The 60,948-nt window shown below is 42.4% G+C and overlaps 1 protein-coding gene across 1 annotated transcript; it reads right to left on the bottom strand.

Moving 5' to 3' along the window:
• Window positions 1-940: 940 nt before the first annotated feature.
• LOC131194550 (MARVEL domain-containing protein 3-like) lies at window positions 941-31,041 on the bottom strand. The gene is made up of 4 exons (XM_058175662.1): window positions 30,321-31,041; window positions 27,994-28,220; window positions 24,859-25,022; window positions 941-3,824 (listed from the first exon to the last, which is right to left on the bottom strand). The coding sequence occupies exons 2-4, from the start codon at window positions 28,095-28,097 to the stop codon at window positions 3,133-3,135; spliced, it is 960 nt and encodes a 319-aa protein (XP_058031645.1). The 5' UTR covers window positions 28,098-28,220; window positions 30,321-31,041; the 3' UTR covers window positions 941-3,132.
• Window positions 31,042-60,948: the final 29,907 nt, after the last annotated feature.

The raw sequence follows: 60,948 nt of genomic DNA, 5'->3' as shown, positions 1-60,948 counted from the left end.
GGCGGCGAGTCATTGGCCCCAATGGAGAGGGTACGCAACTTGGGCGTTCTCCTGGATGGACGGCTGTCTTTCGAAGATCATTTGACGGCCGTCTCCAGGAGAGCTTTTTACCAGGTTCGCCTGGTCTGCCAGTTGCGCCCCTTTCTAGACCGGGATGCCTTATGCACGGTCACTCATGCTCTCGTGACATCTTGTCTGGACTACTGCAATGCTCTCTACATGGGGCTCCCCTTGAGGAGCACCCGGAGACTCCAGGTAGTTCAGAATGCGGCTGCGCGGGTGATAGAGGGAGCCTCTCGTGGCTCCCATGTAACACCTCTCCTGCGCGGACTGCACTGGCTGCCTGTGGTTTTCCGGGTGCGCTTCAAGGTTTTGGTAATGATCTTTAAAGCGCTCCATGGCATAGGGCCGGATTACTTACGGGACCGTCTGCTGCCACCGAATGCCTCCCACCGACCCGTGCGCTCCCACAGGTAGGGACTCCTCAGGGTGCCGTCAGCTAGGCAGTGCTGACTGGTGACGCCCAGGGGAAGGGCCTTTTCTGTGGGGACTCCCACCCTCTGGAATGAGCTTCCCCCATGACTTCGTCAACTTCCCGACCTTCGGACCTTCTGCTGCGAGCTTAAGACACATCTATTTATCTGCTCAGGACTGGACTAGATTTTTTAAATTTTAATTGTTTAAATTTTAGATTTGGTTTTAAATTGGGGTTTTATTGTTTATTTGTCTATTTTAAATATTCGGCCTATTTAATAAGTTTTTTAGACTAATGTTTTACTTTGTATATTTATGTTGTTTTTAGATGGCTGTACACCGCCCTGAGTCCCTAGGGAGATAGGGCGGTATAAAAATATGAATAAATAAATAAATAAATAAACCTCAAACAGGCATCATAATTTAATGCGTATATGAGGAGTAGAGAGGATGCGTCCACAGGAGACTTATTTAATTTATATCTTTATTACGTTTTTTATAAACGGCTCAAGGTGGCGAACACATCTAATATGCCATCTTCCTCTTATTACAGCAACAACCCTGTGAGGTGAGAAAGAGTGACTGGTCCAAGGTCACCCAGCTGGCTTCTTTTTTTCCTTGTAGCAAAGATGTTTATTTTATTTTATTTATTTATTTCGTCAAACATGTAATAGGCAACATATAAGTATAATTATGAATACATGAAATGAATACAAATAAAAGGGAAAATTAGGACAGAAACGGTAGGCATGCTAGTGTGCTTATGCATGCCCCTTAGAGACTTCTTAGGAATGGGGTGAGGTTGACAGTAGACAGTCTAAGATTAAAGTTTGGGGAGTTTGGGGAAGAAACCACAGAGTCAGGTAGTGCATTCTAGGCATTGGCCACTCTGTTGCTGAAGTCATATTTTCTGCAATCGAGTTTGGAGCGGTTTACCTTGAGTTTGTATCTATTGTGTGCTCGTGTATTGTTGTGGTTGAAGCTGAAGTAAATTCGATAAAGGCAGCATACAAAGCTGCTTCAGGCAACAGAGTAATGTATGAGGCATGGCCTAGGGTGTCTCATCTTCCCTGACTTTCTTGGAAATTAAGAAGTTGTGGCTATAACACAGTCTTTATGTACAAAGGCTGATCTATCCATTTAAAAAGCAATAAGGCCAGGACCAGTCAGTCAGTCCAGTCAGAATGGTTTTGAATTAATTTAGGATGAATTAATTTGGGACATTCCCCCCCCCCCCCACTTCCTGGTGGCTTTCTGACTTTCGGTCACCCGACACTGTTGAAGTGAGGCATTTACCCGCAACCTTGAAGATACGGAAAAAATACCTTTCCCAGTTTAAACTGTCCAGACACTCAAAGTATTTCCCAGAATGTAACTAAAAGAAAAGACCAAGCACTGTAAACTTCAACTTATTATAGGCTCTATTTTCAACCTAACAACCCTCTTAAGAATAATACAACCCCCCAACCCCATGGCTCTATCAAGCATCTCCTAAGTGTCAGTGGGCCATGGGACCCTTGCCAAAGCAATCAGCAGATCACATGTCGGAGCATTCTACCAGCCCCACCTCTGTATCAGTTACTAGTGAGAACTGGATTTAACCCAATAACAAGCCTAGATCATAGCTGGCGATTTGTCTCAGGTACCTTAAGAGCACAAAGGCAGGCAAGATGTACTATATCCGTGATGGCAAATCTATGGCACGTGATATATGGCACACAGCCATATCTTGGTCACGCGAGCATTGCCCTAGCTCAGCTCCAGCGCATGCAGCCAGCTGGTTTTTGGGACTTCTGGGCCCACCGGAAGTCAGAAAATGGGCTGTTTCCGGCCTCCATAGGGCCTCGGGGGGGTGGGGAAGGCCGTTTTTGCCCTTTCCAGGCTCCTAGAAAGCCTCTGGAGCCTGGGGAGGGCGAAAAACGGTCCTTCCAGGCCCACCGTGCCATCGTGTGCCAAAAGCGGGGGGAGTGCAGGGGGGTCGCAAGCATGCATGGGGGGGCGGGGCACATTGAATTGGCACATGCACACGCAAACCCCCCCCCCCCCCCCCCCCGCTTTTGGCACGCAACGGCAAAAAGGTTAGCCATCACTGTACTATATCAATGTACTTAAATGATAGAGAACTAATGCCCAGATTTCCTATTCAGTCAGGCACTTAAAAAGAAGAAATTTCTGAATATAATAAAGCTGATGGGTCAACACCATTAAGTTTCAATCTGGAGCCAGTAATTGATTTCTGGGTCATTTACAAATATAATCAATACATAATTAAAACAACTGATCTTCCACATATTCACTCTTTGCAATAACTATCTCACTACCTTTACAAGTTAGATATCTTCAAACTTAAGTTCTTGGGTAATTTCAGGGACACATCCGGGTGAGATCTTAAGATAATGATACAGAAGAGCTCTTACTGAAAAAACATATATCCAGGCAAAAAAAAACCTGAAAATCACTCCTGCAATTCCTTGCCTTTTTCCATAAAGATAGTTACGGAACTAACTACAAAACTAAGTTCCTAGCTAGGAAGAATTATTTTTAAAATACATCTTTGATATTATATTACATAACTATTATCTGTGCAATATATATATATATATATATATATATACACCCTTTTTTAAAGTCTGGCTTCATTGAGCTATCTGGTGTAGATTACACAAGTGTGCCAAAAGTCCTTTCGGGGTGTATGTTTTCTTTGCTCCTATAGGGTTTCGGATGGTCGTCTTCCCTGTAGGTTCTCTCAAGATTATAATGACTGTTGTCCCGCTGCTTTTGAAACTGCCGGACCTCCCGAATGGTGAGAACGCAGACCACCAAGCTTCCAAAATATAGGCAAGCAGCCACCAGGCCGAAAAGGGCCACGGATGCATCCCCACCTTGCACGCTGCAATTCATTGAGGTGTAACCTCGCCTTGCGTATAGTCTTTCTCTCTTCAGGCACACATCCGTGGCGTTGACTTGAATGACGAAGTGGAGATAGAGGCCAACAGCCGCTATATAACCAAGGCAGGAGAGGATGTCAAAGAGACACTCGGCGGCAAGCAGTCCAAGGGAAAGGCGATGGATAGGCTTTGCTCCACCAATGAGAAACAGAAGCGTTAGGCACATCATGGTCAGGCTAAAGGCTACACCTCCATACACACAAGGTGCTCTCATCTGGCTGTACTGCATATCCAGCTCGGTAACCTCTTGGAGTTCAGTCCCCTGAAATGGACTATACATTGAGTTGATGTTGAAAGAGCCTAGGCCTCCCAGAGAAGTGAAACCAGAGACACCCGCTTGGGTTGCTCCTATGCAGATCAGCACCAAAATGTTGACTGTGACTTCGATAAACTGCAAGACACCTGCAGGAGGAGAAGAAATGGGGAATCAACACCGCCATAAATCCATTGGACATGGTTATCTTTCATTCTGTAAAAATGCATCTAGAAACTACAATAATATTGTATCATTGGGCAGTTTATTATTGCTACAGTTCTATCTCTCTGCAGAACTTTGAGATGGGTGCTTAAATCCACAATATATATCTATATATATAGGAGATGGATGGAGATCAAAGATCAAAGTTGGAAGGATTTTATATTTGAATGCGGTCTCCTTATTATTAGTAAAACTGCCACATATACTGTAAAAGTTGAGATGTCATGTCCTGGATATTCCATGTCCTAGGCCCATGATGGCAAACCTACGGCACACGTGCCAGAGGTGGCACGCAGCGCCCTCTCTGATTTCACACAAGCCATTGCCCCAGTTCAGCTTCGCTGCACATGCGCCTCCCGCTGGCCAGCTGGTCTTCGAATCTCTGCTGTGCATGTGCGGGGTTGGGGAGCATGTGTGGGGTGTGCACACATATGTGGGTGCGTGGTGTGTGGGTGGGGCCATGTGTACATGCATAGGGGGTCCTTTATAATTTGGTGAATCTCTATATGGAAACAAAACCCAGGCAATTTACACACCTCTTACCTTAGAGGAGGAAAGTTAATGTCAGAAGGTTTCCCCATCCTAATCAGAGTAAGAATAGCTTCCAGAGTGAACTATCAGAGTAAACTATCCCGGTATCAGACATTCTAGGGGTAATTAGTGTGCAGATGGGAGCCGGAGAAGATATATTTCAGGAACGGCTGTGATTCAATTCAGGTAGTCCTTGATTTATGACCACAATTGAGCCCCAAATTTTTGTTGCTGAGTGGAAACATTTGTTAAGCGAATTTTCTCCATTCTATGACCTTTTATGCCACAGTTAAATCACAGGATTATACAGCTGGAAGGGACCTCCGAGGTCTTCTAGTCCAACCTTTTGTTCAAGGCAGAAGTCTTACACCATGTAGAGGAAATGCATAACGCATTAATATGCATTCTAGCTGTTAAATGAATAGTTATTAAGTGAATCACTGCAGTTATCAAGATAGTAACACAGTTGTTAAGTGACTCTGGCTTCCCCATTGACTTTGCTTCTAAGAAAGTCACAAAAGGGGGGGGGGTCACATGACCCCTGGGGGCACTACAACCATTATGAGTCAGTTGCCAAGCATCCGAATTCTGATCACGTGGCTATAGGGATACTTCAATGGTCGCAAGTGTGAAAAATGGTCATAAGTCAACTTTTTTCATTGTCACTGTAACTTTGAATCAGTGGTGGGTGGCCCCCGGTTTGGACCGGTTCTTGCAATCCGGTAGTAAAACTGGGGGTGGCTCCACCCACTGACCCCAACATCATCAGGAAGCTCCTGCTCATGTGCAGAAGTAAGCAAGCGTGCGCGATCCCGCTGTGAACCGGTAGTAAAGGTAAGTAGAACCCACCCCTGCTTTGAATGGTCACCAAATGAACTGTAGTCTTCACATATGGCTTCCTGGGTTAACTTACACAAGCTTTAGAACTGACGTAAGCTGTACTTTCTTCCTCCTCTCCACCCGCCTCTTTGTTTGCCAAGAGAAGCAAACACTTAGAGAGAAAGAAGAGAAATATTTTCCTCCACCCTCACGTGCAGACTATGAATAATTTGGAACTTCTTTATATTCGGATCTGCAGGAAATCTTTTATTTCTTAGTAATTGGAAATTTGTATGACACATTTGTCTGTTGGGAGTTTAATTGCATACACTATGATCAAAGAGCACATATTTCAATAGCACATGTGATAGCACCTTGTTTTCCATATTGTGGCCATATCACATTCAGCTCCTACAATGACATACAACTTAACCAGTACCCAATTCTGTTATTTACCAGATGAATTTAAATTCTATGAAATGTTTGCCATCTTTTTCAGTTAGCTAGATGCAGCAGGGATAGCTACAATATTGTAAATATTATAAATCCACTAATGCAGGAGTGTAAAAATTTCATTCCTGGGGTCCCAAACCATCTGCAAAAATCAATGCTAAATTTGAATTGTTGATGCGATAGAAAGGGAATTTATTAAATATACAGAGAATGGTTGTATTAACCATGTATAATTAATTTCATTTTGGGGGTTTTTTGTTTTTGTTTTAATTTTGGCTCCTCTCACTTTTTAAAATGCCAGCCCTCACTCACAACTTAAAGAAAGAGTAAAGTCTGAAGCCCAAAACAGACTGTTAAGATTCTGGAATAAAACAATAGCAACAAGATTAAAGAAGACATGAGCAAAAGCTCTTAATTAGGATAATAATCTCAAAACTGGGGGGGGGAAAATGACTAAACTTTAGTTTGTGCAATTTGAATAAGTCAGATGAATCTAAGCAAAACGAGCAACAAGCCTGCAAAGTGAAAAGATGAGAAAAATAAACCTGAATAATTATACTACAAATATATTATTCATTCGTGCTCAAGACTAAGTATAAATAGAAGGCTGTAATAGCCACAGAGATTACATTCTGGAAAATTTATGCAAATTTAGTCTAATGTAAGTGCAACTGAGGCCTTTCCTATTAAAACTACATAGAGTCATGCTTAAGAGTTAAGGACCAAGGGAGGAGGAAGTGATAAAGAAAATCTTGGACTGTGCTGAGATGGACAAATTAACGAAGGAGTTAAAAGAAAAAGAAGAGTCGGAATATTATATAGTATGGAACAAGTTGTGTAATGTATTACTGTAAGTTTTGGCGGGAGTTTTAGGCGGGAAATATCTCGTTTCTGATTGGATGCAGCCTCAGGCTGAAGTGTATATAAGGAGAGGTTTTTCTCCAGAGTTTTGCTGGGTCACACTATATTAAAGAGCTGTTGTAACTAACCTGGTCTCCTGCCTCGTCAATACCCAAACTTAACATTGGCGACGAGGATGGGATATTGAGGCAGAGCACCAGAACAGAGCTGAACTCACTACGAGAATCAAACCCAGCAAGGTGACGGCGAATGCAGCGATGACCGGCTACACGCCACCCACTCCGTTTGACCCTACCCAGGAGACATGGGGAATATATATGACCCGTTTCGAAAGTTTCCTGGAGGCAAACGAGCTACAGGAGTCTCCGACAACCGCAAACGGGCTTACTTCATAAGCCACTGTGGGTCAGCAGTCATCGCCGCAGAAGCCCTAGCGGAGCCAACACCGCTACACTCCGTGTCGTGGCAGACCCTTCAGACCCTCCTGAAGAATCACTACGCACCAGCCCGTCCAAATCGTTCGTGATGCGAGTTTGGGGAGCGCAGGCAACAAGAAGGCGAGTCTATCAGCGACTACATGGCAGCCCTGAGACAAGCCTCCAAGCATTGCAGTACCGCGATCTGGACGAAGAGCTGCTGGAACAACTTATACGGGGGTCAGAGACATCCGTTTGAGGAGACGGTTGCTAGCCAAGAGCAACCTGACATTGGCAAACGCTCTGGACGAAGCCAGAGCCCATGAGATGTCAACCATGCAGCAGACACCTTACAAAGCGACTCACGCCGATGGCGGGCGCAAAGCGAGCACAGTCCACCACGAAGAAACCTATCGTGAGTCAACCAGCGAAGAGGAGGAAGAAGTCCACTACACGGAAAATCGACAAGGAAGACCGGAGGAATGCGGAAGTTGCGGGCGACATCAGCGCCAAAGATGTAAGTTCAGGGCGCCATTTGCGGCGGTGTGAAAGGAAGGGCACCTGGCTCAAGTCTGCCGAGCACCCCAACCTTCCGCCGAAAATTCAAATCGGCCAATCAGAGCGGCTCTGAGTCAGAGATGCAAACCCACATTCCGCCGAATTTCAAACCAGCCAATCAGAGCGCGAGATCGGCGAGGCGACCCGCGATTGGCCAGGAAAGAAAGAGCGAAGTCAAACCGAATGACTGTTACCATAGACCACGCAGCTACCGCATCGAAGAAAAGGTCTTCACAAACCCGACAATTGAAGGCGTACCGTGCCGACTGGAAGTAGACACAGGATCAGCTATCACAATCATGTCCTGGGACACTTTTGTGAAAGCCTTGCCGCACCTCGCAAAGCGCAAGCTACAGCAACAACGGCCCGGGTGCAGGATTACCAGGGCAACCGCATCCCTGTTCGAGGGACAACGACCGCCGAGGTCAAGTACGGGACATACGAAAAGACCCTGCCCATCACGTTAGTCGAGGAACCTTGCCAAGCTTGCTGGGGCTAGACTGGTTCAGGCGTTGGGAATGGGGTGACTGGCGTCCACCGAGCGGATGCAACCTGCAAAACGCCCTACTGGAGGAATTCGCAGACGATTCGAGGACCGTTTAGGCAAGTACAAGGGACCCCTATCTCCTTCAATTTAGACCCCCAAATAGCTCCCATTAGGTTAAAGGCAAGGAGGGTTCCTTTTGCACTCAAACCTAAAATCGACAAAGAGTTAGATAAATTAGTCAGCCAGGGGATACTAGTGCCAGTTGACCATGCCAAATGGGAGACGCCAATCGTCACCCCTATAAAACCAGACGGGTCCATAAGAATTTGTGCTGATTACAAGGCTACCTTGAACAAAGCATTGCAAAAGAGCGCCTACCCAGTTCCAGTAGTGCAACACTTATTGCACTCACTAGGGCACGGACAAGTTTTCGCCAAATTAGACTTGGCACAAGCGTACCAACAGCTACCCGTAGATGCTAGCACAGCTGAGGCCCAGACCATTGTAACGCACCGGGGTGCCTTTAAGTGCACCCGGTTACAGTTCGGGTGAGTGTGGCCCGGGCTATTCCAAAATTTGATGGAGCGGCTCCTACAAGGGTTACCGGGAGTCGTACCCTTATTCGATGATGTGTTGGTATCAGGGGAAGATTTAAGAGAACTGGGGAAGCGATTAAGGAAAGTTTTGGCCATTTTTAGGTCGGCAGGATTAAAAGTCAAAGCAAGCAAGTGTCAGATAGGGTCGAATCTGTTGAATTTTTGGGCTATAGAATAGACAAAAGGATTCACCCCACTGAGAGCAAAGTCAAGGCGATAAAGAGAGCCCCAGCACCCAAAAACAAGACAGAACTCCAGGCTTTCCTGGGTCTTGTAAACTTTTACGCCGTGTTTTTAAAAGACAAGGCAACCGTTGCTGAACCGCTGCATAAATTGCTTGGAAAAAACACTGCTTGGTCGTGGGGAAAGTCAGAGAATAGGGCATTTGAGGCAGTAAAAAGTTTGCTATCAAGCGATAGCCTGTTAATACAATACAACAACAGACTGCCGTTAGTATTGGTTTGTGATCGTCCCCTATGGAGTAGGAGCTGTACTTAGCCACAGACTCCCAAACGGCACTGAAGCCCCTATAGCGTTCTATTCACGAACGATGTCCCGGCTGAGAGGAATTACAGCCAGCTAGATAGGGAGGCTCTCGCAATAGTGTCAGGGGTGAAAAAATTTCACGAATACGTTTTTGGGCGAGATTTCGAAATTGTCACTGATCACAGACCGCTATTGGGGTTACTGGCTGGCGACCGCCCAACGCCAGTAGCACTCTCACCTAGACTGACCAGATGGACTATTTTTTTGACCGCATACTCCTACAAGCTGCAGCATCGGCCTGGAAAGGAGCTGGGGCATGCGGCCGCATTGAGCAGATGCCCATTGCCAGGGGAAATCGAGGACCCCACCCCGGGCACACCGTTCTACTAATTGACTCTTTGGACAGGGGGCCAGTCACATCGCAGGAAGTGGCTCGGGCCTCCTACCGGGACGTTGTTTTAAGGACTGTAATCAGTTGGGTTCAAAGGGGATGGCCCGCTGCGCCGGGCGAACGTTTCAAGGAATTTGTAAAGAAAAAAGGGGAATTGTCCGTACAAGGGGGGTGCCTGCTCTGGGGGGATAGGGTGGTAGTCCCAGAGAAACTGAGGAAAAAAGTTCTGGAACTCCTGCATGAGGGTCACCCAGGAATTGTGAGGATGAAGGGTTTGGCTAGGAGCTATGTCTGGTGGCCCCTAATGGACAGGGAAATCAGTGACAGGGTTGGCCGATGCCAAGTATGTCAGGAATCCAGACCACTACCACCTACGGCCCCAGTTTTGGAGTGGGAGAAACCCCAAGGCCCTTGGTCCCGCATACACATTGATTTTGCCGGCCCCTTCCACGGCCAAACATTTCTAATTGTGGTGGATGCATTCTCCAAATGGCTGGAGATCATCCTAATGAAATCCACAACCGCGGGAGCTGTCATCTCAGCACTAAAACACCTTTTCGCCACGCACGGGCTACCGGACACCCTCGTGTCCGATAACGGCCCACAGTTCACCGCAGCATTATTTGAAGGGTACCTGGCTGAAGAGGGCATCCGACATGCCCTCTCAGCGCCGTTCCACCCTGCGTCGAACGGCCTTGCTGAACGTTTTGTCCGGAGTGCGAAAGAAGCGCTATCACGAAGCGGCCCCGGCGATTGGCAGGCACAAATCGACGCATTCCTAACCGTCCAACACAGGACCCCCTGTGTGGCCACCGGCCGCAGCCCAGCCGAGCTATTAATGGGCGGAAGCTAGGGTGCCCGCTAGACCGGCTACACCCGACCTACGTACAGGACGGGTTCAAAACAAAACCAGATAGAATCCGAGAGTTAAACATAGGAGACTCGGTGTGGGCACATAATTACAGCGACGGCCCTAACTGGAAGAGGGGGATAGTCATAGACAAACGGGCCCCAAATCTTATCTAGTGGAACTAGACGATGGCAGAATCTGGGCGCCACATAGATCAATTAAGAAACAGATTGAGCGATAAGGCAGAATTAGGCGAGAACAGCCCTGACTATGATTTAATTAACCCCACAGCTGACTGGAGCCAAGAACAAACAGAAAGCGTAAGCAAAGAACCAAACAGAGACTTATCTGAGTCAGGCGAGGTCCAGCGACACCCTCCGGTCCCTCTAGAGGACAGCAGGTCCGAGCCGGCGAATAATCCAGGGCCGGATGGCCGGGAGGAGGAGCTCAGAGGGACGAAAAGTCCCTCCGGCAAGCTCGACTCAACTCCAGAAAGTGAACTGCGCAGGTCCGGGAGAGTCAGGAGACGCCCCACGTACCTGCAGGACTACGTAGAGAAGTAATATGCAAATATTGGCAAAGTGCCTTCTGGGAGGGAAGGAGTGTAATGTATTACTGTAAGTTTTGGCGGGAGTTTTAGGCGGGAAATATCTCGTTTCTGATTGGATGCAGCCTCAGGCTGAAGTGTATATAAGGAGAGGTTTTTCTCCAGAGTTTTGCTGGGTCACACTATATTAAAGAGCTGTTGTAACTAACCTGGTCTCCTGCCTCGTCAATACCCAAACTTAACAAGTTGTATAATTGTTTAGAGACTAGAAATAGTCAATGATGAAAAAAGTGAAAAGCTTATATATACATGTATATAAAATGCCAATGTATGAAAGAAAATGAATCGTTAGAAGGATAGATAGAAGATATATAACAACAAGGGAGAATGGGACAAAAAAGAAAAGTATAATAAAATGAGATGAGAGGGGGAATAAGGATATAAATATGAGAAAAATAAGGAAATGTAAAGAAGGAATACATGTTTTATGTCAATTTTATTTATTTATTTTTATTTTTTATTTTTGTCACAACATCATACAAAAAGATTATATAGTATATAACCATGTAAACATATATAGGAAGAAGAAAAGAAAAACAATAGGACAGGAACGGTAGGCACGTTTGTGCGCTTATGCACGCCCCTTATGGTCCTCTTAGGAATGGGGTGAGGTCAATAGTAAAAAGTTTTTGGTTAAAGCTTTTAGGATTATGGGATGTATGTTATGTTATGTTATGTTATGATCAATGTATGTTATGTATTGTTGTTTTTTGTTTGTTTGTTTGTTTTGTTAATATATATATGTTAAGGATTGGGGAAGATTAAGCTAAATGTAATGTTCTGCCAACTATTCTTCCCATTGTCATATCTCAATCAAAACTTAAGACTTAAACTTAAAGACTTAAAACTTAAGGGAGATTGATTGCTGAATCATTTCTTTACTCTCTCTGGTAAGAAAAGCTTGCTAAACTAGGCTTGGATTTGATTAACTGCTACAAAGGATTAATTTGCTTCTTTTTTTAAACAATATTTTAGAGTGGCTACTTTTTGAAAGTTTTTCAACTTCAACAGCTGGATGGATTTTTTTGTTTAAAGTTAATTAAAAAAATATGTTCCATGCCAAGACACTGTATTTTTTTAAAATTATAATTGCGTTATGTCTCCCCTCTCTCAATCTTCAGTACAGTTAGTACTCAATTTATGACCATAATTAAGTCCAAAATTTCTGTTGCTAAGTGAAACATTTGTTAAGTGGGTTTCCCCCATTTTACAACCTTTCTTTCTTACCGCAGTTATTAAGTGAATCCCTGTACTGTTAAATTAGTCAAACTGATAGTCCTCGACATACAGCCACAACTGAGTCCAAAATTTCTATTGCTAAGTGAGACAGTTGTTAAATGAGTTTGGCCCCATTTTACAACCTTTCTTTCTTGCCACAGTTGTTAAGTGAATTCGTGGCAGTTGCTAAGTTTGTAACACAATAGTTAAGTGAATTTGGCTTCCCATTGACTGCTTGTCAGAAGGTCAACAAAGGTGATCACATGACTCTGGGACAATGCAAATGTCATAATTATGAGTCAGTTGACAAACATTCATATTTTGATCATGTGACCATGAAGATGCTGCAACAGTTGTATGGAAAACAAGCATAAGTCACCTTTTCCGGTGCTGTTGTAACTTTTTTTTTGTTTTGTTTACATTTATACCCCGCCCTTCTCCGAAGACTCAGGGCGGCTTACAATGTATAAGGCAATAGTCTCATTCTATTTGTATATTTTTACAAAGTCAACTTATTGCCCCCCCCAACAATCTGGGTCCTCATTTTACCTACCTTATAAAGGATGGAAGGCTGAGTCAACCTTGGGCCGGGCTCGAACCTGCAGTAATTGCAGGCTTTGTGTTCTTAATAACAGGCTTTACCAGCCTGCGCTATTCACCGGCCCTTTGAATGGTCATTACATGAATGATTGTAAGTCAAGAACTACCTGTAGTTGCCATCCCTGCTACTTTTAAAGGCTTTTTTAGATTACACTTTGCATGAAAACATTAATTCAAAACTAAGCATTTTTAATCACTTGAGATTAAAAGTGATTAAAACCTTTAATCATTTTTGTAACATATTGTAACACCCCTTTGCACAAATTTACTAGTCCAAAATAATCTTCAATAGAAATATAGAATAAAATAGAATAGAATAGAATAGAATAGAATAGAATTTTTTATTGGCCAAGTGTGATTGGACACACAAGAATTTGTCTTGGTGGATTTATTTCATTTCATTTCAGTAGAAAAGGACTAGGATGGTGACCTTCCACTAACAAAATCTCATTTTTACATATACATTGTACACATTGTTGGATTTTTCTAGTCACACATATATTTTTGGGTTCGTAGACAAACAATAATTGCACTTAAGACCTGTGCACCTGTTTACTGTTGTTAGTTTCCTGAATTTTAGTATTCTTGTTGCTATTTCCACTTGTGTACTTTTAAAAAAAATAATAGTTTTTAGCCATTTTCATGTATCTGGTGTAGAAACGGGGAGCCAAGGCAGGACCAGAAGGTGGAGCAGCCAGCTGACTACTGATGAATACATGGAGGCAGAAATAGCCAACAAGGGGGATCCTTTTTCCTGTCTGTAAAAAAGGATGGGGCTGACTTGACAAGCAGGTGTTATTTGGCTAGGTGTCTGGTAATAAATACCAAGAAATGGGGCTCAGGGAGGAGGCTGGCCATAGCCTCTGACTGATGGTGAATGTGGGAAGCTGAAACAATGATATACTTGGGCGGCTGATAGGCTGGCTGCTAAAACAAAGCAAGGTTATGGAAGACACTTGAAAGGAGACTGGGAAGCCTGTAATTGTGGAGTCTTTCTGGCAAGAACAAAGAGTGTTCATAGGGAATACGCACGTGTAAAGCTTGTAGCAATTTTAGGTAGCTAGAGGACTGATAACAGGTATAGAGAGACATCTTGCATAACTCAGTTAGTGTTGTGGTCTGCCAGCAGCCTGCGGAGCTGGCAACAGAGTCAGACAGCGATGAGGCTGAGGAAGAACATGGGCCAATCCTGGAAGCTGGGGAAGGCCCGGATGAGGGCTCTGCATCAGAGGAGGAGGTGGGGCCAGGGCCATCAAGGAATGATGTCTGGACTCCAGAGCCTCCAGAGGCTGACAGTAGTGAGGCAGAGGAACAGGAGGAGCCTGTTCCTAATGCACACATGAGAAAAGCTGCCAGAAGGCAAGAGCAGCTAAAGCAAAGAGGACGACTCAGGAGTAGGGCCAAGAGATGATTGGCCCCTCCCATAAGGCTTAAAAGACCAGCAACGGTGATTGGGCTCTTTGCCGGAAAACAACTTTGATAGCTTTGGCTTGTTGCATTTGTTTTGTTATCAGTGTTTTCAGAACTTTTGCCAAGAAAGGCCTTTGGCAGTTTGCCTAATTGGACCAAGATTGGTGACAGGACTGAGGAATTGTGTTGGGAGGAATTTGCTTTAATTTAGTTGGACTATGCTGAGAATTAGTTAATTCTCAACTGTTCTAATAAAGTTTGTTTGTTTTTACACTGATTGAGTTTCCTACTACCTACTTGGGCCTGGGTCACAACCGTTAGGAATAGAGTTGGCCTGGAGCAAATAGAATGTGTACTAGATAATTCCAGGAGCATTTGTTAGCCAAGGCTTAGGAACAGGGATGGCTAGAGACCAATAGAACAAATTGTTCGATCATTACTAAAATGTTTATTAGATGGTATTTCTTATTATCCTGCCTTGTCTCGCCTTCTGCCGTAGTAAAAAAGTATAAAGCTTTCTTTATCCTTTGTTGTGGGTCCCGGCATTTTGCTGGCTGGGACCCCTTTTGCTGAAGCACTTCAATAAAAGGAAACAAAACCTGCACCTCGTGTCTGGCGTCCTTCATGGCACCAGGCTCATGGCCTCGGCACCAGGCTCAGACTCGAACTGGGGACAACACAGCCATCTCTTTGGGGAAACTGAGGTTGAATTCGCTAGTAGTTCTAGACAAGCCACCTGACTGGCAGTGGGCATGGGGAGGTGGGGCTGAATTTGGTGAGCAGTTCTGATCTGGCCAATTGGCAAATGAAAGGAGTTGTTTGTTTGTTTGTTTGTTTGTTTGTTTGTTTGTTTAAAACATTTCTATAGTTGCCCACCTTATGACCAACTCTTGGTGCTTCCCAATCAGATGTAAAAAAGAAGACAAAAACCATAATACAACTATAAAACTAAGCTCATTAAACACAATAAAAACCTGTGCCAAGACAACTGGGTTGGGCTAGGCAGCAAGAGAAGGCAGAGAGTAATGTGGGGGTTTTCGGAGGATGTTCCCTGTTGATCAAAGCCAAATTAGTGAATAGATTTGGCAGAATCAAGTTACTATAGAAAGGCTACTATAGTCATCTAGGCAAAAAAAAAAAGATCTGCCCACATATATTGAAGAATGATGAGTACAATTGTTTTCCCATTTGGTTGTCTCAAGATGTGTTAGCTCTGGTGGCTGCAGGGTAGTAGGCTGGGGAAAGCTTGGCTACAGGAAAGAAAGGAAAGAGAATAAAGATAACACCAAGTACATCATACAGAACGATGAGAGGTATTTAATTTAGCTCATTCGTAAGCAGAACTAGCAAGCAATCCGCTGTAAAATTGTTTTGCTTGTGCTTGGCTACATGTACTGTATATGTCCTCAGAAACGAACTATAATTAACAATGGGACAGCTCACGTAACACCTCACTTCAAAAGGGCAAAAGATAATTATTCAGATAAAAAATAGTTATCTATATGGATAAACAGATGCAAACGTAGACAAAAATATTATAATTTGAATGGATCTATCTCACCAAAGTGAGGTCTATGACAAAATGATCCTTACCCCTACTCAGTTTGTGGTCCAGCAATCTTTTCTAGAAAACAATCTTTGCTTTCCTGTCCTCTGATTATACTTAAATCCAATTTATTCTAGACAATCTTTTAAACAAGAGTTGCTTTTAATATAAGATTATCCTCTATCAAATTAGCCACGTGGCTTATTATTGTGCATCTTATTTACTAGTTTATATGTCCAGGACATGTATGTGAACATGAACACAATAACCAGAACATAAGCTACTAAAATCAACATAAGCCCATCAAGTTATTGTGGCATTTTTAAACAGAAATCTTACCTAGAAACTGTGTAGTTCAGGTAATCCTCAATTTACGACCACAATTCAGCCCAAAATTTTTGTTGCTAAGTGAGACATCTGTTAAGTGAATTTTGCCCCATTTGTTAAGTGAATCACTGCAGTTGTTAAGTGAATCTGGCTTCCCCATTGATTTTGCTTGTCAGAAGGTTGCAAATGGGGATCACATGACCCAGGGATACTGCAACCATCATAAATATGAGTCAATTGCCATGGTCTGAATTTTGACCATGTGACCATGGGAATGCTACAAATGTTGTAAGTGTGAAAAATAGTCATAACTCTCTTTTTTAAGCACCGTTGTAACTTCACTAAATGAACTATTGTAAGTTTGTACAGGTAGTCCTCGACTTACGACCACAATCGAGCCCAAAATTTGTGTTGCTAAGTGAGACATTCATTAAATGAGTTTTACCCCATTTTATGACTTTTCTTGCTGCAGCTGTTAAGTGAATCACTGCAGTTGTTAAATAAATAACACGGGTTGTTAAGCTTCCCCATTGACTTTGCTTGTCAGAAGGTCGCACAAGGGGATCACATGACCCTGCAACCGTCATAAATGTGAGTCAGTTGTCAAGCATCCGAACGTAAATCACGTGACCATGGGGATGCTGCAACAGCCATAAGTGTGAAAAATGGTCACAAGTCGCTTTTTCCAGAGCCACTGTAACTCCGAACGGTCACTGCATGAACTGCTGTAAGTTGAGGGCTACTTGTAGCCTATAAATTAGCTTCCTTCACTCCAGAGGTGAAATCCAGCAGGTTCTAACAGGTTCTGGAGAACTGGTAGCGGAAATTTTGAGTAGTTCGGAGAACTGGTAAATACCACCTCTGGCTGGCCCCAGAGTGGGGTGGGAATGGAGATTTTGCAATGTCCTTCCCCTGCCACACCCACCAAGCCAGGCCCACAGAACCAGTGGGGAAAAATTGTGACTTTCACCCCTGCCTCACTCCGGTGGTGGGATTCAAATAATTTAACAACTGGTTTTCTGCCCTAACGACCAGCTGGGTAGGCGTGGCTCAGTGGTCATGTGACCATGTGAGTGTGGCCAACTCAACGTAACTCACGTCGATAGGCACTTCTCCTTACTGTTACAATGTAGTAAGGGTTAACCAGAGAGGCAGTTTCTGTAAGCAGGGCAATAAAGATTAGGCTAGAAACAACACCAGAATGTTTCCTTCCTGCCTTCCTTACAGGATTAGCCCTGTAAAGTGGCAAAAAACAAAATAAGATTTCTTCCAACAACCGGTTCTTTGAACTGTTTAGAAAGTTAACAACCGGTTCTCCTGAATAGGTGCAAATTGGCTGAATCCCACCACTGCCTCACTCTCTTAAAATACCGGACTACAACTTCTACGACCGACAGCCAGCATAACCAGAAATGCTGTACTGTAGTCAACACATCCTGAGGGCACAGGTTGGGGAAAGCTGGTACAAACAGTAGCACTTCCTGTCCTGGAATCCGAGAAGTTTGGCATCTGCTCAAGAGTTAAAGGCCGTTTGATTATTTCTTTCAAAGGCAATTCAAGTCAGCTAGCTGCTACAAAGCCTGTTGGTGGGAATCAAGAGCCAAGCTAGCTCTCCACTATTTTCCTGGCAACAAATCTTGATAGCGCTAATTCCCAGAGGTGGCTCATGTACAAAGCCTAGTCTCAGTGTAAGCTAAAGCAATCTTGTTAGATAAAGAAATTGGACGAGGAGGAGGAGGAGGTGGAGGTAGAAGGCTTAAGAGGGTGGAAAAGCTTCAAATGTGAAATAATTAGAATGGAGCTGAAGGTTATGCAGCTGACTTAACTAGAATTAAATTCAAATTCTGCAGGAAAAGAATGAAAACATATAAAAGGCTTAATATTGGTTTGGACCGGTGTTTCTATTTTTGATTAGTGTATGTGAAAAGAGGGTCCCAAAACATCACACAAAGCTTCACAAACAGGATAAGATCCTGTTAAAATGTATTTAATTTGTTCAAGGGGAAAAAAACCAATCAGATTCGTGTTCAAGTCACTTTTCCCCAACCCTCCACCTTCTTCAAATTGCTTAGATTACACTTCTGTCATTTCACCAAGCAGGGACAAAAATGCTTTAATATTTGACCACCAGATAGAGCAAAGGGTAACAGTGAATTGTGTGTATGTGTGTATGTGTGTGTCTGTGTAATTTTGTATAAAGACTTTATCCTAATCAAAGGAAAACAGTATTTAAATTATCACTGTTTGTTCAATAGATATTCCACACTATCTTATATACACTTTGATTACAACCACTCCCCAGATATACACACTATATACATTTGTTTTATAATGAAAAGGTTATGTACTCTTTCAGGATGTGAGAAGATTTTCCTTATGAAAAGTAAAAATCCACAATAAGCCAATGGCAGCTAGAAAAATAGTTATAGATTGCAGGAAGAAGCCAATAAATAGGTTAGTTGGTTTCAGTCCTAAATTACCACTGCATCATTTAACAGAAACACTTCCAAAATAAATTATCCCCAGTATAAAACACACACATATGCACACATGATTACGCAGGCAATTTTATTACAAATTAGTGTATTCCAGTGGAGGAAAAAAAACCATTTACTGCAGTTTTCTAATGTTATTTGCTGATGAAATTCAATTTACTTACTTGCTAATTTGCAAATGACCTTGTTGAGAAAAGAAGGGAAGGCTGGAAATGAAGCACAGCCATTGTACTTTTATGAGAATTCAATTTAGGCAATTGCTAAACTACTGTCCGTCAAGATATTCAGTCAAATATAGCATTAACAGGACCCACAAATCTTAAGTAAAGACCTCCACAAAAATCAATATCCTTGAAACCTAACTAAAGCATGCCACAAGAAGACAAGTGAGTATATGCATATTAAGGCTACTGTCAGTTAACCTTACCCATTCATAAATGGCAACCTTGATCACTGTTTCAGGGAAAGATGAAGTCTGCCCAGCTTGCTTATTGAAAAACCAAAACAGGAGAATCAATAATTTAAGAGCAGCTTTTGCAAAGGAGATACTGAGATGGAGTTGTCTGAAGAAGGGGCCACTAAGAACACCAACTTAATTTCTCTGAAGTTACTAAAGCAGAGGTGGGTTTCAGCAGGTTCTGACCAATTCTGGAGAACCGGTAGTGGAAATTTTGAGTAGTTCGGAAAACTGGTAGTAAAAATTCTGACTGGCCCCGTCCCCATCTATTCTCTGCTTCCTGAGTCCCAGTTTATCAGGAGGAAATGGGTATTTTGCAGTAACCTTCTCCTGGATTGGGGAGGGAATGGAGATTTTACAATATCCTTCCCCTGCCATGCCCACCAAGCCATGCCATGCCCACTAAGCCACACCCACAGAACCGGTAGTAAAAAAATTTGAAACCCACCACTGTACTAAAGGTGTAACAAAAGCCTAATTCAATTGAAAAAAGCAATATAAATCTTTTAATCATAGTAAGGACATAGAGAATCCATTTACATTGTCCATATACTAGGTATGTTATCCTAGTTGTTATCCTCTGAGAATTTTAGCTTTTCTTGCTCAGCTACAGTTATATAGTCTGCAATTTCATCCAAAAATTTATTAAGTTTAGGACACTGTAAAATATATATGTTTTAAGAAAGACTGATATTGGAGCATTGGAAAGTAAAATTTATGACCTCATTCAGTCAATGAATTGAAGACCTGATTATGCTTGTTAATTATAAGTGGATTGCCACTAGGTGCCGAAAAGGAAGCGCACGTGCACGGCACCAAGTGCCAAAAAGGGAGCACTCGTCTGGACCGTGACCAGGAAGAGGAGTTGCCCGGGGGGCATGCGCGCGCCAAAAAATTCATTTCCGGTTTCCAGCACTCACATGCACACCGGCCAGCAAGTCTTCCAGTTACTGTCGCACATGAGCATGTGCCGATCAGCTGGCCAGAGCGCATGCTCACAGAACAGCTCTTCCACTTTCCAGCACTGCTGCATGCACAAAGGCCAGCTGATCATCGCGTGCGCATGCACCCCAGAAGAAGGAAGAGCTGGCCAATGGCACGCATGCCATAGGTTTGCCATCATGGCTGTAGACACAGACTTTATATGGATAAATATAATGAAATACAGGACAGTACAAAATACAGTGACTTAAAAAAACCCACAATGGTTATAGAAGTGTATTAAAATGAATATATACCATAATACATACTGTTGCATATGTAATATTTTACATATATTACATATACAGTATTTACATTGTAGGTATACTTACGACTGCTGTTTGGGACCGGAATTTCTAATGTTAAGTCAAGATGATCATAAGGTGAGGCCTCCACGTGACTGGATTCAATTTTACAACTGGTTTTGCAGCAATTGTTAAATGAATCACATGGTCATAACTCCAAAGTTTGCAGTCGCTAAGCAAATTGCATGGTCTCAAATTGTGTTCTTTGTCCTGAATGGGCTTTTTGTGCCAGAAGCCCCCCCAAAAAGTAGTAAATTATGGTCACATGACTGTAGAATATGGAAACCAGCTGTAAACGTGAGCCGGTTGCCAAGCACCCAAAATACAGTCATGTGACCACAAGGGGGGGGCGCAGCTCTGATCCCCTTACTTCTAAGATCAATACCCTTATGCTATTTGCATTTTAAAAAATCTTTTCTGCATAAAAAAGCATTTACATTTAAGCTTCTAGAATCTATTACAAATCTATCCCCGCCCCCATCGATCTTTCCACTTTGCAATTATTTTAACCAAAGGGAGAAAAAAAGAAAGAGATAAAAATGTATTGTTTTTGTTTCTAGTTTGGCCATCAGCTATATGGAAAAGCTAAAATAAAACACTGGAGGCCATTTTTAAATTTGAATTGCAGAAAATCGTATTATTGTCCTTGAAAAAGAAAACTAATATGCAATCATACATGTGACTTCTAAGAAGTTGGTCTCACTGAGTTCAATGGAGCTTATTTTAAGTAAAATATAGATATGCAGTATGCATAATACTTTGAAAGGTTTTCTGTTTCTTGTGGTGTTATTAAATTACTGAAAATATTCTTAGTTCCCACCAATAATATACTCTGAGGTTTGTATTCATACTGTCAAGAACACATTCACTAAGTAAACAAAATTAGACCATTAAATAAGGTTATATTTGTTTAAATATGGTTTAAAAGATCACTCAAAATACAATATATGTATAATAGAGAGATCATATAATGGTTCAAAATGGTATTGAAAAAAAAAATCAGGGGATGTGCAAGACCATTTTATGAAATTCCCAGGTCCATTTCGATTTCTGAATATATCAGAGAAGAAGTCTGAAATATGGTCAATTGTTTTTGGAGGGATTGTATAATTCTTTATGAAGTAGTATATATTTATTAATCTGTTACGGGACTGTATCCATTAGGATCATTACTACCTTATATCTGAATACTAGAGATTAAAACACACAATACCAGGTCCCCAGTGCTCCATTTTTTTCATAAAGCTGAACAATGAGATCTGAGGAACTTTTATGCTCTGTGTTGTGGACTCACAACTCACATCATTTATTGGACTATTGACAGCTTTAGTTCAACAACATCTAAAACAGATTCTTCAGCTCACTGACTCTTCATGAAGTTGCAGATTGTGCATTGACCCCCCCCACCCAACATTTATATGAAAATAATTCAATAAATATTACTTTAGCTAATGATACCTCACATAACGACAACATTGCAGGTTTCCTACCCCTTTGTAAAAAATATAACATTTAATCATGTGCTCTTCTAGAAAGTATTATGAAGCTACCCTACTATTCAATATTACCTAAGTCTATAGAAATTAACTAAAAATCAGTTTAATTCAGTCTATGCTTACGTTATCTATACAAGCCCTCCTTTTTCTGTAGGAATTTAGAATACTTCTATTCACCCCATTTTAACATCTGACAATGAAACAGGCTAATCTAAGACATTTCACTCACTGCGATGGTAGAGAAAATGATTATATTCCCTATCAAGGAAAATCTCATTTAAAAAAAAAAACCAAAGCAGTAAAGAGTGAACTATAACTGAGGATGCTGCTGGAGAGAACCCTCAAGAGTTCTAATTAACCAAATGTGGGAGAGTTATGCAAGCCAATATTTTTATAGAGAACTTGAAATCGTCTAAGTGAGCCTTCCCAATATGTAACTTCAAAACCTAGTAATTGAATTATCAACCATGACTGTACTAAACTTCCTGAGTTCCCCAGTCAGTGCTCATGGCTGATAATTACTAGGTTTTGAAGTCACTTATTAGGAAGGCACATTGAGATGATCCCAAATTGTCTATAAAAATACTGGCTTGTATAATTCTCAGGAACTCAGGAAATTTAAATGCACTCTCCGAAGGGGCCCCTAAGAGAAGCCTAAATATCTCCTTGCTCGATGCAAAATGGACATGACAACATCTTTGACAGATGGCCAATTAGCTATTTCCAAGAGAAGAGAACTACAGGTAGTTCTCGACTTACAACCACAATTGAGCCCAAAATTTATGTTGCTAAGCAAGACGTTTGTTAAGTGAGTCTTGTCCCATTTTACAACATTTCTTGCCACGGTTGTTAAGTGAATTGTTGCAGTTGTTAAGTTAGTTACCCAGTTGTTAAGTGAATCTAGCTTTTCCTTTGACTTTGCTTGTCAGAAGGTGATCACATGGCCCCGGGATACTACAACCGTTCATAAATATGCCCCAGTCGCCATCTGAATTTTGATCCCGTAACCATGGGGATGCTGCCGCGGTCATATGTGTGAAAAATGGTCATAAGTCACATTTTTCCAATGCTTTCATAACTTTGAACGGTCACTAAGTGAACTGTTGTAAGTCGAGGACTACCTGTACTTCCTTCACAGCCAGTATCTGTTAATTAAGGAATGCTTGAAATCTCAAATTGCTATCGCTTAAAATGCCATGAACATTTATGAAATAACAGAGAAAAGGACAAATGCCGAATTAAATTGGCATGTGGGTGATAAACTTCACTCTACAGAGGTAAAATTTCAAAAGAGCTTTTCTTATCTGCAATTGTCTCTATATTACAGATTATTCTTCCCCCAGAAATACATGCAATCCTCACTTTTCTGTAACTCTATAATCATCTGGGCTCCAACTAGCTGACAATGGGAATCCATCTCACATTTTGCCTTGCTTTCTGGTTTTTTTTTTCCTTTGTAGTTAACTTTTGGTTTTAATATTAATTTGCATTTAGGTTTTATCCTAAAGTCTCTTGAGCTTGTAATATTATAACCTGCAATATATAATTATACAGTATATTATTTTTTATTTAAAAAGACAAATCGTGCTTTGCATGTTGAGAAACACCATCTTTATTTAAGAAATGTACATCTGGACTATTATGTCAGCTCCTACTCTGTCTGTTTCGAAAAAGAAATCAAGGCCTTAATCATTAGCCAATCTTTCTCAGTCTGAGATCAATTTAACTCTGATTGCACAAAATTTCTGAGGTTTTATGGTCGGTGCCTTATAGTCAGAAAAGCAGGATATAACTCAACAGCTAATGAGACCGAGACAACAAAGAATGACAAAATCATCTTAATATGTCATGACTAGCCATGAACCCCACACACAGTTTTTGCAACAGTTAGACTGAGAGGGGGGAAAAAAAGAAATCAGAAAAAGAAAAAAAGAAGAATCTCGTGCCAGTTCAAGATCATGGAAGAACATATATAACCATACGGCATTCCCGAGTAAAAGACTAATAAAAAATACTCTGCTAATTAACACTGCATCTCATGTGAAACATTTGCAATTATTTTAGAACAGGGGTGTCAAACTCGATTTCATTGAGGGCCACATCGAGGTTATGTTTGACCTTTGGGGGGAAGGTGGCGTGTGTATGTGCCAGGGTGGGCGTGGCCAGCTCAACATCACTCGTGTGGGGGGTAACTGTGGTGACTTGAGCGCTCTGCCAGCGAAAACGGACTCCAGAGCTCCATTTTCACCTGCGACTGCCTCCTGCAACCCTCTGCCAGTGAAAACGGAGCTCAGGAAGGCCGCCCACGGCCCTTGTAAGCTCCATTTTCAGTGGCAGAGGCACCACGGGCCAGTCCTTCAGAGTTTCCAGGGCAGCCCCATGGATCATATTTAAGCACCGCCCAGGTCGGATCCAGCCTCCGGGCCTTGAGTTTTAGAACCCATTTTAGAACATTTGTTTACAAGACAAATTTTACTCCAACATATAAGTTTAAATTACATTGCCTTCTGTTCTTCACTCTGCCTTTAAAATGCTCAGAGAGTTTTCTCTCCCCCAGACTTCTCTCTTATTCTATTCACAAGGGGAAAAAAGCTGGCCATAATAAAAGGTAGTATCTTTATAAGTCCCTTGAATACAAGTTAATACAGGTAGTCCTCGTTCATTGAAACGAACAGTTCATTTAGTGACCATTCAAAGTTACAACATCACTGAAAAGAGTGAGTTAAGACCATTTTTTAACACTTATGACTGTTGCAGCATCCCAACGGTGGTGCGATCAGACAGTTGGCAACTGACTCGTGTTTATGACGGTTGTAGTGTCCCGGGATCATGCGATCTACCTTCTGCGACCTTCAGACAAAAGAAGTCAATGGGTAAACTTAAACAATTCTGTAACTAACTTGACAACTGCCATGATTCACTTAACAACCGTGGCAGGAAAGGTTGTAAAATGGGGGCAAAACTCACTTAACAAACGTCTCGCTTAGCAACATAAATTTTAGGCTCAATTGTGGTCGTAAGTCAAGGACTACCTGTAATGAAATGGATACAGGAAAAGGCTTGCTTACCTCTTCGGGAACACAGGTTTGAACATTTCTCCGAAAAAGTCTTTTTGGAATGATAGTAGGGAGGCGGGGGATTGTCATAACTCTGCCTTGGTCCCAGATGGTTCGGCTCTGGGTTTGCAACAGCCAAGGAAGATCTTGAATGTTCAGTTGTTCCTTGCGACAACCTACAGACAGAAAAAAAGGCGGGGGAAAAATGGATGTCTTTGTGATAGATCAGCCTGTTAGGATGATCAACAATTTCCTCTCCCTTCAGCAACACCTTTTATTCCTGTACCATCCCTCCCAGTCAACTACCTGACTATACTGAGAGATTATTTCAAATTTGGAAACGACTCCATCAAATCTGTGACGGAGGGCTACTATCATAAATGTTGTGGCCTGTCAGATGCCAGCCCCTCCAGCAGCTGAATCAGGTGAGGAGGTGGCATGGGAGTCAGGGTCAGCATCAAGGCAACCTGAGCACTCCAAGGGGGAAGAGGGACTGGAGCTGTCGGAGATAGATACAGAGGTAGAGCCTGGGCCGTCCATCAGCCCTCAGATGGAGAGTCAACAGCCCCCAGATCTGGAGGTGGCTGATGAGGAAGAGGAGGAACAGCTGGGTCCAGTGCCTGACATGCAGATGCGCAGAAGACAGAGGAGAGGAGAACAGTGGAAATCTATGGGCAGATCCTTGGGATAGAAGAGCCACTGCTGCTAGCAAAGCCCCACCTTAGCTCTGGGATAAAAGTCATGGGGTGGAGATGAATAGGTGTGGCAGACAACTATTCATCTCCTCGCTGGACAGACTTGTTAGCCAGCTGTGTGTGTGAGAGAGACTTTTTGCCAGGGCTCCTGCAGCTCCTAATAAAGGGAACATTTATTTAACTACACAATTAACACAACTACTTGTCGTGTTTGGGAGCCAGGTCCGAACAATAAACTTCTGTTTTTTCTGCAGAGGGACAAAAACCCCTCTTATGTGGTACCTCCATGGGGAGTGTTGTGGTCCGCCAGCAGCCTGCAGACCTGGCAGCGGAGTCGGACAGTGAGGAGGCTGGGGAGGACAACTGTTGGTGTTTACCAGAGGCTAAACCTACCCACATTGTGGGGAATATTAAGTTCCCTACGAGATGTTAAGCAAACTTTTTGTCCTAGGTCAGAGTTGAATCTCGGCAGGTTTACAGGTGAAATGTTACGGTGGATTAGATATCTCTGCAAGAGGTTCCTTAAGTAGAGGCAACATAGTGGTGGAATTGACAGAAATTTCTTTGGAGGGAGGACAAATTGGGGAGCACCCATTTGTGCTCTGAAAGAGCTGCTCCTCACGAAATTTAGTTTCTTGCGATCAATTGTGGGTCAAGGTTTGGGCACTAAAGGGGTTTTACAAGGTGTCCCTAATTGCTGGGCAGCCTTCATGGATATTTGACTAGGAAGAACCTAAACTTCTTAAACACTTGACGATTTAATTACTTTGCAAGCTAAAAGAGATATTCTCAATGGCACAGAAGATCAAAGACTCTTGGCAGCTGCCTTCTTTTTGAAATTAAGAAGAGGGGAAAAAATCAGCTATTTTAAAAGACTTCAATTTAAAAGCAAAAAGCTTAACAAGCTCGTGATCTAAGAAAGTTTGCAATGAACAAAGGGGACAGTGATTTTTTAAAAAAAGAAGATTTTTTTTTAAAACAAAGCTGCCTTGGAAAATTAATTAGACTAGCAGACTGGACCTTTGTGGGAATGCTGATTGTTTGTTTTAAGGACAATAGTAGTTGATTGATTTTGCAAAATAAGAACATAAGGCTAATATGAGCTAAGTTGTGAGACTGCAACTGCAGAAAACTAATTGGGACTAAAATGTTAACAACAGAGAGAAGCAAAATGGGGGAGGGGAAGCCTATTTTTTATGAATTATAACTAGTACTATAATTGACATACTTTCACTTTCTCACCATGGCAACCACAAGGAAAATTGCCAAATTGGGGGAAATGATGTAGGGGTTCACTAGAACAACTTACAGATAAGGACATTTCACCAGATTTATTGCAGAAAATGGTTGAAGAATTTGGCAGACATGACCGCAATAATTTTTTAAAAAAGGAAATGGAAGAATGATTTGCAGGGATAAAAAAAAAAAGATCAGGAAGAAGAAGTTTTTTCTTAAAAAAAAACCTAAATAATCTATAAGGCAACTGCCTGCAGATCTAAACCAGGTTACTGATAAAAGTAGAAAGTAAGACAGAAATTATAAATAGAGTTGAGGAAGGAGTTGGAAAAATTTGGCATTATTGGAGCGGAGAGAAAAAGCATTTTGCTTCAGATTTAGGATAATTCCACACAAAAAAATGGAGAGGATACCAGAGATTTGTGGTGTGTGTGTGTAAAATATATTTGCTGCCAAGACACACTTAACTTCCAAGCTACACACACACACACACACACACACACACACACACACACACACACACACAGAGGAGCTTCAAGTATCTATTGGTACCAATGTATAATTTTCTCTCCTAGATCTTAACTTCCATGAAGAAGTTGATTGGGGAAGGAGCATGTTAGGTACCACTTTCTTACCCTATCTTGCAAAGACCAAAATATCCCACTCCCTAAGCTGGACAATTAAGTTTAGGAGTGGGGTGGGGGAACCCATCTTGCATTAATGTTTGCAAGTGTTTCTCTACTGTTTACAGCCCTGTGGGAAGAACTCTGAAAGAGAATGCTCTCTCCCCTTCCCTGTGTATTGCAACTCTTCCTGAAATCGGATATGCTGTGAATAACAATTAAGCTTAGGAAAATCACCGGCACTGGTACTAATGGAACCTCCCACTCAAGCTTAACTGAGATGTTGGGGTAGAGATTTCAAGACATCACTCCCTCCTCTCCCTCCCCCACTTTACATGCAGTGCTATTCAGTTTAGAAAAGTATGCCTTGGCCCATTAAATGAGGGCTTTTTGGGCGTGGGAAAACACTTTGCATGTATCCAAAATACTGTGCTCTTTCCCTATTCTTCCTGAGAGAACATTAAAACACTGATCTACTACTATATCAGCAGTTTGATAGGAAACCTTAACAGGAGTAAATTACGTGGAAATGAGAGGGAAAGAGACAGCATTAAAAACTCTATTCTATGCAAAAGATGATTTCTTAAACTTACCGTCCACCTGATGAGTTTGGTGGCCTACTTCTTTTATCAAAATAATTAGGATTCTCCCTGGGAATGTAGCCTCTGTCTTGATGAAATTTCCCGGAATGGGGCATCTTCTATTTTGCTGAAGTTATGTACAAGTGGAACTTGCTTCTGCTTCAATTTGATGAATGGCTAACATTCAGTCAACAATTTTGTTACTTGGTTAGAAACACAAAATAAGGCACGAATGTGATCTATAAAAAAGAAAGGGACCGTAGTAGGTTTTATTACTTGCTATCTAGTATAGGTTAGAACCTCCTTTCCCAATTCAATACCATCCCAAAATTTTGGATAACAGCTCCCAAAAATACATACGTGTTGTCGATAACAATAGAATATTAGCCCCTAAAATTTAGAAAGCATTGGTTGGGGAACAAAATGTACAGTGAAGACTAAATGATTAGATCAAATTATAATGCTATAAATTTCAAAAAAAAAAAAAAGGAATACAGCAAATGGCAACAATCAAAGGAACGCAACATTAAAATGTTGCATTTTAAGAGATCAGCAAAATTTACGGAATATAGGTAGTCGTCAACTTATGGCCACAATTGAGCCTAAAATTTCCATTGCTAAGTGAGACAATTTTCGATGAGTTTTCCTCCATTTTATGACCTTTCTTGACACAAGTGTTAAGTGAATAACAGCAGTTGTTCAGTTAATAACATGATTGTTAAGTGACCACATTGACTTTGCTTGTCAGAAGGTCACAAAAGGTAATCACATGACCTCAGGGCACTGCAACCATCATAAATGTGAGCCAATTGCCAAGGGTCCGAACTTTGATCACATGACCATGGGGCATTGAAATAGTTGTAAGCATGAAAAATGGTCGTAAGTCACTTTTTTCAATGCAGTTGTAACCTCAAACACTCCCTAACGAATAGTCGTAAGTCAAGAACTATCTGTAGAGTGATCCTTATAACCTCGTGGGAAAAAATCATTCAAATGTTTTAAAATTACATAGTTTATAGGAAAATGGATTATTTTACCAGTCTGCTGTAACTCTTCTTGGGAAAATATAATTTTCTCTAGGATGGATTTTAATTCAGTCAACTGGTTCGCACATGCACAGTGCAACTTTCATTCCTCTTTTATATCAGAGCTGACATGTTAACTGTGTCATGTTCAAGAAAAGGAGGAATCTGTGTTTCGGGCATATGGCTAATATACAAATGACCAGATAATGCTATAGTCACACAGGAAGGGTGTGATAGTAATACTAATTCTGATCTCCTGCATTGCAGCTCTTTCTGTCCTTTTCATTTATCATAAGCCACAGAATTAAAGCTCACTCAGGGTTCCTGCTGCCTTAGGAATTGCTGGGTTTTACTCTATTTTGATTTTGATCCTTTAGATTTCCATTAAAAAATAATTGTATTGACTGACCCAAGACAGCTTATGATGTCAACACTTCTACCGAGTTATCTTAGTTTTACTTTAAAAATACTTACGTTAAGTTATGTTTATTTTTAATGGACTGCACCCCAGCTTTGGACTGCTTCATACTACATTCACTATTTTATAAAAGAACTGACAAAAAAAGCCTAATCTCATAAAATTTATCTCTGTCTTTCACTGTATTGCCAGGAATGGTAAACCCAAGATCATATTCGGGTTTGATTTTGCGATGGGATTAATTTGCACATCTTCCAGATCTAGTCAAACTCCCAACTCTCATCAGCTCCAGCCAACAGTCAGAGATGATACCATTTTAGCCCAATTGTATCTGTGGCACCACAAATTCCCATCTGTGATGCAGGGATCAGAAAGGACTATGATTGACTGCCTAAACTTGACTTATGATGAGAGAGACTGTATATTCTGAGAATGTGCTTGCCTTAAGTCTAAATTGAGCCATTTTAATCGCCATACGTCAAGTCACTTTGTTCAGTACCATTGTGACTTTAAACGATCACTAAGCGAACTGTTGTAATAAGCGGAGGACTACCTGTACCAATTAAAGTATTCGAGCAGAACAAAGCCGGAAAAGTTTCTGGGGCGTTTTAAGCAGGGTTGTTTACAAATCCCAGATCTTCAAAGCCAGAATGGGGAGGAGACTTAAGGGACGCCAGCCATACTTCTTCAGTACACAAACATATATGATAGGGATCTCCAATCTTGGCAACTTTAAGACTTGTGGACTTCAACTCCCAGAATTCCTCAGCCAGCAAAGCTGGCTGAGGAATTCTGGGAGTTAAAGTCCACAAGTCTTAAAGTTGCCAAGGTTGGAGACCCCTGATTGATATACGAAGCTGCTTGTGTGCCCAATTTATTTCATTTTCCCAACTCACCCCAGAGCTGCTGAAGGGCCTCCCCACGTTCAGCCACGCGCCGGAGTTCACGGGAACCTTTTTCCAGGGATCGGGCGCAAAGCTTTGTGTTCTTCCCAAGCGAGAGTCCTTCGAGGGAAGCTCGGCGTTTCCTGGTTGCTGCGGCAGCGAGAGAGAAGGCGAAAGAAACTTCGCTCGGCCACGTACAACCAAGCCCGCCGCCGCCGCCCAGCCCCGCCAACCTTGCGATGGTCGGGGAGGGTCAAGTTTCAGCCTGTAAGCGTCCGCAGGTTTCGGAGAGGCTCATAAGCAAATGGGAGCGACCTGGCCCAACCTGAAGGGGCGGAGCGCCCAAAGGTGGCCGCTTCTCCGGCGGCGCTGAGGTGAAAAGAGCTCCCGCGGAAGAGGCTTAAGAGAAGTAACATCTGAAAGTGTCTAATGTGGGGTCGTTGGCTTTCTTTTGCAAAGATGGACCCGCTCCCACCTGCGCTTAACGGGAAGAGCATGAAGGACTTTTGTTGGTGACAAGACGGGGCGGTATTAAGTGATCCTAAACCAGAGGTCTTCAAACCTATGACTATCATTAAGTGTTGTATCATTAAGTGTTAAATTTGTACCCTATGACTGTCATTAAGTGTTGTAAGTGTTGTACCTTGAGGAAGGTATCTTTTCTTTTATGTACACTGAGAGCATATGCACCAAGACAAATTCCTTGTATGTCCAATCACACTTGGCCAATAAAAAATTCTATTCTATTCTATTCTATTCTATTCTATTCTATTCAGACTTGTGGACTGCAACTCCCAGAATTCTCCAGCCGGCTATGCTGCCTGGAGAATTCTGGGAGGTGAAGTCCACAAGTCTTAAAGCTGCCAGGTTTTGGGGACCCCTGTCCTAGACTTACAACCACAGCTGAGCCCTCCAGATTTCTGTTGTTAAGTGAGCCATTTATGAAGTGTATTGGCCCCCAGGCTTTCTTAGTCTCCATTGTGAAGTGAATGGCTGGGCCAGTGGTGAAATCCAAATTTTCTTTACTATCAGTTCTGTGGGCGTGGCTTGGTGGGCTTGGTATGGCTTGGTGGGCTTGGTATGGCTTGGTGGGCGTGGCAGGGGAAGGATACTGCAAAATCTCCATTCCCACCCTATTCTGGAGCCAGCCAGAAGTGGTATTTGCCGGTTCCCTGAACTACTCAAAATTTCCGCTACCGGTTCTCCAGAACCTGTCAGAACCTGCTGGATTTCACCCCTGGGCTTGGCTCTATGACTTAGCAATGTGGTTGTTAAGGGAATCTGACTTCCCCACTGACGCAGCTTGTCAGAAGGTTGGGAGAGTAGATCGCGTGACCTTGGGACGCAGCGATGGGTCATCAATAGGAATCAGTTGCCGTACGTCTGAATTTTGATCGCACAATCATGTGGATGCTGGAAAGGTCACAAGTGTGGGAAATGGTCCTAAATCACTTTTTTCAGTGTCGTTGGAACTTTGTATGGTCAGTAAATGAATTGTTGTGAGACAAGGACTCACTGTATTGGTAAAGTTGCAATGTAGATGTCTGGGAGAAGAACCTGGCTGGAGGACTCCTTAGGCTACCTGGCTGTACTCCTCCTTAAGGACCTACGATTGATGGTTTGATCTGCAGAAGCATGGCTCCAGTTTCATACAAAACGGCTGTATTCACTCAGTCCTCGGATCCCCGAATTAGCCCATGTTCTGGGTTTGCACAATATGGGCAACTCAACAAAAAAAGAAGCAAACATGTTAGGTCATAAAAATAAACCAAACAAGACTGAGATGTTTGGCAAATACAGTCATTATGCTTTAGGCCTTCAAACTTGGCAACTTTAAAGCTTGTAGACTTCAATTCCCAGAATTCCTCAGTTATCACAGCTGGCTGGGGAATTCTGGGAATTGAAATCCATACATCTTCAAGTTGCCAAGGTTGAAAAAAACATTGAGACAAAGCATGAACATAGCCGATTTTTTTAATCAAGCTTGTCCATTTTAACTGAGATTATTCCTTGAACTGAATGCGCACATTGTTGCCCCTTCTTGCATGTAGATACTTTCTTGTCCTTTCCAGGAATGTAACTTACTGTTGAAATGTATATTTTATCTGTATTTTTAAAATGTACAGAGGTAAAATCAATAAAGTCATCAAATATTTGTAACTTTCAGCAACTGAAACCCAAAAGGATTGAGTTTTGTGGGGATATTTCTTTCTATAAAGATTGTTCTACGGGTTGCATTTATAAAGAGTTACAGTACAACGAAGATGAGTGTTCCTAGGAAATAGCTATGTTAATTATGCATTAAATTAACCATGTAAATAAATATATGCATTAAACCGTCGGTTCCTATCCTGGTGTCTGTAAATTGAAGGGAGTTGGATGTGGAATGACAGACTTCAGCTCAACCCTAGCAAGGCTGAATAGTTTTGGGTTTAAGCTCCAGGGACTTAATCATCTCAGGCTGGCATTGCCCCAACAAGACTCAGTTTGCAAACTTGAGGGTTTTCCTGGGTGACAGTCTGGTGACAGTCATGATCAGGAGGGCCTTTGTGCTGTATGGCAGTTGCACCTGTTCCTGGATCAGGAGGTTCTGTTCTCGGGTCAAGAAGCAACAGTGAGAACTGGACACGGAACCACTGATTGGTTCAAAATTGGGAAAGGAGTCCAACAAGGCTGTATATCACCCTGTCTATTTAACTTATATGCAGAGCACATCATGAGAAAGGCGGGGCAAGATGAATCAAAAATTGGAATTAAGATTGCCGGGAGAAATATCAACAACCTCAGATATGCAGATGATACCACTCTAATGGCAGAAAGTGAAGAGGAACTAAAGAGCCTCTTGATGCGGGTGAAGGAGGAGAGTGCAAAAGTTGGCTTGAAACTCAACATTAAGAAAACTAAAATCATGGCATCTGGCCCTCTCAATTCCTGGCAGATAGATGGGGAAGAAATGGAGGTAGTGACAGATTTTATTTTCCTGGGCTCCAAGATCACCGCAGATGGAAACTGCAGCCAAGAAATTAAAAGACGCTTGCTCCTGGGGAGGAAAGCTATGGCAAATCTAGACAGCGTACTAAAAAGCAGAGACATCACCCTGCCAACAAAAGTGCGTATAGTCAAGGCTATGATTTTCCCAGTTGCAATGTATGGCTGTGAAGGTTGGACCATAAGAAAGGCTGAGCGCCAAAGAATCGAGGCCTTTGAACTCTGGTGCTGGAGAAGACTCCTGCGAGTCCTTTGGACTGCAAGGCGAACAAACAAGTCAGTCCTAGAGGAGATCAACCCTGACTGCTCTTTAGAAGGCCAGATCCTGAAGATGAAACTGAAATACTTTGGCCACCTAATGAGAAGGAAGGACTCACTGGAGAAGAGCCTAATGCTGGGAAAGATTGAGGGCAAAAGAAGAAGGGGACGACAGAGAACGAGGTGGCTGGATGGAGTCACTGAAGCAGTAGGCATGAGTTTAAATAGACTCCAGAGGATGGTAGAGGACAGGAAGGCCTGGAGGAACCTTGTCCATGGGGTCGAGATGGGTCGGACACAACTTTGCAACTAACAACAACAACACTCAAATTACACTGAACCAGATGTAACATTGTAGGGGACATGATGAGACTCCGTCGTAATGTTGAAAGAGAAGATTATGGAGACAAAATTAGTATCTTGGTTTATCACAAGGTAAACATGCACCTGCATATTTATTTTTTATTTTTATTTATTTATTTATTGTGCTATGATTATTTATTGTGGTATAACTCATTGTTAGCAGGTTATTTTGAGTTAGGTCAGGGATGGAAAAAGCCCAACTGTATCCAGATAAATTCAGAGAGAATTTTGAAGGACAGGTGAAAGAATTATTTGTCTCTCAGAGACAGCCCCCCCCTCTCCATTCCTTATTGATAAAGAAAACTATCATGATCAAAAAATGTGCTATAAGATTATTTATAGCATGATTATTTATAGCATGATTATTTATTTGGATGGTTTTAGCTTCCAAGGAGGTAAGGCTCCAAGAATTCAGCTCCTGAAATTTAACCAACCACTGGATCAGAGATGGTATTCAGCATTTTCTGACCAGTTCTGGAGAACCAGTAGCGGAAATTTTGAATAGTTCAGAGAACCGGTAAATACCACCTCTGACTGGCCCCGCCCCCATCTATTCTCTGCCTCCCGAGTCCCAGCTGATTGGGAGGAAATGGAGATTTTGTATTAAACTTCCCCTGGAGTGGGGAGGGAATGAAGATTTTACAGTATCTTTCCCCCTGCCACCCCCACCAAACTATTCCATGCCCACCAAGCCACAGAACCCTAGTAAAAAACATTGAATCCCACCACTGCACTGGATAGTACCAAACAGATACATAAAACTAATTATTGTAGCCTGCCGGTGGCTTGTGATCAGCCCATTCTCTCCTATATCATCTTACTTCACATATCCAGACAGCTAACAAGAAAGGTTTATACTTGCTTAGCTGATAAAGAGCAACTAAGAGAATAGAGGCTAGTTTACATTCTCAGAAGAATATTCTCACAGCAGAAGAGCAGGTGCATGTGGGCTAATCTCAGTGCCGAATACCAGGCTGGCATTAGAAGGTGGGTGGGTGGAGCTCTGGGAAGGAGAACTTTAGAGGAAAAAAGTTGGAAATGGAGGCTTGCAGCTAAAGGGACTTAAAGGGACTTAGCCATTGGGCCTTGAACTTGGGTTGATGGTTTTAATAAAAGCCAGAGAAACCCAGATTAGTTTCTCCAAAGTGGATTACACAGGCTGTTGAAAAGAATAAATTGAACATTAGCTGAAGAAGTGGGAAGAGGAGGAGGAGTCATTGGACCTTTTTACTCAACACAGCAGAAAACCCACTGTCGTGTCCCACTCCTCTGCTGATGGGGAAGTCCGTATCAGGCGTGCCTCTGCAGCTCTGCCAAAGTCCTAGCAAAGTTCTCAAGGCAGGCAGGAGACCAGAAAGTGACTTCAGCAATCCAAGGTAGACTTTGCCTGACTCAGAGAATGCTAGAAAGCAGATCCTTTATATAGGCCATGGGGTGTGGCTCCATGACTCAGCACTTTTCCAGGCCTGCCCTTCCCTTCCTTTTGCTGACGCCGCCTATCAATTCTCCTGAAGCGAGGATCTCTCCAGGCTCCAGCTGTTGCCAATTCACATTCCTCAGGCTCACATGCTGTGGGGGAGGGGGAGGGGTCTAGTTGCTCCGTTTGCCTGGGCATGGAGCCAGGGCTGGAGACTGGAGGCACGTCAGGCCCTTCGTCTTGCTCGGCCTGTCTGGGCATGATGCCAGGGCTGGGGCCTGGAGGCATGCCAGGACATTCCTCAGCGTTCGGCAGGAGATAAGAGGGACCCGGCTGCGGGGAAAGCGAGCGAGAAACAACACCCACCTTGATAGAACAGAGGTGAGATGTAAAGAAGAGAACATTAAAGTTTGTCAAAAGCTAGCAGAGAAGGAGCTGCCTGGCAAAAGTAGGTTGGTCAGTTGCTCTTCCTTAACCCTAGTAGATTTTTTTTGTATCCAGTAACACAGAAAAACATTTGCCAGGTACATACATAGCTTAATGTTATATTATAACATTCTATAAGTCCATGATGGCGAACCTATGGAACGCGTGCCAGAGGTGGCACACAGTGCCCTCTCTGATGGCACGTGAGCCGTTGCCCCAGTTCAGTTGTGCTGTGCAAGTCCACGCACCCCTTGCCGGCTAGCTGGTCTTTGGATCTCTGGCATGCATGCGCAGGGGCGGGGTGCATGCAGGGGCAGCACGTACATATGCTCAGGAGAATGGGGCGCATGCAGGGGGCCACACAGGCATTGCATTTTGGGGATTCGGGCGCACTTTGGGCACTTGGTCTGGAAAAGGTTAGCCATCACTACCATAGGTGGTTTAGATCTAGCCAAAGAAATTCAGTAGGCACTTTTGCACAGACCGTGCCAGACTATCAACTGGGAGGAGAGAACTATTTGCAAGGAATGCAAAACTATTGGTGAGGCCTGGGGCTGGGAAAGTGAAACTGACCATTCTGGTAAAGTGTGGGTGAAATGGCTCCTTGCTATTTTTAAACTACATAAAACTGGGGGCAAACTGGACCAAGTGGAACCAGAACAGGGAATAGCCTTATTCATGCTGACAGGAGTCCTGATCACATAGACTTTTATATACAAACAGCTGTTTGATACTCAGGTCTTTTGACTGCAATTATCCTTGCCAATGGATAGGTGTGTAGTATGGGGCATGACTAAAATACATGCCTAATATGGCGGTAGGTTGAGCAATGCAGCTTTAATCCAGTGATAATGTGTGTTAGGAAATTGTTATTGCCCAACTGGTTGGTCAGGAAATATATAAACCAACATTGTGTGTTTGTAGCTAGCAGTATTATGTAGCTTTAAAAACTGTGTTGCATCATCAAACATCTTGATTGGCTGAGCCCTGTAGCCAATGTGCTTAAGGAAAGCTGAATTATGGTTTGTGTGAACATTACACCATTTTACCTGCTGATATGCTGTAACTCTATATTTGATCTCTATGCATGATCATTGCTTGATCATGGCTATTTATTGCTTCTTTAATATTTATTGACTGTTTTTATATTGAACTTTGTTCCTGAATGAAACTAAAGAAGATCTGTTTTGTTGTATTTTTCTACAACTGATAAGAAGACGTTTATTTTATTTTATTTATTTATTTATTCGATTTTTATACCGCCCTTCTCCCAAAGGACTCAGGGCGGTGTACAGCCAAAAATAAAAACAAACAATACAATATACAATTTAAAATACAAATTAAAAAACTTATTTTATAATTGGCCTAAAAAACTTTAAAATATATAAAACTAAAACCCCATTAAAATTAATAATAGATAATTTAAAATCAATAAAATTTAAGCCAGCCCCGCGCAAATAAAAAGATGTGTCTTCAGTTCGCGGCGGAAGGTCCGAAGGTCAGGTATTTGGCGTAAACCCGGGGGAAGCTCGTTCCAGAGTGTGGGAGCCCCCACAGAGAAGGACCTTCCCCTGGGGGCCGCCAGCCGACATTGCTTGGCGGACGGCACCCTGAGAAGTCCCTCTCTGTGAGAGCGTACGGGTCGGTGGGAGGCATGCGGTAACAGTAGGCGGTCCCGTAAGTACCAAGGCCCTAAACCATGGAGCGCTTTAAAGGTAGTGACCAAAACCTTAAAGTTATATCTGAAAAATATCCTTGGACTGATTTTTATCTCACTTTGTATGTGTATGACTTGGATTGTTTTGAACTATAATTTTGCTTTTTCCCTAAAAGTAAAATATTATCAAAACCCAGTTTGTTTGTATGTTAACTGTTATTATCAACAATCATTCTCAGTCGCTTTTGTGTATAAACTCAAAGGGTAATCTGCTCAATAACACACAACATCGATTGTGAGATAAGACTATCCTTAACAATGTGAATAACGTGGAACATTCTTCACATGAACTGCAATATTCAGACACGAAGAGGGTTATAGTGCAGCAGGCATTCTCCCACTGTTTTGAGTTTCCCCAAAGAAGAGATGAAAATAGATGGACAGTAGATGTATTATTTCTGATTGCTATGGGGCAGGTTAGGATTTGATGAGAATTGCAGGAATATAATTGTGTTAGGAGGGAAAATGTTTAGCATATGCTTGTTTTATTTTTAAACTATACCTTGTGTTTGTTCCGGGAAGTCGGGGGGTTGAAGGAGAGGGAGGGGGAAGGAGGGGAAAAGCTTTTGTAAAACTTTTCAAAAAGAAGAAGAAAGAAAATAGATGGACAGTCATGCATGCGCACACTCTGTATGGTTCCTGTGGGGCAGGTTTGATCTGATCTCCAAAGTCATTCAAATTGTATGCACTTATCCAATATTAAGTTTTAAACCTCAGTAGAAATATTGTAAAGTAAATCCAATTGTGACATCTAGTGGCACTGTTTTGACATCTACATATAAAACAATGAACATTTCTTTCTTTTATTCATATGGAAAGCAACGCTGAGTGCTTGCTTATGTGAAAAAGGCACGGCAAATTTAAAATCGCAGAATAGTTTTCAGGCACAATGCTATTCATTGGAGTTGATTCCAGCCCAGAACTTTTACATACTTTTACAAAATTCCAGGAAGATTTGTGAATGTGGGAAATGACCAGATAACATACAGAATCCTAATACATTTTAGGTACTAGTGTTCAGAGTGTTTTAATTTATTTAACTTGCAGTAATATTATTCTAACCTGATACATGTTCACTTTAAGCCATATTAATATTTAAAAAAATATTGGTGATGATGTTCGAAACCAGTTATGATTTAAATTGCCTCTGATTAGCAGAGAGAAAACGGCATTGCAAGTAATTGCTTTATATTCTTCAGAAGGTACAGTTAGCTCTAATTTCTCTTTTTAGGGTCATCAGGGTCAAACCCTATGAAAAAAAAAGAGAACGAACAAGTGGGCCAGTCCAAACATTAGAAAAGGACATAGTTAACTTTGGTGAGATACTGAAAAGAGATGACAAGGTATTAGAACAGCAGTCCCCAACCCTTATGGCTTAGCAGCCCGGCAGGATGGGAGTGGGAAGAGGAGAACTAGCCCGTGCAAGTGGTGGGCCGGTGTGTATGTCAGTTCCCATCACCAATCTCTTTCCACTTATGACTGTATGACTGTAACTTTGTTGCTGGCAATCCTTATGATTTATATTGATATATTGACCATCAGTTGTGTTGTAAATGTTGTACCTTGATGAAGGTATCTTTTCTTTTATGTACACTGAGAGCATATGCACCAAGACAAATTCCTTGTGTGTCCAATCACACTTGGCCAATAAAAATTCTATTCTATTCTATTCTAAAGTGGTATTCAGCAGGTTCTGACCAGTTCTGGAGAACTGGTAGCAGAAATTTTGAGTAGTTTGGAGAACTGGTAAATATCATCTCTGACAAGCCCCGCCCCCATCTATTCTCTGCCTTCCGAATCCCAGCTGATCTGGAGGAAATGGGGATTTTGCAGTAACCTTCCACTGGAGTGGGGGGGGGGAAAGGAGATTTTACAGTATCCTTCCCCTGCCACACCCATCAAACTGTGCCCATCAGGCCACGCCCACAGAACCGGTAGTAAAAATGTTTGAATCCCACCACTTGTATGTGTGTGTGCACACATGCCGGTCCACCTCTAGCATGGCCCACTTCTAAACCGGCCACATCCTGTTAGTGGGCTGCAGGTCAGGGGTTGGGGGCCCCCTGTATGAGAGGACAAAACACAATGTACCTTACAATCTGGGCAGTGCTTTTAAATTTTTAAGTTTTACGCCCTTCAATGGTGCAGAGAGGGCACCATCCATTGTCAGAAATGAAATTCAGGCAGCAATTGTGTCGGGTTTATGGAATGGAAGAAAGGATACCAGTTTGTCTCAGACAGAAAAATCACTCAACAGCCCTGATTGAGGAGATACAGAGTACTTTTGGCTATTCATGGGGAAACTACACAAAGTACCTTCATACATACTGATATAAGACAAGGGAAAGAAATCGGTTAATTTTCAATTGCTTTGAACCAGAATTCCATATTTCCATGATATTGGCTAAGTTGCTAAAACTGTCGAGAACTGAAATTGAGAAGCACCGCAGAATATCATGCGTTTGTAAGATTTATGGCATAATTCAAATATGCTAATGCTAGTTTAGTGAAGTTAGTAAGTATAAGCAAATATATACTTGTAGGTATTAGAAGGTGAGCTGAGCTTGAGGGGAACTTTACTTCAAATGATATCTCTGTTGGGCAGCAACCATTTTGGATGGGAGGAGGGCTCAAGCAGGGAATCAATCTAGGCTCACTACATAAATGCAAGAGGGCTATGTTTGACACCCACCTTTAAAGGCCTTAGAGCAGGGGTGTCCAAACTACGGCCCGCGGGCCAACTGCGGCCCGCGGGTCAGTTTTTATTGGCCCGCAGCAAATTCTGAAAATAAATAAATCCTGTTTCTGTACGTGATTCTTCCGTCCCGGCGCGGGGCTGTTGCAAAGAGGGTTGGGGCAGTTCAGCCGCCGAGCGGTAGGGGGAGCTCGTGCAGCGACGGAAAGGTGGCGCCTGCGTAGCTGCGCCGCCAAAATGGGCGACTCTGAGGATGAATTTCGGCGGCGGGATCTGCTGGGGCGGCGGTGGGGGGCAGCGGCGCGCGGGATAGGCACAGGCGCTGCTCCCGCCGCCGCCCCGTCCCCCCGGAGCGCGGACTGAAGCAAGGCGGTGCCCCTCGGCCGCCCGGGAGGAAGAGGTGGCGGGAGGCAGACGGAGAGCCGCTGGTGGTTCCGGCCAAGTCCCGCTCGGAGGCTGGGCCAGGCGGGAGGCGGCCCAGGGCTGGTGAGTCAGGCGGGAGGCGGGGAGTGGGGGGAAGAGGCTGAGGGGATCGCCGCCTGGGAGCCACTGACTGCCGCCTGCTCTCCGCCTAGAGACGAAGGGCCGCGGGAGGCTGCCGCCCCCGCTGCTGCTTCAAGGGCCGGAGGACGCCCGCCGCGGATTCGAGGCCCGGGCGGCCCTACTGCTTTTGGAGGCCCCGGCCGCGCCCCGCACGCCCCCGCTGCCCGCCAGCCACTGGAAAGGGGCCCTGGCTAATGCGAGGCCGGGCTGGCTGTGGGAGCTGAGCTCGTTGACGGGCACCTCGGCCGTAGCTCCTTGGGAGGCCGATCAGGTGCGTGGCTGCGGCGAAGCGTCGGGCTCTTCTCCGGGGTCCTCCCTTCCCTCCCTCAAGCTGAGCCGTCGCTCTTTTGCGGCGTTTCTGTCCCCGGAGCATCCCGAGGCCGAGTTCGCCTTCAATCCAAAGGACAGCATCACTGCTCCCACTGAGAGCAATGTTCTTCACATTATAGGTGAGTTAGAAATACACACAGTAATCATGTGTCAATATGTCACCTCTTGTGTGTGGCCCGGGCCACACATGAATTTACTAGGTTTATATACTGTTTGTTGTCCAGCCGCATGCCTTTCTGAATAATTATATTTAAAAATATTACATTAAAAATCAACATAACACAAACACACACGTACACAAACATAGAGATACACATGCACATATATATAACTCACACACATATAGTATACTTAAGCCTAAACTGTGCATAGGGACTACCCAGACGGCTGAAAAAAGTGATTTCTGACAGGTTCTCACACTTTTGACTGGTCCTCACACGTACAACTATCTTTACATTTTGCACCCCTTTAAAGGCCTTAGAGCCTTATATGGTCTTTCCCAGGCAAAAATTGCCAGTCTGGAGAGATTCCTGTATTATAGGCAGTAATAATAAATTACTTCGAGCTTTTTACCCCTGCATCTGGTTGTTTGCATGAGACAATCTCAGAAGTCTGGAATAGATTAAAATTCTATTTGTACATCTGAAATCCAGTGTATCTGTATTGTTTCAACAACAACAAAAAATAAACCCCAGGGTTAACACTGCTGTGGTTCTTGGTTGATATTATGATTAATAACCTAGTTTGGTTTTTAGTTATCAGTAAGCCTTAATGTGGTTGCTTTGTTTTTAGCTTAATCAAACATCCAAATTACTCTTTATGACTGTGTATTGATTTCCATGTAAATAAAAATAGAAAGAAGGAAATGTTTCTTGTTGCAATGTACCATATTAGCTGATAGATATCGAAATTATATCCATGAGCAGATTTGGTATTCTCATTGTTTGTTGTAGACATTTTTTTTTTTTGAAATAGCCATGTTTTGGGGATGTGACATGGCCATTGCAAAACAGACATTTGCCAGTAGTTGAACTCTTTTTATTCTCAGCTAGTGGGCACAAGAAGAGTTTTTTACAAGAAGAGTTCTCCACTCCTCTGAATACAACAAAATACCTTATGCCACCAGACTTGAAATCCTGGGTTTAGAAAATTTAGAACTACGCCGTCTTCCACATGACCTGAGTTTAACTCATAGAATCATCTATTACAATGTCCTTCCTGTCGAAGTCTACTTCAGCTTCAATTGCAACAATACACGAGCACACAATAGATTTGAGCTTATTGTTAACCACTCCAATCTTGATTGCAGAAAATATGACTTCAGTAACAGAGTTGTTAATACTTGGAATATACTACCTGACTCTGTGGTCTCTTCCCAAAATCCCCAAAGCTTCAACCAAAAACTGTCTACTATTGACCTCACCCCATTCCTAAGAGATCTGTAAGGGGCGTGCATAAGAGCACAAGCGGGCCTACCATTCCTGTCCTATTGTTCCTTTCGTTATATCCAATTAATATAGTTATTACATACTCATGCTTATATATATGCTCATACATTGTATAGTTATTTCATGCTTATGCTTATATATACTGTGTGACAAAATAAATAATAAAAAAAAACCATAACTAAACAAAATAACTGACTGCAGCCAACCATTGCTTTATTTTCTGGGAAAGCCTATGGAATCCCTAGAAATACATTTTAAAAAAAAAATAAAGATAATGTTACAGATTTGACACTTTCCATTGCAGTATGTTGTCTTCAGATTTTTTTAAATAAAAGAAAATTATAAAAATCAGATGAGGCAGGCACCTAGGCACATATTGCCAGGTTGTTCTTCAAATCATATCTTTAAAAAATTTGAACTTAGCTGTATGGATGAATAGAGAAATGATATTGCCAAAGTAATAATCCAAGCACCTTTACTTGGCACAAACAAAATCATTAGGCAAAATGCCACAAGCAAATCATATCTGATTAAAAGGATAATCAATTATTTCACAAATCAAATCCCAAGGCTACCAGATTTTCTTCAAGAATCTGAAGGGCCACTAGATGGAAGCAAAGTGTTAGCGATGTTCTTTACCTTTTGACCATTTCTAGTGGCCCTTTGAATTTTTGCGACTCAGCACTACAGAATTAATACTCCTCTGATAGTAAAGACAGAATAATGTGACAATCAAATAAATTCAACTTTATAAACACCTTTTCTCCCCATAATTCGGCTTTCTTTTTATTCTTGGCAATCCAACATAATATTGGGAGGAAATTATAAAAAGGGCTGTACTTGTACTGCCCATTGGCAGAAAAACTGAATAAAACACAATCAAATTTGGAACGGGAGAAGTGGCAAACCAAAACTGAATTGGACATTCCAGGGAATAATTCTCCAATACATCCCTAAGGGATAGTTGGGTAGCAACTTGAAAGGCTGTTGACTGATCCATTCTAAGCTTCACTCCCAGACTGGAGCATATATAGCCCATCCTGTACTTAACATGGAATTGCATAGTAAGTATAACATGAGGATAGAATAAAAACACACATTACTATATATTTCCTTGTCCCCGTGTGACATGTACACAAACTCACAAAACATGTTAACAATTGCTGTGAAAAATTGCCGGTGCTGATTAAACTATTGGAAAGAATTCAAGAAACCATGCTCTGCATGTGTCAATGAAAATTCTCAGTCATCCAGATAGAGTTGTGTGAAAGTTGAGTCATGGCAACTGGACTTTTAGGTTTGATATGTTTTGTGGCTTAACCGAGAAGTTTCTTCAGTCATGCACTGCGTGCATTTCTTATAGAATAGAATAGAATTTATTGGCCAAGTGTGATTGGACACACAAGGAATTTGTTTTGGTGCATATGCTCTCAGTGTACATAAAAGAAAAAAAAAAACCTTCATCAAAGGTACAACATTTACAACACAAATGATGGTCATAGGTTGCAATTTAACCCTTAATGATAGCAACAAAAAGTTACAGTCATACAGTCATAAGTGGAAAGAGATTGGTGATGAAAACGATGAGAAGATTAATAGTAGTGTAGATTTAGTAAATAGTTTGACAGTGTTGAGGGAATTATTTGTTTAGCAGAGTGATGGCCTTCGGGAAAAAACTGTTCTTGTGTTGTTGTTCTGGTGTGCAATGCTCTATAGCGTCATTTTGATGTTAGGAGTTGAAACAGTTTATGTCCAGGATGTGAGGGATCTGTAAATATTTTCACGGCCCTCTTCTTGATTCGTGCAGTATACAGGTCCTCAATGGAAGGTAGGTTGGTAGCAATTATTTTTTCTGCAGTTCTAATTATCCTCTGAAGTCTGTGTCTTTCTTGTTGGGTTGCAGAACCAAACCAGACAGTTATAGAGGTGCAAATGACAGACTCAATAATTCCTCTGTAGAACTGGATCAGTAGCTCCTTGGGCAGTTTGAGCTTTCTGAGTTGGCGCAGAAAGAACAGTCTTTGTTGTCCTTTTTTGATGATGTTTTTGATGTTAATTGTCCATTTTAGATCTTGCGATATGATAGAACCTAGAATTTTGAAAGTTTCTACTGTTGATACTGTGTTGTCAAGTATTGTGAGAGGTTATCATGCTTATGCTTATATATACTGTGTGACAAAATAAATAAATAAAAAAAAACATAACTAAACAAAGTAACTGACTGCAGCCAACCATTGCTTTATTTTCTGGGAAAGCCTATGGAATCCCTAGAAATACATTTAAAAAAAATAAAAAATAAAGATAATGTTACAGACTTGACACTTTCCATTGCAGTATGTTGTCTTCAGATCTTTTTAAATAAAAGAAAATTATAAAAATCAGATGAGGCAGGCACCTAGGCACATATTGCCAGGTTGTTCTTCAAATCATATCTTTAAAAAATTTGAACTTAGCTGTATGGATGAATAGAGAAATGATATTGCCAAAGTAATAATCCAAGCACCTTTACTTGGCACAAACAAAATCATTAGGCAAAATGCCACAAGCAAATCATATCTGATTAAAAGGATAATCAATTATTTCACAAATCAAATCCCAAGGCTACCAGATTTTCTTCAAGAATCTGAAGGGCCACTAGATGGAAGCAAAGTGTTAGTGATGTTCTTTACCTCTTGACCATTTCTAGTGGCCCTTTGCATTTTTGCGACTCAGCACTACAGAATTAATACTCCTCTGATAGTAAAGACAGAATAATATGACAATCAAATCAAATCAACTCTATAAACACCTTTTCTCCCCATAATTCGACTTTCTTTTTATTCTTGGCAATCCAACACAATATTGGGAGGAAATTATAAAAAGGGCTGCACTTGTACTGCCCATTGGCAGAAAAACTAAATAAAACACAATCAAATTTGGAATAGGAGAAGTGGCAAACCAAAACTGAATTGGACATTCCAGGGAATAATTCTCCAATACATCCCTAAGGGATAGTTGGGTAGCAACTTGAAAGACTGTTGACTGATCCATTCTAAGCTTCACTCCCAGACTGGAGCATATATAGCCCATCCTGTACTTAACATGGAATTGCATAGTAAATATAACATGAGGATAGAATAAAAACACACATTACTATATATTTTCTTGTCCACATGTGACCACACACGTACACAAACTCACAAAACATGTTAACTTAATTGCTGTGAAAAATTGCCGGTGCTGATTAAACTATTGGAAAGAATTCAAGAAACCATGCTCTGCATGTGTCAATGAAAATTCTCAGTCATCCTGATAGAGTTGTGTGAAAGTTGAGTCATGGCAACTGGACTTTTAGGTTTGATATGTTTTGTGGCTTAACCAAGAAGCTTCTTCAGTCATGCACTGCGTGCATTTCTTGTAGAATAGAATAGAATTTATTGGCCAAGTGTGATTGGACATACAAGGAATTTGTTTTGGTGCATATGCTCTCAGTGTACATAAAAGAAAAAAAACTTTCCTCAAAGGTACAACATTTACAACACAAATGATGGTCATAGGTTGCAATTTAACCCTTAATGATAGCAACAAAAAGTTACAGTCATGCAGTCATAAGTGGAAAGAAATTGGTGATGAAAATGATGAGAAGATTAATAGTAGTGTAGGTTTAGTAAATAGTTTGACAGTGTTGAGGGAATTATTTGTTTAGCAGAGTGATGGCCTTCGGGAAAAAACTGTTCTTGTGTTGTTGTTCTGGTGTGCAATGCTCTATAGCGTCATTTTGATGTTAGGAGTTGAAACAGTTTATGTCCAGGATGTGAGGGATCTGTAAATATTTTCACGGCCCTCTTCTTGATTCGTGCAGTATACAGGTCCTCAATGGAAGGTAGGTTGGTAGCAATTATTTTTCCTGCAGTTCTAATTATCCTCTGAAGTCTGTGTCTTTCTTGTTGCATTGCAGAACCAAACCAGACAGTTATAGAGGTGCAAATGACAGATTCAATAATTCCTCTGTAGAACTGGATCAGTAGCTCCTTGGGCAGTTTGAGCTTTCTGAGTTGGCACGGAAAGAACATTCTTTGTTGTCTTTTTTGATGATGTTTTTGATGTTAATTGTCCATTTTAGCTCTTGCGATATGATAGAACCTAGAAATTTGAAAGTTTCTACTGTTGATACTGTGTTGTCTAGTATTGTGAGAGGTTATCATGTTTAGATTTGATTTCTCCAGCATGTTGAAAGCGTCACTGCACTAAGAGCAAACAGGTCAGGTGCCTGCATACAGTTTCTTCCTCTATCAGCCAAGGAACAATTGCAAGTCAGAATCCTACCTTACTTACTAGGTGTACAGAGTTCGCTAATCTCTAAAAATGCAAATTGCCATCTTATAGCCTTTGGTTTCTTAGTTCTCAGGCAATGTTTGTGTTGTACCGCTAGGAGGCGCCAACTGTGAAGGATTCCATTTTACTATAGTATAGGAAAAAATTCCCATTCTTTTATATGGTGGGCTTCAGAGGAGTGCTCTTAGCTTGTGATTAAAGTCTAAATAAAATCTAATCTATGATAGGATATGATAGGAGATGCTCAGTGCAGAAAGAGATAGAACAGGGACAAATCTGGAAAGCGGTCAAGGTGGAATATTGGTTGGTTTGTTCTGTTTCCAACCTTTCTGTCCATGTAGTCTTAAACAAATACAAAATGATTCAATTAACATATATGCATATTCATCATGCGATCCACTTTTTGAGTAAACGATGTGGTACAAAAAGTGGAAAAAGACTAAAAGTTAGTAATCGAAACAAAGATATGAAATTCGTGTAAAAAATGAAAACGAAATGAATGTTTACACGACCACCATACCTGTTACACACCCTTCTAGATTTCAAACTATCAGTGCTTCCGACATGCCCATGAACAACTTTGTACAGTGTCTTTTATTTTTCTCACCACTACCTCTTTGAAGATTACATCAACTCCTTCGGCAACAATTTTCTCAGTCTTTCTTCTTGAACTGTTTATTCTTTCTTCATATATTTGTTTTGGCATGTGGACATTGTTTCTGCTCTGTGTGACCAAGCCACCCAACATACCTCTTTCCAAACCAAAGTATTGAATCCATGTTTATTTATTTTTCCTCCTACAATCCTTGACTGCATCTCTTCTTCTCTTTTATCCACACTTATTAAGTAAAATTATTTCTACTGCCTATTCCAGGAGTCTCCAACCTTGGCAACTTTAAGACTTGTGGACTTTAACTCCCAGGGAATTCTGGGAGTTGAAGTCCACAAGTCTTAAAGTTGCTAAGGTTGGAGACCCCTGGCCTATTCAGTTTGTTCCACATAACAAAGTGGGGAGAAGCACACTTTGTGCTTCTACTAATGGCTTCTTTGTGCCATTATTGCTTCTTTCAACACTTGTTTTATGTGGCAGTTACCCATAAGTAGTCTTCTGTTTATGTCCATTTGTTCAGGAACCATTCAAAATTATGGTGGTGCAGAAAAAATGGACATACAAGGGTCTAGTCATCACAGAACTTCTTGATCATGCAATTATGAGTCAGGCAACTCCTAGGGAGTTGCAGTCACAGGATTACTATTTGCAGCTAGCTTATCCTGCTGGTTTCAAACAAGCAAAGTATGGGAAAGCTGGTTTGGGAAGTTGCAAGTTACTCCAGTAAGTTGCTCCCACCTTTTCTCTTACCCATGCACACACACACACACACACACACACACACACACACACACACACTTGTAGGCAGCCTCCAGTGGTCCTCTCAGGCCCTCTCCTGGCCTCCCCCCCCCTCGTTGCACCGTCTCCACCCTGCAACATCCATTTCCACATGTTATTGTGGAAACTGGCATTGCCTGGGATTGCCATCACTAAGCAATGCAGTCCAGAGGTGGGTTTCAGCAGGTTCTGACCAGTTCTGGAGAACCGGTAGCAGAAATTTTGAGTAGTTTGGAGAACCGGTAGTAAAAATTGTGACTGGCCCCGCCCAGGGGTGATATGCTCCCGGTTCGGACCGGATCGCCTGATCCGGTAGCAATGGCAGCGGGTGGTTCAGAGAACCAGTAGCAAAAATCCCTGCCCCCCGCCCCCGCCCCAGCTGAGCCGCGCAATCATTAGAGGGTTTTTTTTTACTTTTAAAAGCATTTTTTCTTCCACCGAAAAAATGCTTTTAAAAATAAAAAAAAAAGCCTCTGATGATCGCACGGCTCAGCTGGGATCATCAGAACTCTTTAAAAGCTTTTTTCCTCTGGCGATCCCAGCTGGGTTGCCTGATCATTAGAACCCTTTAAAAGCATGTTTTCTACATGTTCTTCAGCCGAAGAGGTTGTAAAACAAATGCTTTTAAAAGTTAAAAAAAGTTGGCCACGCCCACTCAGTCACATTACCCCCATCACCAAGCCACACCCACAGAACCGTAATAACCGTAATAACAAATTTTACATTTCACCCCTGGCCCCGCCCCCATCTATTCTCTGCCTCCTGAGTCCCAGTTGATCAGGAGGAAATGGGGATTTTGCAGTAACTTTCCCCTGGAGTGGGGAGAGAATGGAGATTTTACAGTATCCTTCCCCTGCCACGCCCACCAAGCAATGCCATACTCACCAAGCCACACCCACAGAACCAGTAGTAAAAAAGTCTGAAACCCACCACTGATGCAGTCAGATGACATTGTGCTTAACAACCTCATCACTTACTGATGAAAAATTCTAGTCCTCTTTGCCATCATAACTCACTTGGGCATCACTTTCAATGGGTAGTGGTGAATTGAAGTTCTCTGGATCCACAAAAGACATTACAGCTGAATTACAAACGAATACCTGATCTGAACTACTCAAAATTCTCCCCGGATGAAGGAGAGATTTTGAGATTACCCATAGGTCCTCCAGATGGCTGTTTTTGGTGAGTAGTCAGCAGAAAACTACATTTTTGCAGCAGAGGTGGGTTTCAGCAGATTCTGACTAGTTCTGGAGAACTGGTAGCAGAAATTTTGAGTAGTTCGGAGAACCGGTAGTAAAAATTCTGACTGGCCCTGCCCCCATCTATTCTCTGTCTCCCAAGTCCCAGCTGTGGGAGGAAATGGGGATTTTTCAGTAACCTTCCCTTGGAGTGGGTGGGAATGGAGATTTTACTGTATCCTCCCCCTGCCATGCCCAACAAGCAATGCCAAGCCCAACAAGCCACACCCACAGAACCGGTAGTAAAAAAATTTGAAACCCACCTCTGTTTTGCAGTCTTTTGCGATCAGATGGGAGTCACAGGATTCTATCGTGATCTACTGTCTTTTTGGGGCACTCCAGATTTGAGCAAGCTTCCTCTTTTTAATCACTTTGCAACTTTTTTTTTCTAGTGCTTGTTAGGATTGAAAAACCTTCAGAACTGCAAGTTTGGTTTTCTCTTCTATCCATTTAGAAATAAATAAGTTGATATGCTTATAGTTTTGTAAGAGTTTTTTTTTTTTAATAGGCAGCAAAAGGATGACGATTGTGTTCATTTTAGAAAGTTTTTTTAAAAAAACAGATTAAGGTTAAGATGAATTTGAATTAAAGAAAGACTATGAAGTTAATTTAATTCAAATTCATCTTAACCTTAATCTTCTCCTGTGGGAAAACACTGTCCTTATATTGCAAGCTGATAAAAAAATATCTTGAAGTTTGGACATTAGAGGGCACCAGATGACTGCTTTAAAGGAAACACTTGACACTTAGGTAAAGAGGTTTTTGCAGTATTTAACTCTATAATGAGGGATGCAGTGGCTCAGTGGCTAAGACCCTGAGCTTGTCAATCGAAAGGTTGGAAATTCAGCGGTTCGAATCCCTAGTGTCACGTAACGGGGTGAACTCCTGTTACTTTTTCCAGCTTCTGCCAACTTAGCAGTTCGAAAGCATGTAAAAAATGCAAGTGACATGCCCTGACTTTTTGGTTGACACACCAATATTCACTCAAACCCAGTGGTGGGATTCAGCCAGTTTGCACCACTTCGGGAGAACCGGTTGTTAACTTTCTGAGCAATTTGGCAAACTGGTTGTTGGAAGAAATCATTAGGGCAGAGAACCGGTTGTTAAATTACTTGAATCCCACCAGTGCTCAGACCCAACAATTGTCAAAAACACACCCCGTTCTCAAGTGATTTTTTTAAAGCTGTGGAGGCCATGTGAGAACAGGGTGTACTCCTATGCGCCTCTACACTGAGCTCTTGTGCAGTCTCCAGAGTGACTGAAAATGACATGAGAACGTACTCAAGAACGTAAGGCTTTGAGCGACCCAGAGCTGCCTCGGTTAGGCTGCAGGGTTTGTCAGCAAAAAAGAAAAAAAAAGCATTGCTTGAAAATGGTGCATGGTAGATTCCAGGGATCATATACGATTGGACTGTATTTTTTTAAATTAATGAATATGTAAAGAATTGCTTTTCTTTTGTTGGGGGGGGGGGGGGCGGGAGGCAAGGGAGTGATATGCCAGCAAAGTCATGTTAGGCATTTTCCAAATTTTTGACACGCCAAGACCAAAAGATTCATTCTCACTGCTGCAGAGCAAGCCCTTCTTTTAAATCTCAGCCCCGTGTGTGTGTGTGTGTGTGTGTGTGTGTGTGTGTGTGTGTGTGTGTGTGTGCAGCCAAAGCAGCATCATTCTGGGCTGCATGCAGATAGGGATGGTGGGGACAAGATTGCGAAAGTCACTCAGAAGATTTTCCTTCTCGCCTTTTCATGCCAATGTAGCAATTACCATAGATAATTGCCTGACCCGTTTTCAATCAGTAATAATTTGAATAATTTTATTCAAAGGAGGGATCACACAAATTCACTTATCATTTTGCTGAAAAACTTTGAGAATGACTGACTTAGGTCTCAATGGTGTGAATTGACTATATTTACTCAAATAAAGATAACACTGAATTTAAGCCAATTTCCCCCTACTCAACCACCCATCAACCCAAGAAAGAACTGATAGAAAAAGGCATTAAAAATGACAAAAGGTCTATGCAATGCCCAATTCCCCATCTTCTGGAGTTTTCAACTCAATGTCTGGAGATGATCTCTTTGTACATTTTTGTTTGTGACATACTTTTATTATGGGTACTTGCTCAAGGCCACATTCCAGTCAATTATATGCGTGAGAATGACTCTTTTATCAGCATTGAGGTCTTCTTCATTTTTTTGCCATTAAAGTTAAATTCATGTCTACAGAATGGCCAACATTATCAAATCTATCAATTTTAGCTCCCTATGGGCCGAGGATTATTAAACATCCACCCATCAAGCTTCTCTCTGGCATTTTAAAAGTGGGCCTAGACACCTCTCCTCCCACCACTTGTCAGAGTGATTTGAGTCTCTATTGAAAAAGTTACAATAGAGAAGTTGGTTCCCATGTTCACTATTAAAATGGGATTGTTTCTTGGACAAAAGGACTGAGTGATTTTTGACCGTTAACTCAGCGGCAGTTCGAGATGTTTCCAGTGGGTTGGACAAAGAGATACATACAAGGTGATCGTTTAATAGTTTGCTTAGGTCTTAATGGGCCTGCTGGAGCTTCTGTTTATTTTCTGTTTTCAGTTTCCCACTGTGGGATGATTTAATAAGCCAAATGCTTATTCAATACAATAGGCGTCAGACCATTGGGCAGCATGGAGTGCCTTGCTTCTGTAAATCAGTCAACATATTACTCACCATGTTATTTTAATTAAGAACCTGTATTTTCAAATATTTTCTGCAAGGAGGGCGTGTGAGTTGTGTGACTTCAATGCAAAAGGTGGTGGAAATCACAACAGTGCTCCTCCAGCCATTCCTTCTCCTATTAAGATGGCATTTTGGTGGTCTCCAAATGATCCCTTTGATTGGCCTTGCTGGATAGGGCTAAAATTCAATTTTTTGGGGGTAATTTTTTTAAAAAAAATATATATATTTCTAAATCGCTCATCTTCCTCAAATTACAGGAGAGCATTCGATTGAGTACTTACCCGTATATTGTGTTGTTGTATACACACAGTAGGGTTTTTCATGGAGATGGCGTGTGCATTATGCTAGCTTGAACTGCTGTCCCAAATGTTTCTCCTGTTGCCATTATGGAAATAAGCTTGACCTGCTGATCCATTCAGCATCTGAACATGGAAATACAGACACTTGGTTGTGTATACTTTGCGGAGGTTTTAGCCTTTGGCTGACATTAGCACTGCTTTTACAAAACAGCATATTCTTATACACATGTTGGAAGATGTGCCTCACCATGGAGTTTATGATAAAAAGTTCATTCCCAGTTCCAAGCTCCAAGTTAAGGAATTTCAAAGGTTTTCCCTACCTCCCCCATAACTATTGATAAATAGTTATGATTGATAAATAGTCATTCAATAAGCCTTGGATATTTGGTTTGGTTTATGCACATAATTCCAAACCAAGAGGGGGTGGGAAACGCCTTTTAACATTCAACTCTGACATTTTTGAGTGCTTAGGGACATTTTTGTCTGCCGTAAAGAGTTCTTTTTCAGATGCAACTTGGAATCATAAGTGTTGCACCTGTCAAGTAAGGCTCAGCTGCCTTTTCACTTGGAAATCTGATGGTGGAACGCTTTCCCTAAAGAGGATCACTTGGTACTTTCATCACTGTCTTCCCACCATCAGGTTTCCCCAGGCGTTTAAATATCCATACTATAGATTGCAGTGTTGAATTATTTTACTTTTGTGTGCTTTATATGGCTGAACGCCCCTCTCTTATTTTTCTCATAGCTCTATAATTGGCATAAAGATTCTTATTAGGTGGCTCATATGCACACATAAGGTTTCCTTCCCGTATACAGGCAGTCTATGATTTACAACAGTTTGTATAGTATCCCTTTGATGTTACAACGGCACTGAAAAAAGGGACTTATGACCATTTTTCACACTTACGACCATTGCAGCATCCCCATGGTCACGTGATCAAAATTCAGACGCTTGGCGACTGACTCAGAGTTACGACTGTTGCAGTGTCCAGGGGTCATGTGATCCACTTTCGCCACCTTCTAACCAGCAAAATGTCAGCTTTGGAAGCCATATTAGGCCGGAAGCTTCCGTGCTGCCACTTTTTCATGTGTGGGAAAGTAGGAGGGGGGATTTAGTAGGGGGGTTGTCTTTAGACATAATAGCATTCTTCCTGTCGGTCAAGGTCAGGCCGATCTTGCACCTGGAGAAGGAGTGGTCGGAGTGCTGTCTCGAGATGGGACGGTTGGCGATTGGAGCATGTGATCGACTGCAGAGTCAGGGGGTGGTTTGGGGTTTTTTGATTTACTGAGGGAAAACCCGGACCTCTCAGATTCGGGTTTTCCCAGATGTGCCAGTTTACCTGTCCTTGTAATGTATCTTTAAAAGTTTTGGAGGGAAACTTGGGCGGGAACAAGCACGTTGTTGATTGGTTGAAGCCTCAGCCAAAACTGTATATAAAGAGGGGTTTTTCCAGACGGCAGTTGCTGGGTTCACTATAAACTAAAGAGCTGTTGTCACTCACTGGTCTCCTGCCTCTTTATTGCCCGAATTCAACATTGGTGACGAAGGTGGGATTTCGAGGCAGCAAGATCACAAGAAAGAGCTGAAGTAACCAAGAATTCACGAACCCAGACAGTAAGGGGCGGAAAGCAGTGATGTCCAGCTATACACCGCCAGCGCCATTCGACCCGGCAAAGGAGAAATGGGGGTCGTACATGGCTCGTTTCGAGTGTTTCCTCGAAGCGAACGAACTCCAAGGAGTCTCGGACAATCGGAAGCGAGCGTACTTCCTAAGCCACTGCGGTCCAGAGATTTTCGATACCGCGGAGTCACTTTCAGAGCCGACGCCGGTACAGTCGGTACCGTGGCAAACACTGCAAACGGCACTTCGAGCACACTACGCACCAATGCCCTCAAAGTTCGTCCAACGGTTCAAGTTGAGGCAGCGGGTACAGCGCGAGGGCGAATCGATTAGCGTGTACATGGCGGCGTTGAGAAAAGCCGCGAACCATTGTGAGTACAGAGATTTGGAAGACGCCTTACTCGACCAGCTCATTTGTGGGGTCAGGGACATCCGATTGCGAAGGCGGCTGCTGTCTAAAAGCAACCTGACGCTAGCAATAGCCTTGGACGAGGCCAGGGCTCACGAGATGTCCACCAAAGCGGCAGAGACCCTGCAAATGCCGAACGCGCCAGGGGCTGGAGCGAAAACAACCCCGGTCCACAATGAGGAAGTCCAGGCCGAATCGGAAGGTGAGGAAGAGGAAGAGGTTTTCCACACCGGGAGGCCGGAGAGAGGGGATCGGAGCGAATGCGTGAGTTGCGGGGGCCAACACCAACGACAACACTGCAAGTTTAAGGACGCGGTTTGCCGGCGGTGCGAAAAGAAAGGCCACATAGCGCAGGCCTGTCGAGCCCCCCAACCTTCCCGCCAAAAATTCAAACCGACCAATCAGAGCGCGGGAGCAGCGAAGCGGCCCGGGATTGGTCCATTCAAAAAGGGCGCGAAGTTAAACCAGACCGCCGTGAGAGTGGGCCACGCATCGACGCAACTAGAAAAAAAGATTTTTACCAAGACACACATTGAAGGGTGCCGTGCCAACTGGAAGTGGACACCGGCTCATCAATCACGATTATGTCCTGGGACACCCTCGTGAGAGACTTGCCAGCCGTCGCGAAGCGCAAGCTACAACCCCAGAAGCTGAGAGTGCAGGACTACCAAGGGAATCGAATCCCTGTTCGAGGGGTAACGTCCGTCCAAGTCAAGTATGGACAGTTCAAGAAAACCCTGCCACTCACCATAGTGGATGGAACCTTACCGAGTTTGCTAGGACTGGACTGGTTCCGAGCTTTGGGCATGGGAGTGACTGGGGTCTTCCGGAACGAAGTCGACCTCAAGGATGAACTAATGAAGGAGTTCGAGGACGTCTTTAAGGACTGCCTGGGCAAGTACGATGGCGGCGTTGAGAAAAGCCGCGAACCATTGTGAGTACAGAGACGCCTATTTCTTTTAATCTAGACCCCCAAGTTGCCCCTATCAGGTTAAAGGCTAGGAGGGTTCCATTCGCCCTAAAGCCCAAGATTGACCGGGAGCTAGGAGGAACAAACAGTCCCTCCGGTCAGCTCGACTCACTCCCAGAAAATGGATTGCGCAGGTCCGAGAGAATTAGGAGACGCCCAGTCTACTTACGTGACTACGTAGAGAAATAAGATGCTAATTTTATGTAAATGTGGGTACAATGCATTCTGGGAGGGAAGGAGTGTAATGTATCTTTAAAAGTTTTGGAGGGAAACTTGGGCGGGAGCAAGCACGTTGTTGATTGGTTGAAGCCTCAGCCAAAACTGTATATAAAGAGGGGTTTTTCCAGACGGCAGTTGCTGGGTTCACTATAAACTAAAGAGCTGTTGTCACTCACTGGTCTCCTGCCTCTTTATTGCCCGAATTCAACAGTCCTAGTAAATAGAATTTTGAAAAATGCTTGCTTCGGAGTTTTTATTTGGAGTTGGGGGGTTTTCAGGAACACTGTCACAAAGTCAATGGGGAAGCCAGATTCACTTAACAACGGTGTTAGCAACTTAACAACTGCAGTGATTCACTTAACTACTATGGGAAGAAAGGTTGTAAAATAGGGCAACGTTCTGTTAACCGTTTCACTTAGCAACAGATGGTTTGGCCTCAATTGTGGTTGTAAGTCGAGGACTACCTTTTATACAGTACTGCTCTTTTGAGGTCTGTTTTCTTCTTTGCTATTGCCACCAAATTTCAGATATGTCGTTTCATATTTTGGTTATTTTTCCCTGCTCTCTTACGAGGTATTATCTTCATTGCATTTTATGAAAAACCTGGTTCTCACCAAATTTAGCTTCTGAGGTGTATACAGATTCTAGTCTTTCCAACTTGTGTGTTTCATCCACAGTTAAAACAAGCCATTATCTGTCTTTCAGTCGTCTCCATTATGTCTGTATTCAGAGAGTTCTCAACATGAGGAGGTAATTCCTAGACATTTAACTGTGAAGTTATGATCCAAGGCAGGATTATGCAGTATGCAAGTTCTACCATTAATCGCTTACAGGTATGGAAAACTGGTGAAGCTTAACTGGAGCTTTAGATTTAGGGTTTTTTTTAGTGAATCGTGCTATCCAATTTTTTAAAGAGTAGGCTTCCTGAAAAAAAGAGTAGTTTATCTAGACTGTGTCTTTTTATAGGGGCAACCTGGTCTACCCAAATAAGGGACAGAGCATACTGCTTCTGCTTACTCTCTCCCCTGGTATAGCTGACAAAGCTAGGAGAACCCGTGGCTTAGAGGTTAATACATCTACCTAATATGTAAGCAGTCCAGGTTTGAATCCCAGAAGGGTATGGCTGAGAGCTAAATAGCATGAAATAGATCTATTCTAGGTAAAGGTAAAGGTTCCCCTCGCACATATGTGCTAGTCATTCCCAACTCTAGGGGGAGGTGCTCATCTCCATTTCAAAGCTGAAGAGCCAGCGCTGTCCGAAGGTGTCTCCGTGGTCATGTGGCTGGCATGACTAAACACCAAAGAATAGAATAGAATAGAATTTTTATTGGCCAAGTGTGATTGGACACACAAGGAATTTGTCTTGGTTCATATGCTCTCAGTGTACATAAAAGAAAAGATACGTTCATCAAAGTACAACATTTACAACACAAATGATGGTCAATATATCAATATAAATCATAAGGATTGCCAGCAACAAAGTTACAGTCTTACAGTCATAAGTGGAAAGAGATTGGTGATGGGAACGATGAGAAGATTAATAGTAGTGTAGATTTAGTAAATAGTTTGACAGTGTTGAGGGAATTATTTGTTTAGCAGATGGCCTTTGGGAAAAAACTGTTCTTGTGTCTAGTTGTTCTGGTATGCAGTGCTCTGTAGCGTTGTTTTGAGGGTAGGAGTTGAAACAGTTTATGTCCAGGATGTGAGGGATCTGTAAATATTTTCACAGCCCTCTTCTTGATTCGTGCAGTATACAGCTCCTCAATGGAAGGCAGGTTGATAGCAATTATTTTTTCTGCAGTTTTAATTATCCTCTGAAGTCTGTGTCTTTCTTGTTGGGTTGCAGAACCGAACCAGACAATTATAGAGGTGCAAATGACAGACTCAATAATTCCTCTGTAGAACTGAATCAGCAGCTCCTTGGGCAGTTTGAGCTTACTGAGTTGGCGCAGAAAGAACATTCTTTGGCACACGGAATGCTATTACCTTTCCACCAAAAGGGGTCCCTATTTTTCTATTTGCATTTTTTACGTGCTTTCAAACTGCTAGGTTGGCAGAAGCTGGGACAAGTAACAGGAGCTCACCCCGTTATGCAACACTGGGGATTCGAACCGCTGAACTGCCAACCTTTCGATCGACAAGCTCAGCATCTTAGCCACTGAGCCACCGCATCCCAGCAGATCTATACTAGTCTCCTTTTATTTTTTTGTCGGTAAATATAAATTTAACACAAATTTTTTTTCTAGACAATGTTTTTTCTCCATGTGTTGCTACTTGTGAAGAAGTGTGGGCAACAAATGAACACTGGCTGTTTAGGGTTGAGCCATGGATTTAACTAGAGCGTGCTATTTCGCAACTGATTTTTCTGCACACGCCTACTCTACCCTTCTTTATTAACACCACGTTTAATGAAATACAGTTCTTGCGGACTGGACGGGAGGAAAATATCGACAAATATAACCCCTTTATTTATGGATGGGCAGCAACAGAATGTCTCTTCCATCCCACTCTCGAAAAATTTATCGTGAGCATTTCTGCCTTTGGCAAATGCATTAGTGCAATCAAATTAGCCTCGGCAGAAAATGGCTTTCTAAGAGAATGCACTTTCTTAATAATTGCAGGTACAAATATAGATATCTAGAGAGGGAGACAGACAATATATTTTTTGATTAGCTTCCGTCTCAGGGATTGGACGGCACCTTTTTCTGTTCACATGTGGCTGGCTGCCAAGTCGGTTATCTGACTCGGTGGAAAACTCTTGCTTCCCCTCCCCCCCAATCTGAACGATGTCTGCTTTTGCACAAACCCATTAAATGCAGCTGTACTTAAAATGTATAACAGCATTGGTTTAAAAACAGTCTGAAGTTAATAACTGGTCTCCCCTCTTCCCTCTGATCTCTCTGATCTCTTTGATTATAGCTGAAATACACTCACATCTTGTGAAGTGTTTTTGTTCCTCTCTTTGGCAGCCCCACCATCTTTTCCCTCCATCTTTTTCTTCTCTGAAAGCTGTCCTGCTTACTGTCAAACCTACAAACGCCACGTTATGGCGTTTCAGATAGTTTTTCTTCCTTTAGCTAAAATGCAAAAAAATAAAAATAAAAATTGGGGGGTTTTTCTTTGGGGGTGGAAAAAGTACTTCTCACTAATTGCAAAAGCCAAGTATCTCTCAGTATTTACATGAGCTCTGGCAGTTCCTAAACGTTTGATATTCCCAGATGTTTTCAGATGCTACCACATGTTCATCCAATGCTCTTCAAGTCCGAAGAACATCCATTCACCTTTCAGCTTGACATACATTTCTGTCAGTCCCAGCTAGATTCTCCCTGGGCTCATCTGCAAATCCTGCTTGCTCTGGCACAAACCATTTGTTTAAGGCAGGGGTCGGCAACCTTAAACACTCAAAGAGCCACAAAGGTCCTAACCGGAAGCCCCCCCATTCAATTCTGGAGCCAAAAGGGAGTCCGGTTCCCCCACCATAGAGTCTCCTCCTAGGGCGGCAACCTTTTTCCTCTGCCAACCGGAAGTCCAGTTTCCTCACCATAGAGCCGCCTCCTAGCATAGCCTCCTTCTTTTTATGCCAACCGGAAGTCTGGTTCCCCCCCACTATAGAATCTCCTCCTAGCGTGGCATCCTTTTTCCTCTATCTGTCTTAACCAAAAGCCCTATCAATTGTGGAGCTGACCAGCGACAAGGAGCCGCAGCAAAGGGATGAAAGAGCCACTTGCGGCTCCAGAGCCGCGGGTTGCTGACCCCTGGTTTAAGGAGTAAAATGATGAAGTTGCACTCAAAATCTCTCCCCAGTCCATTGCAACAGTGGCTTCCTCCCATCATTTCTTACTCTGCATCAAAAGCTATCTTTCCCCTACTTCTACCGGGAGTCTGCATGTGGTACTTCATTATGTAGTAGGCAATTATTTTACTTTAAAATCTAATTGAAAGAGCCAGTCAACTAATGCAGTATTTGAGCCAAAAGGTAAACATGGATATGCAACTGAATTATCAGTGATTCCAACCAGGGGTGGGCTGCTGGCAGTTCACAAGAACTTCTAGCTAAGATTCTGTACAGTTCGGAGAACCCCCAAATCCCACTCTTGGCTGGCCCCACCCACCCCACTCCGCCCCTCGCAGGAGTCCCCATGCAGCCCATTTTGCATACAGGTAAGTGCAGGGCATGCATGGAGGTTCGGGGAGGGTGAAAAACCAGATGGTCTCTGGAGCCTGGGGAAGCCGTTTTCCCCTCCCAGAGGCTCAAAGAAAGCCTCTGGAGCCCGGGGAATGCAAAAACGCCCTTACTGCCGTGATGCAGGAGGCCGACTAGGCCACGCCCACCATGGCCAGGCCCACCCAGCAACTGGGCAGAGAACCTGTTGCTAACATTTTTGAAGCCCACCCAATTCCAACACAGAATTTGTCCAGTAGGTTGCAGAAAAATATAGTCAATTATTTTAACTGTAACAGTTTACCAAGTTTATTCTAACTTGGTAAACTATTTCCCCACCCCTGATCATTTCATTCTTTCATTCTGACCCTAAGTTTTATTACAGTGCTTTTATGCATGTGTACTGCAATGCAACTATTACATGGAAAACAGACTTCAAAAAGCTTCATAAGAATATTGTTGGAAGTCTCAGACATAACATATGGTGAATGTACATCTTTCTCAGTTCAAGCCATGTTTAAATGTTTAAAGTCTAAGAGATTTTGTTAAGAGTCATGTATGAGAGAAGCATTTGTGTTTTGTTAAAAATTGAACTGAACAATGGAAAGTCCATGGGAGCTTCCAAAGGGAGGGAACTCTTTATCTAATGTTCCTTTGGAGACAAAACAGCTGTTTCTGCAAATTCAGAAAATGTAAAAATCAAGAAAATCTATCCTGTAAAATTCAGGAACTTGGACAGGAGGAAGTCGGTAATGAGGAGAGGATGTTAAGAAGGGAGAGAACCCTTCACCTGCTTTATCCATACACATTGAGGGAATTCAATGTTAAAGACTCCAGATGTTGAGCAAAATATGGATTCAGAGGATTTCTGCCTGTTTCCCTCAGTTATATCCATTTGCAGGCTCACGAGAGAGCAGTTTGATTTTCTGCCAATCCTGTTTTTGCATAACTGCAAATGCAAGATGATTATGGAGTCAAAGTTCCTTTCAAACAATTACTAGGATGAGAGACATCATCATTTGCCTGGTAAAATTCACAGGAGTTGATCGTTTGGGAGTTTAAAATGTGCAGTATTTCTTGGTCCAGAATCTTGATAGTTATTTAAAAGTGTACTGTAGCT

This window comes from Ahaetulla prasina, chromosome 3, assembly GCF_028640845.1.
Source record: "Ahaetulla prasina isolate Xishuangbanna chromosome 3, ASM2864084v1, whole genome shotgun sequence".
Classification (NCBI taxonomy): Eukaryota; Metazoa; Chordata; class Lepidosauria; order Squamata; family Colubridae; genus Ahaetulla; species Ahaetulla prasina.
The sequence above is the reverse complement of the archived record's forward strand: the minus strand, read 5'-3'. Positions and strand labels throughout refer to the sequence as shown.

What these genes read in the sequence shown, in the direction of transcription:
- LOC131194550 (XM_058175662.1), bottom strand. Translation starts at nt 28,097, where the DNA reads ATGCCCCATTCCGGGAAATTTCATCAAGACAGAGGCTACATTCCCAGG. An exon ending in CCAAACTCATCAGGTGGACG is followed by an intron (nt 25,023 to 27,993) that starts GTAAGTTTAAGA and finishes TTCTGTCTGTAG; the next exon opens with GTTGTCGCAAGGAACAACTG. An exon ending in AAACCTGTGTTCCCGAAGAG is followed by an intron (nt 3,825 to 24,858) that starts GTAAGCAAGCCT and finishes CTCCTCCTGCAG; the next exon opens with GTGTCTTGCAGTTTATCGAA.